Raw genomic sequence first — 72,089 nt, 5'->3', positions numbered from 1 at the left:
GTTATCAAAATGACAGCAGTTATGAAAGCCTTGAAGAGTTTAACAGCTTGCTATTTTCTCTTTTATTCTTACATACTTCTTGCTAACTTTTATCTTGCCTCAATTTGTCTGCCTTTTATAAGCATTTAATGGAGAGAGAATTATCATAATCTGACACCTCCTCATTTTTACAGGCAAAGGAGACTTGCAGGGAAATATCAGTGTTCTCTGTCAACTCACACATTTATGGCCTGAGCGGGTTTGGCATTGAGGTTTTAAGGAGACAAGTCAGTGGCACTTGCTGTATTTATATAAAGCCAAAGCTTTGTGGAAGATGGAGAATCTGTGAGAAATGCTGGAGAGCCCAGTGGGACCTGCAGCACATCATTAGGCAAGTCATGAGAGATTTGATATAAACCTGTTTCTTGTGCCTCTAGATGTCACATGCCATCACACTGAGGCAAAAAAGTAAAAGGAATGGCTTCAGGAAATATGCTGATTTGAAATCAGGAAAATAATTTATAGTGCTAGTGTGCGTGTGCTGAGTGTGGAGATTACATGTGAAAATCTCAACGAGGGTAAAAAAAGTATGGAATTCATGGATTATAAATGCTTATTTAATGTGATATAAACTAAAGGCAATTTTTATAATCATTTTGGAAATATTAATATTTTTTCCAGTAGCCTTCCAGGATGGCAGATAATATTTCATATTTCGAGGTATACAATCTCATAGGAATCCTCTAGTTTTTCTTAATATTTTGATTTAGGGTTACGTCTACTTGATTTCTCTATTTCTGACTCTGAGTTGCGATTTTTTTTTTTCATTCATTCAATATTTACTGAGAACTAATGTGTTTCAGACTCTATGGCAGGCCCTGGGGACACAATCCCCATCCTTGCGTCTCTCGATCTAAAGAGAGATGCCCGCAATTAGAGAGAGAGTTAGGACATACTGTGTTAAGGGCCGTGAGAAGGAGGTAGATAGAGCACACGGGACAGGGTGAGTCCTTCAGACTTGGGAGGTCAGGGGAAGCTTTCTGACAGACATGGTCTCTAAGATGAGGTTCCAAGAATGATTAGGCTTAGGAGAGTTACGGGGGAAGAGAATGGAGTAAAGAAGAATATTCCGGGAAGAGGATCCAGCACAGGCAAAAGCACAGATGTAGGAGAGGGCATGGCAAACTTAGTAAACCCAAATCACTCAGTCTACCTGAAATATGGAGTGAAATGGAGTGAGGAGGTTAATTAGTGAGAGAGAGAGAGAGGCTTGTGAAGAAAGTAGGTGCCAGATCATGGAAAATGGATAAGTGACCTTTAGGAATTTGTAGTTCATTCCAGAAGTAACTAGAGGTCACTACAGTGTTTTATAGGAGAGAATGGCACGGTCAGGTTTGTACTGTAGAAAGATTATTCTGGCTGCAGCGTAGAGAATGGGCTGGAACCCAAGTTTGGAAGGACTAGGGTCAGGAAGACCACTGTGGGTATTGCGAGGTAATCCATGTGAGGGGTAACAGTGACGTGAACTGGGGTGGGGACAATGGGATAAAGAGAAGAGTGCAGATTCCCAAAACACTTAAAATGGTAGAATTGCAGGACTTGGAAGATAAGAGAAGGGACATTGGGATCTAAACTAAATTATAAAGGATGTGAATATCAAAAGGAGTTCACAGAAGTGGTTTCAAGGGAACTGAGATCACTATGAAATAAAACAATGTTTAATGGAAGTAACAGAGCGAGAGGGCTGGGAGAGTAGGAGCTTTCCTACGCAGAGTGGGGCTTTCAAGCGAAGATTTCAGAGGTGGCGAAACGTCAGCTGATGGTAAAGCCCAGGCTGTGCTATTGGGAGTATGTGACTGAAGCTGAGGCGAGGTGAAGCTCACTGGAGACAGGAAGCCACCGAGGCAGTAGGCACCACACTGGATGAGATTTCTGCATTTTTTTGAATCTTAAGATGAAACTTGAGGCTGAGATGAAAACCGTGAGTCAGACACTAAGGTTTCAGAGAATGAGCAGGAGTTACGGGGAAGTCAGTCGAGGTTAGTGTAGACCAAATGACATTGTAGTAAATGAACCTGTCTGTATGACTCAGAAGAAACAGGCAGAGAAAAATTTCCTTCGGTGACAGTCTTCTCTAGCTTGCCAGGTGTCCCAGATGGAAGCTGATGAGCGCAGTAGCTGCTCTCACTTTAGTTAAATCTTTGACAGCTCTGCCTCAGTTAACCCCTGCTGAGTCACCATTTTAGGATCCCTTTGAATCCCAGTTCTCTTGCTATGCTGCTCCAGTGGTTTCCCCTAGTCTAACATTTACAGCAACTCGGAGCTGTGTGCAAACACGTGTGCCTCTGTGTGTGTGTGTATGTGTGTTGTGGGAGGTAATGGTCCTTCTGTAATTTTTGCTTCCCGTTCTTGGCTCACATAAATGATGATCCTTTGGGTCTAGAAGGAAAAACAAGTCACATGCTGAGAGGTCCCCTAAGTACACAAACGTAGTCAGGAGTACATGATGGACATAGACAAGCACTAAAGATCCAGACCCTGAGAAGTTCGAGAATTGCTAACAGCAGCAAGGAGGGAAGAGAACTTTGGTCTCTGCCATGTTACTTAGATGGCTGTGCTTGGGGTTCTGGATTCTCAGGACTTACGGGAACCAGAATGAAATAGGTCTGTAGGAGTTGATCTTTCTATTAATGGGGACACGGAAAAAATGAAAGTGGGATGGAGGAGCAAAATGGATCTATAGAAACCATTTTCATGAGGGCCTCTTGTTTGAAAGTAACTGCTGTAACATGGGGAAGGCAGGGCCCTTTACATGTCTCCAGACAGCGAGGTCACTGAGAGCAAACACTGTGGCTTATTCTCTCTCCTTTGCCTTTAGGGGTCGCTGCAATTATATTATAATGTTTTTAGGTGTGAATGTATTTATTGTTTCCCGCTTGGGATTCTTTGAGGTTCCTGAATCTAAATACTGACGTCCTTTAACAGTTCTAGAAAATCTTTAGCCATCATCTCTTCAAATACCTCTGGTATTTATTCTTCTGGAATCTGAATAGCTGCATATTCCTTTTACTCTGTCTTTCCCTCTTCTTACTCTTGCTTGCACTTTCTGGATAATTTCTTTTCCCTGCAAATTCAATCATTCTCTCTTCAGCTATGCAAGTCTGCTGTATAATCCTTTCATTGGGTTTCTTAACTTCAATGTTTGTCTTTTCAGTTTCTTAAAGTTCTATTTTTTAAAAAATTAATGCCAGGACTGCTTTAAATTAAAATTTCTACTTATACTTTCTTCAGACCACAAAAGTGGTGATAATTTGGACTAGAGACGTGATTGAAAGCTTGCTCGTGGTTATAACTCCTCAGAGGAGGCATCAAGCTCTAGATAGACAGTCCTGCCATGGGGGTGTCAGAAACCACTGCTATTAAAGCTAATTTTGTCACTTACCACCCCACGTTCTTGATTTCTCTTCAGATTAGGACTCTATTCCTCAGTTTTGTGCCAGATCAGCTACGCATCTTAAAAGATTTTTTTTTCGATTGTCCTTGAGCTAACATCTGTTGTCAATCTTCTTCTTTCTGCTTGAGGAAGAGTGGCCCTGAGCTAATACCTGTTGCCAATCATCCTCTATTTTATGTGGGATGCTGCCACAGCGTGGCTTGATGAGTGGTGCTAGGTCCGCACCTGAGATGTGAATCTGCAAATCCTGGGCTGCTGAAGCAGAGCACACAAACTTCACTATGCCAGCAGGCTGGCCCAAAGATTGTTTGATGTTATATCTAGACTGTTTGATGTTTCAGTAGATGGAGATTTCAGGATATCTAACTTGAAAGCTATTTAGTTTACCATGAAGCAGGAAAAAAGTCTAATTCTGAGAGAGAAAAGATACAAGGACTTCCTCAGAGTGGATGGTGAAAGTTACTGGGAGTAATGGAAACAGAGAATGTTACCTAGTCTACTAAAGTCACACAGGAGGAGGCGGAATCTAGTCTTTGATGAGCAGGAAGGTGTGATCAAGAACTAAGACAACAGTAGTTAGAGAACACTGGTTTGTGTGAGGAAGCATGAAATGTGCCTCACAGGAAGAGTGCATTTTATATTATAATGGAGAAAAAAATTGCCTCTCATTAGCAATTGATTGGGAGATCTACTCTAAACTTATAAATTGAATGCACTTTATATGGTTAAATAAAATATTCTTCTTTTATTAAAAATCAGAAAAATATGCCAAGCATTATTATTATGAAAGCAAATGATAAATTTGAATCTTGCCTATGAATTCAATGTTTATTCCTTTTTATTCCTTGGAAAGGACAAAAGAACTACAAAAGCAAAGATTGGAAATGAAACTTGGGAGGCAAAGTAAAATGACAGTACGACTTCATCTTTGTGGGAAAAGGAAAGGACTAAAGACAGTGGTTGAGGTTTTAAAGGAGAAAATGAGGAATATGGACAGTAAGGATGGAAGATAGAAATGGCAGGTAATATCATGAGGGAAAAAAAGCCAAAAGGATAAACATCAGATGATATAAACGGGAAGGAAGACTAGGAGAAAAACACACAATGAAAATGCTTGAAAAACCAAGACTATCTGAAGAAAAAAACTGAATACACTAAAGAAATATATAGAGATGAGTAGCAGAAAATAAAAATGGAACAGAGTTCAAAGAAGAGATGAGAGATGGAAATCCTGAGCAATGAAAGAGAGTGAATAAGTGAGTGTGTGTCCCTGTCTTTGGATTAGCTGTGAGAATGTCTATGGGCATCTCCAAAACCATGGTTTCCAGCCTTTGGGGGAACGTACTGTGGATTATGTTCATCCACAGGGAGCGTCAGTGTTTCTTTCTTAGTAGGATAAAACAAAAGGCTGGAAGAGGGATAGTACCCTTCCTGTGAGCAGTGACACCAACTTTCATAAATAACATTTGCTTAGAAGTTTTTAGTTTTTATAAGATTTGACTTCTTTCTTAAAACTCTTTAAATGATTTTTTAAAAGAATCATTTAAATAACATATAATTTGAGTAATTATCTAAAGGAAAAAAATTTTTCCTATTCTGTCATGACTCTGCAAGGAGATACTCAGGACCTACTCCGTTTAGATCCCTATATAGGGAGACTCCACAAGATTTTAGTCCAATTTGTGACGCATAATTACAAGCCAGACAAAAATACTGGATCCATTTATTTGAAGGCAAATAAAACATTTACAATCTGTTTCTTGCATTAGTACAAGGTACTTAAAAGTACCTTGAGATATTCTCTAGGTTTGCAAATATGCAAAAAAAAAATAATTTATTGGAGGATTCCCCGCATATATTGCTAGTTTTGAAATACTTAAAATTTCACTTCATTAAAATGTATGCAGATGGTCTCCTCATAAGAGACTTGGATTTAGGATGGTAACGTTACCACATGTCTAACTCCCTCTGTGCAGATTTCTGTTAAAATGACCAGTCGATTATTTAACAAAAAATAAAGAAGGAACAAAGATAAAGAAATCCTTCACCTGTGCAGTTAAATATGAAACAGTGATAACCACTCTCCAGAAACTGAGATATCTCTACTCCATGTAGAGCAAGCAGCAGAAGAATGAAGGGCAAACTTAAGCTGCCAGCTCACAGCAAAGCATACCTTTGAATAAGTGGAAATCTCAAAGAAATCCTTGATGCTCACTATCTGGGCGGCCTGGGACCTTATTTGGTCCTAAAGCCACAATGAGTAGGATGCATCCTCCAGATTTCACACGTCCTAATTTGTCACACACACAAAAATAGTGTCCTATCCTAGTTAATTTCCTGTTGTCAATCAAATCAAAGAAAATGATATCTTCAAAGAAAAAGTGTGCACCTCTTCGCCTCCCTAGTTGTTGGATCTCAGCCTGTCAAGTAAATGTACAGCCTAGATTATCCTTTTCTTCTAACTCTGAATCCAAAAGATTCAGACAGGGATCTATACCAACATCTGATAGACCCCATTTCAAGTATAGACCTTCTTTTAAAAGATGAAGTAAACAAAAACAAAAAGGATCATTATCAGACATAAAAATACATTCTAATTCACAACAAGAAAAGTACAAATATTTTCTGCTTAAAAAGAATGCAACAAACAGGAAATTTTATAAAATGTTTTTTCCTTTTCTTCAATAAATATGTACAACTGTTACAATTAGAAATATTATGCAGAATATTTCCAATTTAGGAACCAAATGATATGTATTCAAAGTCATCTAAAATATCTCTTTTTATTAACTCTCCTTGCTTGTGCTTGAACATATGTCAGCATTTGGAATCAAAAGATGTGGGTTCAAGTCTTGGCTCTTTAAATTGTGTCAGCTAAGTGTTCCCCCAAATATTGTTTAGTATCTTCATCTACAAAAAAGAGGAAAAAATATTCTAAGATATTTTGTCCTTGGAGCACTTAATATGAAAATTAAATGGAATGAAACATAAAAAATGCCTGTTCTGTGGGGGGATTCTAAATACATTTTAGTTTCTCTTCCTTCCTCTCACCGTCTTCTTCCTGTCTTCCTTCCTTCCATCAACTCTTTCCAATTACTGGCTCATTTTTCTCCTCCACTTCGTAACGACATTTCTTTAATATACATTTTACATTTGTCCTTCTACATTTTCTTACACCCATTCCACGCTTGACACTATATCTCGCTATCTCACTGAAGCCTTAGCATCTATGAAATTAATCTCTGCCCACATCCTGACCAAATCTACTTTTCCCCTTTCTGCTTGCCCTCAGACCAAAAGCTAGTATTTCTCCTTCTTGAACTCTTTCTTGGCATTGTAGCTGCCATCCTAGATTTTTTAACTCTAACTTCAGTTCCACACCAAACTCATTAGCCAATAGTGTACCCAGGAAATGCCAAAGAATTGTGGGCATTTGTTAGTTGTTAGTTAGTTATTAGGAAATTAGTTGTTAGTAATTTTTAGTTAGTTATACTAACTAAATGTAATATACTAACTATACTAAATAGTAATAGTTGTTAGTAAGTGATTGAGTCTGAAATGTACAATGTAGTGGTTAAGCACATGGAGTCTGGAACCAGACCTTGGTTGAAAACACAGCTCCACTACATCCTGGCAGTGTGAGCTTGTCAAGTTGTTTAATTCTCTTGGCCTCAGCTTGCTTAAATTTCCTTGAATTCTAAATGTTTAAAGGGGGTGGTGAATGTAAGGTGATTAGCACAATGCCTAGTACATAACAGTAGCTAACATTTATGGAATGCTCAGTTAAGTGTTAATTCATACTACTTTAAGGATCTTCCAAATGAGTGATGAAAATTAAATAAAGCACAAATGAGTGACATTACTGAAAATTAATTACTTTTTTTTTGAGGAAGCTTAGCCCTGAGCTAACTACTGCCAATCCTCCTCTTTTTGCTGAGAAAGACTGGCCCTGAGCTAACATCCGTGCCCATCTTCCCCTACTTTATACGTGGAACGCCTACCACAGCATGGCTTTTTGCCAAGCCATGCTACCTCGGCAGCCAGGATCCCAACCGGGGAACCCTGGGCCGCTGAGAAGCGGAACGTGGGAACTTAACCACTGCACCACCAGGCTGGCCCCTGAAAATTAATTACTTTTGTGTTTATCTTTTAATCTCATACTTTTTCATAGCAATTCCTTCCTTTTATTTAGAATCTTGTAAAGTTCCTAATAAAAGTTGAACTTTTGTGATTGAGATTCAGAAACTGTAGTACATTTTCAAATATTTATGAACAGAGGAGAATAATTCTATCTCAGAATGGTCACTTACATATATTATTTTAATTGCGAAGACATGTCTAAAAACTGTACTTACTGGAATGAATATTATACCAACGTGTTGTGACGGAGGTGATGGGTGAGGTTTTGAGTACGTACAAGAATGTTTCCTTACTGCCAGCATTTTGAGTATTTATATTTCATGTTTTACCTGCTGTCAACAAGTGGAAAAATTATCTAAGTATTAATTAAAACTCTCTTGCCCTTCAGTACTTCTACAGGTAAGGTAGCTCTGTCTGTGGTCTGTGTCATTTTCATTACAAGGCTAAAGCTTTAAATTTTAATATTTGGCATTCATACATCTGTCAAAATTCATTTTAACTCATTTATAAACATTTCATTTGCATGTTGATTAACTGCCACAATCTCAGATTGAAACTGCACATAAATAATGACTGAAGAGATTTCTATTAATTCCAAAACTTCATGTGAAATAATTGTTTTTCTGAGCAAAATCTGTAGCCAATGTGCACATTATACATTTTGTTTATACGTGCAAGCTCTAGTTGATGTTTTAATTATACATTTGTTTATACATAGAACTTTGATTTCCAAATTGATTATAAATATAGAAAAGATCTAGCCAAACGAAAACGCAAACTCCACGTGATCAGATTAGACATTTTGCCTGTGGGAGGCGGTCAATGAACACCCCCTGGCAATCGCACGCAGTGGTATTATCTTCTGCAAGCCAGGCGAGGGAGCTCTTCCCCGCAGTGTTCCGGACTAATCCTCCAGGAGAAAAGCAGGTGTCAGAAGGCAGCCCAGTCAGAGGAAACACCACACAAGTTCAAGGAGCATCAAGGCTGTGTTTGGATACCTTGAGAATCATAATTAGACCTATCGCAGCTGGAGGCAGGAGGACCTTTCTCAATTCTGTCGAGGTTCTTAGAGATTCCAAATGTTTTGGAGGAATACTGAAGTTACAGCGTCCACTCAGAACTGAAAATGCAAGGACTTTCAACCCAGCAAGCTCACCCAAGTGCACTCCCAGCCTACAGTCTTGTTGGATATGCTGGAGTCAAAATATGCCAAATGGGCGAGTACCTTCTGACCAGATTTCTCTGGGTAGTTAAGGCTGCTGGGTTAGGGCAGGCTTTACTCCTGGGTGAGGTTCTAGAAGGTGGAGGATGCCACAACTCTGGATATGCAGTGGACTTTGACTTTGGCTTCTGGATCCCTTCTTTCACATATCATTTTAAGAGTCTGAAATACAACATAGAAGTTCATCATCTTTGGAGGGTTGCAGCTTTGAACTGCCTCTGCCACCTTTAAAGAATGGTTTCGACTATGTACTTGGGAACTCAACAATTAAAATCCTCCGGCATTCTTTTTATTCTGCTTTATATTGTGCTCTGATTGTTATGAGCCTCACTTCTTTACTTGAAGCATTATTGCTAGCCTGGAAACATTTATTTGTTTTAATTAACAATGAGAAGGAGCACTGCATACTCAAGACTGAGTATCTACAGAGTGACTATATTGATAATATCCAAGCCTATTCTTAGTAGAACTATTCTCTTTAATCCTGTCCTTCTGAGTTAGTTTTATGTGTTACACATTATAGAGGCTTTGAGGTGCTCATCTTATTATCCCAGTCACTGTCATTAATACCCAAAGTAGAAGCATTATGCTCTTGATTTTAGCAAATCAATGAGCATTACTTTTTTTTAAGACTTTTATTTTTCCTTTTTCTCCCCAAAGCCCCCCAGTACATAGTTATGTATTTTTAGTTGTGGGTCCTTCTAGTTGTGGCATGTGGGATGCTGCCTCAGCGTGGCGTGGTGAGCAGTGCCATGTCTGCGACCAGGATCCGAACCAGCAAAACCCAGGGCCACCGAAGCAGAGCACGCAAACTTAACCACTCGGCCACAGGGCTGGCCCCCAATGAGCATTTCTTAATTTCAGCAATAGGCTGAAAATAAAAACAGCCAATTCAGTTGATACTGAATTGTGATAGGATTAGTTAAATCATTTGCATTAAATTTGTTTTCAGAAATAAATAAAAAACTTCATCCGTAAACATAGGTTACCATGTTGAAATGATGACATATTTCAATAGATTTCTAACACGCAGAAAATAATTGAGGGGGGTATGTATGTTTTCAAGGAAAAGTAGGAAAAATGGAACCCAAAAGGCATTTTATTGGCAAATTGACATCTAGCTATTCTTCAACTATTGTCTTCAGCTAGGGAGGCAATTTGAGGCCTAGAGGAAAAAAGCAAAGGAGTGAGGACACCTTGGTCCTGGGTCTACCATTGATTAGATGGATCACTGCAGTGTTTACTTCCTACCCAGAGTCTCCAGCTACAGAGGTGTCAAATGTGCAGGGTGGGGAAAGCAGATGGAAAAGCCATTTGAGGAGTTAAAATTATTCACACTTATATAGTATTTATTAGAAAAAAAAGAAAGCATGTATGTATATATGTATCTATATCTATACATATAGCTATAAAGAAATGAATACCTATATGATGGGGATAGATAAAGATAGATATAAATACACCCCCACACGGCTGATAAGGCACTGTGGTGAAATAGGAAGTGAAAGGTAAGAAAGGAAGGAGAAACACAGTTTGTGGGTGATGGCCAGTAAGAATTCTTTTCTATTTTTCTTATGGCAAAGTTGCTTCCAGGTTTCTTGAGTTAAAAAGAAAAAAAAAATATGTAAGTAACATCTCTGTCCCGTGGAAATAAATTTTATTTCTTTTCCAAATTGAATGAATTACTTTCACTGAATTACTTAAGCCAAAATGTCAAGGATGACTGTTTTGTTTTTTTTGTTTCCAGAAACTAATATATAAATTTGACTAAGCATTTTTTCCCAACATCTTTTAAAGTCTTACACGCTGCAGCTTTGCCTGCAGTCCAGCTTTGCACAGCTCCTAACAACTAGCCCGTTTATTTCCCAAGTCCAAGGATGTGCTATGCCTCTTCCTCCCTCCTCCTCCTCTCCCCTCTTCCTCCCCTCTCTCTCCCCACCCCCTCCCTTTCCCTCCCTCATTCCCTGGCATCGCTCCCTAGGCCCACATTGTTCTTTCCTGCCTGAAAGTCCCTTGATTTGTTAATCTCCTCTATCATCTTTCTTTAGCTGCCTCCTGGTTTGTCTCTCTTCCTTTGATAGCCCATTGTTTTTCCTCTCACTTTCCCTTTCTCTATCTCCTTTCTTCCTTCTTCATTGAGGGCAATATAAAATGGACCTATAGTTTTAAAAAAATTGGCACATAAATTAATAAAATTTTGTTTCCTGTTCTCATTCCAAAATAGAGTAATTTAAATTGCTTCTATGTTTCTTTTAAAACAACAAACCACAGTAATTAAAGTAAGGAGATGTGTGAAGTGTGGATGTGCAGGCACATGTGAGTGTGTGCGTGTACACAGCATACGTGTGTTATTAATCAGGAGGTCAGCTAAGACAATGCCAGCTGGCTGCTTGCCCTTCCAGATCCACTCTCCATCCTTCTCTCCACTGGTCACTACCCGTTGAAGCCAATCTGTGTGAACTCCATCAACAGACATCCTGTGCCCTCAAGTCAGCGATTACCAAAAGGGAGCGTTGGGAGGATGTCAGAGGAGGACCACTGCTTTAGGCAGGTTGGCCCACTCTTTCGTTCTGAGTTCCTGTAATCTCTACTCTCCAATATCCCTTTAGCATGGGTCCCTGAACTGTTGCTTTCACTTCCCCAACATCCTACTTATATCTTCTAATTAGATTTTTGATAAATAAACTCTCCTAAAATTATCCTAGTTCAGGTATGTCAAATGCAGTAACCTGGCAGAGACAGCAACATTCATTCATTTATCCGTTCATTTAATAAATATTTCTTCAGTGTCCACTAAGAGCTGGGTATGGAACAAGGCTTCAGGGATATGCATAGTTGTCAAAAAACCATCACAGCCTCTGACCTCATGGAGATTAAAATTTAGTGTTGAAAAGCTTCTCCATCTCTGTGCATGGCCAAGATTGATTGAATTTACCATTTTTTAATTTGATATTTGCTATAATCTAGTTCAAACTCAGTGCAAATGTAACACTCCCAGCGTTGTAAGCAGTTGCTTTTTCTCCTTAGCGTCCTTCCCGGTAAATATTCTGCTGGAGAACATGTGGGAGGAGCAGGTGCAGGTGTTTCCAGACAGAACTTACTAATTAGCTGCCAGTATGTTCTGCCTGGCTAGACACACCAACATGGCAGCACATGTCCCTTCCTCTAACAGCCTTTCCTGGACAGGCAAGTCCAAGTATAAGCAAACATCATATTGTGGGCCTCAGAGAGCCCTTTTTCTTGGTGGAGGTATTTTGTTTGACTTGGTCACTTTACTCCATAGAGGGTAATCTAAAATGGTTATAATTTATTTGCAGGAGGTTCATGTCATTTCAATGTGTGGACACCTAATGAAATGCCATCATCAGAGAATAAAATCCATGTGAGTTTTTTTTAACTTAGAGAACTTTATGTTATTTGTTTATTTGGGGCTTTAAAATCATCCTGCCCACAGCCTTCATGATGGCTCTGTCAAGATTGCTTTGCTAGGTTTCTTTTTATTGTTGTTTTGTATAGCAAATACCTTTCTATAGTGAAAACATAAAAATTCTTCCTTCAAATGTAATGTTTACCTTGCACCATTAGGGTTGGCTACTATCAAAAAATGATAATCATAACAAGCGTTAGTGAGGATGCAGAGAAATTGGAAGCCTTATGCGCTATTGGTGAAATGGTAATCATTTTATAATATACATGTGTATCAAACCATCGTACTGTATACTTCAAACTTACACAATATGTCAATTATATCTCAAAAAAGCTGGAAAAACCCCCAAATTTCCCTGTAAGTCATTTCTTTATGCTCTCCTACTTCTAGTTTAAATTATATATATTTAGATTTATTGATAAATTGGTTCACACAATTATAAAGGCTGGCAAGTTCAAAATTTGCAGGGTGTGCTGACAGGCTGAGACCCAGAAAAGAGCTGATATTACAGTTGAAGTCTGCAGGCAGTCTGCTAGTAAAATTCCCTCTTCTCAGGGGAGGTCAGTCTTTTGTTCTATTTGGGCCTTCAACTGATTGAATGAGACCCACCCACATTATGGAAGGTAATCTGCTTTACTCAAAGTCTACCAATTTAAATGTAAATCTCATCCGGAAACACTCTCACAGAAACATCACTTATAATATATCCCTATAAAAGCCAAACTACATCTTTTCACTTTAATTAAATAATAAAATAATTCAGATCAAAGGCATTTTGAATATTTAAAAATTTAAATATTTATTAAGAGGCTATTCTACACATGGCTCTTTGCTTGATGCTGGCCTTACAGACATGAGTGAAATAGACAGACTTGCCATATTCATAGAACTTACAGTTTGGTGGTAAAATAAACATATTCGTAATATCATATTATGATTTTCATGTGCAACATGAAAACAAACAACCTGAATTTTCTCCACTCAGTGTCACAGTTACACATTTATGGAACTGACTTCTTTTTCTCTTCACAAGGCTTACCCTGTAACTGTTCCATCAGCCTCTCTGAACTTTTCTAACAGCTACATCCACAAAGGCCACCGCTGTGATCAGGACCTCAACATTATTGCTTCTTAATTTGTCTGAGTTACTATAAAGCTCAGAGCCTCAGTGTCTTCATTTCTAAAGTGAGCATAATAATTTCCACGTTGTCACAATGGGATGGTAACACGATTGACAGAAAGATATAGGGTTTTAGTGGCAAATGATTAGGAAATTTACAGAGACAAGAAAAACAGAATAGTTGCAGAAAGCTGAGGTTGCTGCAGTGAGGTTTCAGAGACTGGTATGGCTTCTCATATTCCCCCAGCATCCCACTGGAATTATGCAGCTTCGGATGATCCTGCCTAGTGGAGTGAGGATCCGGTGTGGTGGGAGAAGCTTCCTTTGCCATTTTCAAGCAATTTTTTAATACCCTACTACTGGCATCAGCCAGGATGTTCTGGAGACTCTGGCTACATGCCTGCCTCCTCACTAGGTGCAAATAACTATCACAAAACAAAATTAGCACCTTCGGGAGTGTTTACATGGAGGTGGGACGAAGCAAGGTTCCATTACCCACCATCAGGCTTCAGCAGGCCTGGGCTTTTAGCTCTATGAAGGTCCATCCTCAAACAACTAGCTCACAAAGATTCAACACGGAAACGTTTAAAACACCTAGCCCCTAACGGGCACTCAGTCAAAAACGAGAATTCCGTGATATGTATAATATCATCCATAATTCTATAGGTACATTGCTATATTACTAAATTGACTAGAAAAGATAATATTTGATGAGCTGAGTTCTCTTTATTGCTAAATTCACTCATAACAGCAAGTTACTGTTATTATTATTATTCTGTATATTATCATTCTGTATACTATACTTAGAGCGCACTCAGATTTTTCATATTCCCAACCTCTTTCGCCTTTACTATATCCTAAGTTTCCCAAAAAAGGGGAACACTATTCACCTTTGAATGTAACCAGTACTGGTGATTATATAATGTTTTATTCATTATTTTGCTCAGAAACAACAGTATATATACTTAAAGGTGATTATTCAAATATTTAATTGTTTTAGTCAGAATGAGCTTTCTCTTGATTCTCTTCATGTGAAGAATAGCAAATTATACTATTTTTGAATACAAATCATACATTTAAAAAAGCCATTCAGTTGCGTGATGTTACAAATGAGAACATGCAGACTCGTGGCTGTGTTTCTATGTGTACTGCTCTACTATTTTCTTTATATATGATGCCATGTTTGTGCTTTCCACAGTCGAGGTATAAAACCACTTTATATATTCAACTCCAATTACTCCTACCACAGGAAGAAACACGCACACTCATACACCCTGAAATACTCCATTGACTTTATCTGTCTCTAAGGACAGGGGCAAACTCTTCATTAGGCCTCTGAGGTCCTTGGCGATCTGGCTCTCTCATCTCTCTTTAGCCCCGTGGCATGCCACAGGAGCCTCCGCACTCTCTGCTTTAGCCACAATGCCCTCCTTTCAGTCTTTCAACTGATCACACCCTCTGCTGCTGCCATGGATGTTTCCTCTGCCTGGAGCATCCTTCTGTCCCTTGTCCAGTAGTCACCTTCTAAGAATCCTTCAGAACTTCTTTATAGAAGTCATCTTTGACCTGAATTAGATAAAATATTCCAATCATAGATTCTAGATATCACATAGCTCTCTGTCAAATTTGCCCCACTGCAATTTCACATTAGTGTGTGAACACTTCCTTGCTATGCCCGCCTCCCCAGCCCCACTGAACTGTGGGCTTGTTGAGGGGGAGTACTTGTTAGTTTCTGCTCCCCATTACAATCCCACTGCCCAGCACTGTGCCTTGGAGAAGTAGAAGCCTGATAAATATTTGTAGAAAGCATGAAAAATGAATATGGGCAGTATGTGAAAGCATGTAATGTTGGCCAAGATTGAAGCTCATATATTTGTGCAATTGAATATCAGAAGACACAATAGATGGCCTAATTTATCTCTCTGGAATACTGAAATCAAAAGATATCAACGCATGAAGTGCTATTTGTTTCTGCCCTTGCTTTTGATCCCTTAGGGCACCCACTAACTTGTCAAACGCCTTTGATGAAATGTTTGCATTTTGTTTAATTTTTACTTATTTTCTTGTCATCCTCAGGGAGCAGAATGCCTGTCTGACTCACCCTGACACATCAGATCAGCTAGGGCAGGTCTGCTGCTGTGGAAAATTCTCCACCCCAAAGGCTGCAGCTCTCCTGCAGGGAAGGCTCAGGAGCAAATGCTGTCATTAGCAGCCGTGCATTGCTGAGGACACTCAGGGAGAAAATATGTCAGGCATTGTTTCAGTGGGCAGGTTTTAGTAGACAGCTATGGAGAATTTTCAGGACACTGAATACAGACTAAAACAACAGTAACCTTTAACCTAAATCCTGAGAATTTCCCTGGTCGTTTTAATTTTCTTGTTTTTCTTGCCCGTCTTTCTAAAATTAATGCATTTGCTCTCATATTTTTCAGAGAAAGAGGCTTTCATCAGAGAATCTTTTAGCCATATTGTTGGATTTCACTTCACTTTTTACATAGTCTATTTCATACTTGGTTTGAAATCATCAAAAGAAATCTTCCCTAAAGCTAGTACAATAGGCATATTGTACTAGCCCTATAAAAGATCGCTTTTTCCTTTTTTATGTACATACAAGCACACTGCACTGTTTCATGAATAACAGATAGTCAGTGAATATTTGTTGAATTAATAAGCACTTAAAATAGTTATGTATCTGTATATTTCTCCCTTCACACATCATTATGGGAAATAGTAACACTTCATTTAATTTGATCAAGACGAACATTCAAAACTACAAACTAGTGTAATAATCCTTTGCTCTGCAGGGGACAACAAAGTTGGGTGAATGGACTGATTTGACCAAAAAATGAATTTCCTTAGAAAGAGTAGTGATTAGAATGATAGTCAGGATTGAAAGCAGATTGTTAATGGGTACTTGTGTTCAGGCTGTTTTCTTTCAGGTTGTTATAGACCAGAGTGTATCTATGCTTTGTTGGTAATTAAAAGATTTGAAAAGAAAGGAAGAGTTTGACGTTCAAGTGTAAGACCTGGTAGGAAAAGAGCCACAAGATGGCTATTTAGCATATTGGATGTAAATAAATAGTTATAACAGGAATTCTCTTATCTTATTCTCTTATCTTATTCTCTTATCTCATATCTAATTCAAGTAGAACCTGTAGTTGGTTATACCATTGAAAAGCAGTGAATGTGAGGAATCATAAAAAAGTGATTAACACCCATCTTAAATATTTCCTTTTATTCTGAAACATATAACTTTATTATTTACCAATCTTTCTAGATGAGACCAAGAACTTGAGTGGTGTCTCTGATGCAAGGTCCTCTTCTTCTTGCTTACATAAACCACACCCATTATGCATCATTTACATTTCCAGCGTGAGATTTATTAAAGTAGAAAAAGAATTTAACACTTGTAAAGCAATATAGAAGTATAAGCATTTCAAGTTTTTGTCATAATATTTTATGGTTGTCTTACTTGCACCTAGTTTAACAGCATTTTTATCAATTCTTTATAAGATATTCAAAGAAACTTCTTATTTTCATAATAACCTCATCGGTTTTTATATGTTAATTAATTTACATAATTACAGTGACAAGTACAACTGACTTTCACAAGTAATGAAACAAAGATAACTGCTTTTGACTTTGGTAAGCAACATAGTTCAAGGACAGGGAGGGAGCAGGAGTGCCTGGGTCTGCTAGAGAATAGTGTGTCACTGATCAGACAGGCCATTGGCAGTCCACGTTTTACAGGTGGAATGAAGAGCATTAGTGAACCCAACAATTTGGTTAATTCTAGCTGAACATTTTACTTTTTCCTTATTTTAAGGATAACATGTTTATTATAGAAATCTGAAAAAGTGTATACGTGAAAATAAAAACCATACACATACAAAGCACCACCTGGAAAATCACTATAAATATTTTCAATCATTTCTCTAATCATCCTAAATCCATAAAGGTCTTTTATGCATGAACCACATACAATGCAATAATTTAGACACAGTCCATGTTTTTCACTAATAGTGCATATACCTTTAAGAATATTTCCCATTAATAATTTAAAATTGTAGTAATTTTAATAAGCAATTACAGAACAGCAACAAAATACCTTCAAAAAACAAAACTCTGAATTGCTCTTTCAAAATGGCACCTGAAGTTAAAATAATTTCAGAACTTGTTGGAAATAAAAATGTTGTGTTATTGCCTCCCAAGGCCTGTATGTATATACTTCTTAAGCCCAGTTTCAGATTGTAAACAACTGAAAACTAAGAACTTCCTTGGCTCACTTCACTTCGTCAGGCACCTAGCACAGGGCCACATAAAGGTGGTGCATAATGGATGCTTGTTGGTTGGCTGATGGCCTCTGGTCGTTTTTCTTTCTTTACTATGATCTCCACATCTTTTTTTTTTCTTCCCCCACATCTTTCATGAATATTGTACTTGTTTCTTTTCTCTTCTTATTAATCCTGGAGAAGAGAAAAATGCTTTCTGCACCTACCTCTCACATTCTGTGCTACAGTCAGGAGAAACGGTTGTCCTGAGCTAAAGACCTGGGTTACACCCTCCCCTCATTTGGTGTGTTTGCCCTCAAGGGCACCCAGGGAAGAAAAGGTGCAAATATGAGTCAGCCTTTCCTAACAGCTTCACAGCAGGGCTGTATTCAAGCTGTCCTCTGATAATTAATGGGTAGAGGTGTGAAAGGGGTAGGACTTTCTTTCCCTTCTTTATTCCCCTCTTTTATAGGCCAACAGAGCAAATCTTTCTGTGTAGAAAACCCTCCATGCCTTGTGGACACAATATGTTCTTGTTTATTGCCTAAAAGTAACAAAAAGGCTTTATGCAGATTAAAAAGTCCAAGATCTAGAAAAACTAACAATTTCGCACCAAATTCTGCTATTGTTCAAGGTTCTAGCTATAGTTATTCTACTAGGTTTAAAATGTGCATTGTAAGTCTTTGCTGTGATGATACTTGGGAGTTTTTTCTTAAAGGTTGAGCAATTTGAGTAGATAAAAGTGTATCAAGGTGTTTGGGGACAGAGAATGAATATTAGCAATGACAAATTTGATTGCAAGAAATTGAACCACGATTCAACCTAACTTAGTGAAAAACCACTGGAGTATCTCCTGGACTCCGAGGACAGAGAGGCAGCTGGATTTCCAGAACAGAACTACGCTCTGCAGTTCTGGTGAGTTTCTCTTTCGGAGTCTCCTGCATTTGTCTTCCTAACTACAGATTGCTTTTCTATGTGCCTTTATCCTCATCGGAAACATGGCTACCAACAGCTCTCCTGTTCTATCTAAAGCAGAGCTATTCCCCACACCCTCTTCTGTTTCTTTCCCAGTTGGAAAAGTTCCAGGCAAGGGACCAAGTGGCCAAGCTTGATGATCAATTCCACAGAGCCAGCACTAGGACAATAAACCACGTGAGTGTACTTCCTAGAAAAGTGTGTGTAGCTGGTAGGACAAAACAAGGGATCCTTGTTAAAACTTCAATCTCTTCATTGATAGCCAAGCAACTAAGACAAATCAGTTAAATATCAGTTACTTATGGCCTGCATGTCAAGGTGTGCTTTGAATTTACATATATTACCTTTCCAAGCCTTACAATAATTTGTGAGCCGATGAAGTGAACATCTAAGACATTTCCTGTTCAGAATCCCCCCTCCTACTGGGAAAAGCCCCCACAATTCTTCTGAGGACTCACTTCTTTGCATAACATAATTTCGAGGTGTCTCTGGAAGCTTTCTGCTATTTCAATCTACACATGTCCTCTGGCTACCTTTGAGAGATCCAAGTATGGTCATCTGAACATGTTGGGTCATTCCCTGGGATATTGGAACAAAAAAAGAGAAATCAGTATCTTTCCCTCTCAAATGACTGAATGTTTAATGCATAAAGAAAGGAGTTGGCAGGTGTATTTTCTCATACATTTGAGGTGCAAAAGAAGCTGGGATGCAGAAAGAAAGAAAAAAGCCAACTGGCCAAAAAAGCAGAGACAAAGGGTAGATCATGGTTCAAATTAGTTTCCTGTACTTCCATTCACTTCCATCACTCCCTCAGGCCTCTCTGTAAGGCCTACACGGAGGGGGATGCTCTCTGAAAATCACTGGCTCTTAAGTCCATTCATAATGTGTCCCTGTCTTGCCTCTCTCTCCCCACTCCTACTTTCAACGACTATTCTCAGCCACACTGTACTACTGCCACTATTGTGAGTCTGTCATGTTGAATTTCAGCTCTGTCCTAGTTTCTTGTGGATGTTCGACTCTCCCCTCCTCCCCATCCCTCCTCTGATCTCTCACATTCGCTTGTGGGTCCGGTTTAAAACTTTCCTCTTCAAGGACATCTGCTTTGACCCCTCCCCGAGTCTGTGTAAGATACCTCTTTGCATTTTCATAAGCAACTCCTACTTTCCTTATTCTACAGCCAACTTTGTTATAGTATATTCTAATTAAATGCCCACTTACTTCATGGTCTATTACAGAGTAAGCTCCTTGAGGATGGGCCGTAACTGTTGTGTTCAGCAGTGAACATCTAGCACACACAGAAGAGTACCTGGCACAGCGGAGGCAGGCAAGAAGTTTTGTTGAATAAAGAAAAGATTAGTATAAATATTTTAGACTCAGAATAAGTAGATCTCTAAGTCAAATAACACCTAAGTATTACTCTAATTAAGCACTTTTCAAAAAATAAAATTGACAAGTAAGCTTTTTTCTTTTAAGAACAAAACTTCTCATACATTATTCTTAGCAACCCTAAACTGCTTGTAATTCCATACACTTCATCCTTTTTCTCTTCTCCCAGGCTTTGCTGGAGTTGATCCCCCTGCTTGCAATATGGATTCTTCTCCCACTTGAAGAACTCACTCCTCCTGTCTGCCCTTTTACCATCCTCTCCATACAGGAAGCCTTTCTAAACCAACGCCTGGCTGATCCTTCTCTTCCCTCTCAAAGAACCTGGTTTTTAGTCCAAGATCTATTTCTATTGCACTGCATGATGCAGGGCAAATAACCTCACTCACTTTGGTCTCAGTTTCCTTATTTCTAAAATGAAGGGGTTATAGCATTTTATTGATCTTTAATTTGTTTTTAGCAGCCAAATTCTCTTATTTTATAAATAAAGTTATTTTATAAAGTCTAATATATACATTAATGGAAGTCTTGTCATAGAACAAATGCATCTTCTTTTCTCCAGTGAGCTAAAAAGCATCTTGGAATCATAGAAGCTTGATTTTGTTTACCTACCCTCCACTGCCTAAAAGGTGCCACCTTTGTGGACAACTTGCCGTCACCAGGGAGCGCCACTTGTAGATGGTAGACCACTGTAAGGGTCACATTATCATATATGTGTCCTCTCTCGGATACAAGAGGAGCCGGTCAGCTTCTTTGTTATCTGAGAGTCGAAATGAAGGCTTTCCCCACTCCTAAAGGTGGATGCTCAGGGAAAGATATTGAGTTCCTGAAGGGGTGAACATGAAGCTAGTCCTGAAGCAGCACTCCATGGGCCGGCTGGGGCCTTGAAAGTCGCTCCATATGTGAACCTGAAAGTGCAAACACTAAAGAACTAGTAATCTCAAGTATTCAAATTTAGTTGCCTTGGGCCAAATCTCAACACTTTATGAACTAAGCATTCAAAATTTCTGTTATCAGATCAATTTGTTATACTGTTAATAACCCAATCACAACCTCTCCACATACTAAATTAAAAATACATAGAAGGCAGATCTTATTCCTAACACAAGCAACAATTTTTTTTTCTTTCTGGACCTCAATCCCAACTGAGGAAATATTTTCTGTAGGAGATTCTGAAAAGCGAACACAAACAAATCAGAAAGATTATACTAGAAAAATTTATTGTTTTTGTTGACCAATCTTTAGGGTATAGTTTTACGACTCTCACAGAGGAAACCTTGTTTTGGTACCACTTGTATTTCACCTACTAATCAAGAAAATAATTGCTAACAAATGCTAAGACTTAAGACTTAGATGTGTCCATTGAATTGATTTCTTTGCTGGAGCTAAAATTTAATAGGTTGCCCAGAGAGCCATATCAGTGATGTATTCTCTTAAAATCCTTCTATCTCAACTTTTTACTTTTCATATAGAAATCCATGATCTTCCTTACTGGCTCTGTACAGAAAAATCATATTCTAGTCGGTTTGCTAAAAATTCAAATTTACTGGCATTTAGCAATTTTAAACAAAGACTCATGCTTCTGTAGTTTGGCTTGACTTGCTTTTATATTTGAGTCCTATTCAGTATCAATGTTACACAGAAAACTGATTCAAAGCAATAATCTTGGTCAGAGATGGAGCAACAGCAGAATAGCATGCTTTGTTTCAGAGTCTTTGAGGAAATCTTATGGATACAACATACAGCTTGGATCCAAATAATAGAAGAAGGAGGCAGACCATGTGTCTTTATAACATCACATTTTCTCTGGATAACTGTTAAAAGTTCTGCTTACTATGATTATTTGCAGGATTTAAAACTAAATATAACTCCCAGGGAAAGTACATTATTTGAGAGTTAGGGGGGACTAAAGCTTCAGGTGCTCTTATCTCCTGGCATATTATTCGCTCTGTGTCAACTAAGTATCTTTTTTTCTTCCACTTTTACCTAGAAATAATTGACATACATCACTGTATCAGTCTAAGGTGTACAGGATGATGGTTTTATTTACGTATATTGTGAAATAATTACCACAATAGGTTCAGCTAACATTCATCTTCTCATATAGACACAATAAAAAGAAAAGAAACAAGAAAAGAAAAAAGGAAAAAAAATTTCTCCTTGTGATGAGAACTCAGGATTTCCTCTCTTAATAACTTTCCTAGATGCCATGTGCACCTAGAATATTGTGTGAGCCAGAGTCATCACGTTGTACATTACATCCGTAATACTTACTTATCTTAGAACTGGAAGTTTGTACCTTTTGACCATCTTTCTCTAATTCTCTCTCCTCTCATCCTCTGTCTCTGGTAACCACATGTCTGATCTCTTTTTCTATGAGTTTGGATTTTTTTGGTCTTTTGTTAGATAAGTGAGATTATACAGTATTTGTCTTTCTCTGTCTGACTTGTTTCACTTAATATAATGCCTAGAAGTTCCATCCATGTTGTTGCAAATGGTAAGATTTCCTCATTTTTTATGGTGGAATAATATTCAATTGTATATATATATTTATATATATATATATATATATCTCACAACTTCTTTATCCATTCATCCATTGATGGATGCTTAGGTTGTTTTCATGTTTTGGCTATTGTAAATAATCCTGCTATGAACATGAGAGTGTAGATATCTTTTTGAGTTAGTGTTTTTATTTCCTTTGGATATATTTCCAGAAGTGGAATTGCTGGATCATATGGTAGTTCTATTTTTAATTTTTTGAGGATCCTCCATCCTGTTTTCCATAGTGGCTCTACCAATTTACAATCCCACCAAGAGTGCACAAGAGTTCTCTTTTCTCCACACTGGCATTTGTTATCTCTTATCTTTTTGGTGATAGCTATTCTAACAGACATGAGATGATATCTCATTATGGTTTGAATTTGCATTTCCCAAATGACCAGGGATGTTGAACATCTTTTCTTGTACCTGTTGGCCTTTCATATATCTTCTTTGGAGAAATGTCTATTCGATCCTTTGCCCATTTTTTGACTGGGTTATTTGGTTTTCTTGCTATTGAGTTCTGAGTTCTTTATATATGTTTTCCCATTCCATAGGTTGGGTTGTCTTTTCACTTTGTTGATGGTTTCTTTTGCTTTGCAGAAACTTTTTACGTTGATGTAGTCCCACTTATTTATTTTTTCATTTTATTTTATTTTAATTTTTTTGAGGAAGATTAGCTTTGAGCTAACACTGCCACCAATCCTCCTTTTGCTGAGGAAGACTGGCCCTGAGCTGACATCTGTGCCCATCTTCCTCTACTTTATATGCGGGACGCCTGCCACCGCATGGCTTGACAAGCAGTGCATAGGTCCACAGCCTGGATCCAAACCGGTGAACCCTAGGCCACCGAAGCAGAACGTGTGAATTTAACTGCTGCGCCATGGGGTTGGTGCCCCTACTTGTTTATTTTTTACTTTTTTGCTTGTACTTTAGGTGTCATATCCAGAAAATCATTTCCAAGACCCATGTCAGGGAACTTTATTCCTGTGTTTGCTTCTAGGATTTCAATGGTTTCGGGTCTTATATTTAAGTCTTTAATCCATTTTGAGTTAATTTTTGTGAGTGGTGTAAGATATGGATTCAGTTTCATTTTTTTACAGTGAATATCCGATTGTCCCAGCACCATTTATTGAAGAGACTGGTTTTTTTTTCCACTGAGTATTCTTAGCTCCTTTGTCAAATACTAATTGACTGCATATGCCTGGGTTTATTTCTGGGCTCTCAGTTCTGTTCCATTGGTCTGTTTGTCTGTTTTTATGCGAGTACCATACTGTTTTGATGAGTGTAGCTTTATAGCATGGCTTGAAATCAGGAACAAAACTGCTTTGTTCTTCTTTCTCAGAATTTCTTTGGCTAATTGAGATGTTTTGTGGTTCTAAAAGATTTAGGAGTGTTTTTTCTATTTCTATAAAAAATGCCATTGGAAACTTGATAGGGAATGCATTGAATCTAGAGGTGGCTTTTGGTAGTATGGACATTTAAACAATATTAATTCTCCCAATCCATGAACACAAAATACCTTTCCATTTATTAATGTCTTCTTTGATTTCTTTCATCAGTATCTTGTAGTTTTCAGAGTAGAGATCTTCCACTTCCTACTTAAATTTATTCCTAAGTATTTTATTATTTTTGATGCTAATGTAAATGGGATAGATTTCTTTATTTCTTTTTCAAAAAATTCGTTGTTAGTGTATATAAACACTGCTGATTTTTGTATGTTAATTTTATATACTGCAACTTCACTGAGTTCATTGATTAGATCTAATAGCAACCAAGCATCTTTGCTTCTCAATAGATTTTCAGCAAAAGTGGGGCTGCGTTTCACAAAGTGTTTTCCTCCATAAAGAGCTGTGGCATGTTAGAATGTTTGGTTATATAGGTGGTAATTCATCTTTAATTTTACCCTTTTTTACATTCAAGTTTCTTTCCAATTAAAAAAAAAAGACTTAGCTACAGTATAGTGTAGTGATCCAAACATATTTTATGTAGCCCAATAGCCACCTTTTTTCTGTCATAAATAAGAACTATTTTAATTATTGCTGTTTCGTTTTAAATACTTCAATATTGATATTTGATAGATAGAATCATATTGATGTTTTACCCCAAACAGTACTCTTTTTTACCATTAATTTTAATTAGGCTGTCACATGTGGCAAAGGGAGGGGATGGAACAGGTCGTCAATAAAAGTTTCCAAACTAACAATTAGTAATTGAGGGACAAAGAGAGTTTGCAACCACAAACTGTTTTTAAAAGAAAAACACATTTTGAATCTCAGAAAATAATAATCTGTTGGTTGCACATTACAATTTCTTTTAAAGAAACAATCCTTTTGAATTTCCTGAAGCTGAAAGGAAAAAATTATTTGAGAAGTGAATTGGGTGCTGTGTAAACCTTCTGTTCAATAATGTATCTTAAAACTTGAAATGATTGCTTCTCTTATTTTGCAATGTGTCGTATTTCAGCACACAAAACACTAAATGAAGAGTGTATAGAAACGTAATGGAATGTATAGAAATGCCAAGACAGGTAATAATTTACATGTCCTCTTTTGCATTTTAAAAAATCAATATTTTACATTATAAACTCTGTGGAATGCTGACACATAAAAATACATGTTCAAACAGTTCTTGTTCAGATAAATGATCTTTGATGTAAACCAGACAATGATTAGCTAACATCTTTTCTGATCTATATTTATAAAGTAGAAACTACAGAAGTAGATGAGTTGTGACTATTCCCATTTAAAAAAATTATAGTTACAGATGAGATAAGCTTTGGGAAAAGATTTGAAAGACATTTGTTTTTCTTTTTACAGTGAATGCTTTCTAAATTTTCTCGTACAATAAACGTATTACTTTAGACTTTTACCTATCAAGCACAATTTCCTTCAAGCCTTACATGTTCTTCATAGCAATAGCAACAGATAGTTGAAATACTAAAAGCAGCAACAACAAATATTGTACAATTTATGAAGTCCTTTCATATCTGCCTAATCATCATATCAACTTGATGGGCAGAACTGAGAGCAAGTATGAGTATCCTTGTTTCACAGGTAAGAAAATTGTGTTTCCAAAAGGATAAATGATTGACATTATCCCAGGCTCCAACATGGTGGCTGGAGCCCTCTGTGGTTTTATTCATGGGCACAATAAGTCTTAACTTACCAAGCCAGAGCATGGTAGCCATCCAAGTAGGAAGGCATCATTGTTCAGGTTAAGGAGGAGGCTACTTATGAATAAAGAGATATAATCTCAGGCAAGCAAAGGCAGCCAGGATTTTCCTAAGCCACTCTCCAACATAGATACCTCAGTTCTGCAGCTTACCACTCTGAGAATGATGCCCAGCTCAGAGTAAGCATATGTCAATTATAATGGAGTTTCTGGGAAGGGCGCATTTTTCCCTGTTGTGCTTGGATTCCTTTCTAGGTAAAGGTGGAAATTACTGACACATTAATGTGACCTAGAGTAAAAAAGATATAAACATGGCTTACATGTATAACCCAAACTTCAAACTAATGAGGTGAGAGGGGAGGCAAATTCCCTGGTTTTATTTTGGCCACTTTTTTTCTTGTTCCACAAGTAACCCAGATTACCTCTTCCTAAAATTTTTTTTAAAAAATAAAATAGTACAGTTAAAATAGAAGCTCTCTCTCATCCCATTGCCCTCCCTCTGTCCCTGGAGGTGACAGATATCTGAAGCTGATGCGTATTTTTTCCATCTATATATTTTATACTTTTATGATATATCATATATGATTTATCATACTGTTTTGTGTGCTTTTTAAGAGTTACACAAATGGTAGCATAGAACAGTTAAGACATTGAATCTTGCTTTTCTCCCCTTATTTTTATATTTTTGAGATTCAGCCTTGTTGATACATATAAGTCTGGTTTGTTCTTTTTATGAATATATTATAATGATTTTTTCCATTTCTATATTGATGGACATTTGCATTGTCTCCATTCTTTTTATTCCTAAGAACGAGTGTAGAGGTTTCCTCGTGCCCACAGACAAGAGCTCCTCTAGGGTTGATACTTAGGTACAGTGTTTCAGGTTCACAGGAGATAAATACCAACTTTTTAAGGGATTAACAATTACTCTCTCCTCTAAGACCCAGATATGAGAGCTCTCATTTCTTCCTATCTTCTCAAACAGTTGGCTATTGTCATTCTCTTGAATTTATACCAGTCTAGTGGGGGTGGAATGGCATTTCATTATTCTTATAATTTGTAGTTCTTTAATTATTAGTGAGGTTGGCCATCTTTCCAAGGTTTTACTGGTCATTTGGGCTTCCTCTTTTGTGAATTTTTTTCAATTAGCCTTTTTTCCTTTTTAATTTGTAGGTATTTTTGTACACATTGAGTATCAGCCCTTTTGTCTGAGTTGTAGGACAAAAAGAAAATTCCAAAGATCTCTGTGAAGTGTGGTTTATTTGAGAGAAAATGATAAAATGGTAGTAAAGAACCTCAAGAGTACAGCACGCTTAAGTGTTCTTATGATACCTGCTCCTCTCAGTCCAGTGAAAACGTTCAATAAGTGTGTCCCCAAACAGGGATACTGCCAGAGTGACCATCTTGAAAGGTCCCTCAAAAGTTTGTCATTGTGCATGCAAATTAGTAGAAATTATATCATTTTGTAATGGTCACTTATATAACAATAATTCAGCTCTGAGCAAATGCTCTGGTTGCCTATTTTCTAAGATATTTCTAGTGGGCAGGTGTAAACCTGCACTATAATATTGTTTTGTGTCTTTCAAAGACCAACCGGAGTCCACGCTTTTCTCTCACTTACTAGTGACACTAGATCTCATCACTCCTTGTCTATTATAGTCTACTTCTAACTTGTGGCTTGATTATAAGTTTGCTGTTGGTCTCCTTATTGGTTCAGAAATGTAAAACTTTAAGATAGGTATATTAATCATCATGTTATACTTTGGCTTCTTGAATCTTACTCATGAAATCTTTCCTACTCTGATGTCATAATCACATTTTCCTAAATTTTCTTCTCAAAGTTTTAAATACTTAGTTTCCTATTAAGGTCTTTAATCTGAAACATGTTTTATATATAGTATGAAGAAGGAAATATAATTTTATTTTTCCCCATATGGGTTGTCAATTTTTTTTGGTACTATTTATTGACTAGCCCAACCATTCCTACCATTTGTAATGGCAGAACTCTTATTATATCAAATTCCCACATAAGTTCATGCACGCTTCCCTATTTACTGTTCTATTTCATTGGTCTATTTGGCTATCCCTACACTAACATCAGGCTATTTTTATTACTGTAGTTATATAAGTGTTAATATCAGGTAAGGTACATCTGGCAGCTATCAAAGTTTGTTAATCCCTTTAAATTCTCTACGCAGACTTATCTAATCAACAAATAGCAACAATTTTATTTCTTTACAACCACCATTTGTTTTTCTTGTCTTATTTCATTGGTAAGTACTTCCACTACAGTGCTGATTATAAGAGGTGATCCATGTTTTGTTTTGATTTTAAAGGGAATATTTTTGATATTTTGACATTAATGTTTGCTGTATTTTATTAGTTAAGACTTATTATATTAAGGAAGCTTCTTCTCTATTTCTATTTTGCAGACAGATTTAATAACAAATGATGATTGCATTTAACCAAATGTTTCTCCTGCATCTGTTGAGATAAATATACCTTTGTCCTTAAATATCTCAATTTCGTAAACTATTTTAAAAATGTTCCAACTGCTAAGCTATCCTAGCATTCCTAGGATTAGTCCTATTATATGTTATATTTTTAAAAAACAGGTGATGTTGAATTCAATTTGTCAGGACTTTCTTTGGGATTATTGGACATATGTTTGTAAGTATTCAAAACTCACCTCATTAGAAAGGCTCCCAGTGACCATCCTTCTGAAAGGACAGCTTCTCCACTCATTACTCTATTCCTTTACTCTCCAGTCTTACCTCCAGAGCACTCCTCATCATCTGACATATTGTATATTTATTTGTTTAATTGTTTATTGCCTATCTCCTCCAAGAGAATATAAATTCAGTGAGAGCAGACCCTTATTTTGTTCTTTGTTCTATCCTAAATCACTGGAGCAGAATGTTTGTTTAATGAATTAATGCATTTGATAGAATTAGTGTATATAAATGATTAAAGTATAAATGAATACATGCTGTTAGCCTATAATTTTTTTCTTTTTCTGTCATTGTCTGATTTTGATATTAAAGTTATTCTGTCTTCATAAAATGAGTGGGCATCTATCAAACACTTTGTACAAGTCTATGTTAATTCCGTAGGATTTGTTAAGGTCTAGGGCTTTCTTAGGGGTGGATCATGAAGAATGATTTGATTTCTTTAATGTTATAGTTCTACTTAGGTTTATAAAAAAATTCTTCTTGAGCTATTTTTGGTAGTTTATATTTTTCTATAAAATTATTCCTGTTGTTTGCCTTTTCAGATTAATTCATATACTGGTTTGCTACTGCTGCTGCAACAATGACCACAAACTTAGTGGCTTAAAAGAACACATATTCATTATCTTATAGTTCTAGAGGTCAGAAGTCTAAAATGAGCAGGCAGGGGCTCTTCTTTACCTTTTCCAACTTCCAGAAATTGCCAGCATTACTCGGCTCATGGCCCCACTTTACTCTGACTTTCCTACCTCCCTCTTGTAAGGACCCTTGTGATTTCAATGGACCCACCTGGATAATCCATGATACTCTCCCCATCTCGAGATTTTTAACTAAATCACATCTGCAAAGTCCCCTTTGCCAGTTTCACTGGTATTAGGAATTAGGATGTGGACATCTTTTGGAGGGTCATTATTCTATCTAACACAATTGGCATCATATTTTTCACTGTATTTTCTCCTGTCTCTCTGGATGTTGCCTTTTTACATTTCAAAACGTGTTTATTTCTTCCTCTACCATTTTCTCTCTTAATCAGTTTGCCTGATATTTGTTTATTTTATTAGCTATACCCTGACAGCTGTGGCAGGAGTGTGGGGTTTAGTATGAAGGCTGGAAAGGCATGGTCAGCCATGCTGGGAATTCTGTCCAAGTTCATTTTCCTCTACCTGTCATTTCCCACCACTTCATCAAACAAAACCACTTCCATCATGCTCTGGGAATTGTAAGTAACCCCTGGTAGGGTGCATTCTAACTCAGTATTAAAGGTAATGGTGCATCCAGAGCATTCTCACTCTGCCTCCCACTCCCGGAACTGCTCATTCTCTATGATTGAAATCTTTGAGCTTCCCTTCTCTCCTATTTGAGCTCTCGGGAATACCTAAGGAGGTGAGCGCCTCGCCTAACTGCTCCCTGGGGGCCGCAGCGGATTTAAGCGATCACACCGGTCTCTCCTTCTTTCCCTCCCCGCTCCCGGACCGGTCAGGCTGGTTCCGACATCTGGGGAATTAACGTGTCCCGCCCATCCCTAGCCTCGAGCCGCGCAGGCTCCGCGCCTCCGCCCTTGTTCCCTCGTCGCTTCCAGCTCCTACGAGTGAAAGCCGCTACAAAGGGCTTGAATGAAACGCGTGTGGGTTTAGTGAGTCGTAAACCACCAGAGGATCCCGTCTCTCCATAAGCCAGCATCTCTCGGAGGAGGCAGAGGAGGGGGAGGAGGCAAGGAGTTGAGTGCTCGGTGTCGCCGGCGCGCGCAGCGGCTGGAGCGGCAGGGAGAGGCCGGGCCACCTCCCCCTTCCCGGCCATGCACCGCCTCGCCCGCGGCGGTTCCAGGCACCACACTCTCCGCCCGGGCTGCGCCCGCTGTGGCAGCAACAAGCTCCTGCGGCCGCCGGCACCGTCCACGGAGGAGCAGCGCCCGCCCTCCCCACCCCCACCACCGATTCCCGTCTCCACCGGGACACGCCGCCCAGCAGTCCGCGCCGCCCCCTGGTCAACTTTGAGCAGGAGGAGAAGCAACTTTGACAGTGGCCGCGGATTTCGAATCCCGCTTCTCCTCGGCGGCAGCAGCCTCGCGGGTCGCTGGGGTTAGGCGGCACAAGAGTTTCCCGGGCGCCTCTGTGCTGCGTCTGGCGGTTTGCAACCTGTTTCCAGAGAGCAGGGAGCGGGATTGTGGCTACTAGTCATCTGAAGAAGGGGAACTTGTTTTTCTTTCCCTTTCACGACCTCGTCTTCTACTGGATAAAGCAGTATCGAAAGGATGTAAATAGGCAGAGCAACTGTTACCAAGAAGGCAACCAACCAAAGGCAGGGAGGAGCGTGGGGCTTCGTTGGGCTTCTCCCAGTCGCAACATTAATCAATAGTCAGGTGTTGGTTGCAACTTTTCAAGGTCAGCCACCGGGAGCAGCGATTCCCTCTCTGAACCTTGGGGATACGCGGCACTTGGGTTGGATTTGGCTGAGAAATGCACAGGACGCCAAACGAGGAAGGATTGTAGAGGGGGAGGGTTGTGACCCCAAGACCCATCCCCCAACCTCCCCGTAATCTCCCGTCCCCCGCAGCCGGGGCGGGGGTGAGTATGTGACATGTGTCTAACTCTCAGCAGCAACTTAGGCAGCAGGTGTCGGTCCTAAACGGGAGCCGCGGCTGCCGGGCGCGTCCTCACGGAGCCATGCGGGCCCCGGGGGCGCCTCTCGCCCGCACATCGCGGCTGCTGCTTCTGCTACTGCTCAAGCTTTCTGCATCTCCTGCCCTCGGGTCCGCCCCTGCGCCCAGGAACGAAACTTGTCTGGGGGAAAGCTGTGCACCTATACTGATCCAGCGTCGCAGCAGGGACGCTTGGGGACCACGAAATTCTGCAGGAGACCTTCTGCTCACCCGTGCGCCCAGAGAGGAGGAGCAGGAGGCAGCGGCGCGCCCGGCGCCCTCGTGGGACCTACTGGTGGCCCGGGGCGGTGACCCAGGTGCAGGCAGAGGGGTGGAGGCGTCGGCAGATGAGCCCTGGGGACCTCCAGCCAGACCGCCTGGCGCCTGGAGGTGGAAAGGTGCCCGGGGTCAGGAGCTCCCTGGAACTTTGGGGAGAGGGAACCCCACGGCTCTCCAACTCTTCCTTCAAACCTCAGAGGAGAAGGAGAAGGGTCCCAGAGGCGCTGGCATTTCCGGGAACAGCCAGGATCCTAGTGTGAGGGCAGAACCCGGAGCCAGCGACCTTTATTACTGGCCAAGGAGAGCCGGGAAACTCCAGGGTTCCCGCCACGACCTCCCACCCAAGACGGTCAGTGGACCGTCCGGTTACGAAGGGCGGACGATTGCACCCCCAGGCAGGGCGCTGGCCCAGAATGGGTCCTCGGGTGAAGGGATCCACGAACGCGGGGGTCCCCGCCGGGGCAACAGCACGAACCGACGCTTGCGACTGAAGAACCCATTCTACCCCTTGACCCAGGAGTCATACGGAGCCTATGCGGTCATGTGTTTGTCGGTGGTGATCTTCGGGACCGGCATCATTGGCAACCTGGCGGTGATGTGTATCGTGTGTCATAACTATTACATGCGGAGCATTTCCAACTCTCTGTTGGCCAACCTGGCCTTCTGGGACTTTCTCATCATCTTCTTCTGCCTTCCGCTTGTCATCTTTCACGAGCTAACAAAGAAGTGGCTGCTGGAGGACTTCTCCTGCAAGATTGTGCCCTATATCGAGGTAATGCCTTCCAGGGGGTCTCAAGCTTTACCCATTTCCGGGATTTATAGCATCAGAACTGCTGCTCCAAGCACCTACCTGGCTGCTGAATCCTTTCTCTTTTTTTCTGGGTCCCTCCTCCATTTCTCTTGTCAATCATTTATGCATCTATATATATATGTATATATATATACACTTACATAGAGAGAGAGGCAGCTTTATTCGCTCACCTTCAAACTCATCTGTTCCCTAGGTTGTGAAAGGATTATGATCTCATAATGTATAGAACTGTTTAGAATTTAAATTTATCTCTCTGAATATGGTGTTATATGTATTTCTGATTTGGCACCCATCAGAGATTCTAGGGTTAATAAATGGCCAATCCATGGTTGTCATTATTAGAACTCAGCAAGAAAAAAACCTTGTATTTTTTGTCTACTAGATTTCTAGTGCTCCAATCTGATTTTTTCCTCCAAGATTACTGCATTTTTTCCTAAATATCAAAATTGGAGTAGTATTTTATTTATTTAACAAAGGAAATCTGCCTTTCTTTGTTTGTCAGTTGGCCTCATGATATATTAATAACCTCCCAAATTAGTTTGTGTCTTTGGCTGTCTGCCATGTTATCCCATCTAAATTCCTATGACATTTCTTGATTCTTTTTTCTTCTTAATTTCTTAACAATTTTATTTATTTTGTATGAATGAGTTTAAGCACAAATAACACTGGCCATCATGGCACAGAATTTATTTGACATTCTGAAAGTATATAATACGTATCTTTGTTATTTGTTAGGGTATAAGGGATTGGCTATTTTAAGGGATTGACTCTAAGACTAAAAAATTTCTTAAGAAGGAGGCATATAATAGGTTGCAAACTTTGGAAACGAAAATCTTCCTGAGTCAGATTTTAGTGTTTCATCCACAGCTAGTGTCCTGAACCGTTATTATGGTAGTTGGAATTTGCTCTTTAAATGGCCTCTCTCTAAACACCAGCTCTTGGAAGGAGCCCAAGTGCTTTGTTGCCAGTTGTGTTTTTAGCCAGCTGGCCCTTGATTTCCTCCATTCAGACTGCCCATTTCATTTATGGAAGAAGAAGAAGGGAAACTGTAAATATTCCAGAGCCCCTGATCCTGTCTGGCACCACGGCCAGTGACACTGTGTTCAACATTGTTCCAGGGCCTAAAGCTAGGGGATAAGTAAACAGAAAACAGTACCTACTTGGAAGGACCAAGGCGAGAGACAGTAAATAAGACCCTCTGTTATCCTGGCAGGGATCGGCTACAGAATCATTCCATGCTTACTAAATCAGCTGTTGCTGCTTTACCAAGATCTAGGATTTCTCTTGTTGCCAAGCTCCAAGGAGCTCTGAAACATCTAATTTATTTGGTAGACAGATCATTTTTGAATTACAGAGGAGGTAGATGAATTTATGTGAGAGAATGTGTCTACCAGTTACCTTTTCAAGGTCAACTTCAATTTCAGATTTCTCTGATTGTTTGTTTGAATAACGCAGAAGAAACTGACACATGCAACAAAGAGACAAAAGTAAACTTTAAAGTGAACAGGAGAGTTACTCCCAATAAGAGAGAAGTGTATTGGCTTGTCTGCAATGTACTGGGCATGATAACACCTTTATAAATCAGAGGGAAAAATAATAAGGAGGACAGAAAAAAGAAACTGGGGAAAAGAAAAAAAATTACCAAAGTTCTTGAAGAAAACTTTAAAAGAAAAGAATCCTATCCAAATTCAGAAAAGAATATAAAAACTTTGGTTAGTTTAATGAGACCTATGAGTCTTAAGTGATGGTATTTATTACGTATGTGTTTTAATTTTCTTTCTCTCTCATTCTGAGGATTTTAAAAAATGTGTATTTTGTTTGTATTTCACTTTTCAATTTAAGTCCTTTAATTAAGAATATTTTGTTTTTACCTCTTCTCTCATTATTATTGAAACAATTATTGTTATTTTTGCTCCCTGTATTTTTTTTCCCTTCTTCATAACCCTCTCTGTTTTTTAGTTATTGGTACTAGGCTTTATTTTCCCTAGAGAAGCAAAGGCTTGGAAAAAAAGATTTACTCATTTTTTTCCTTGAAAAATTAGACTATAATATACATTTTTACTGAATGAAAATCTTGAGATTAATAATCTTTCTAAATTCCTACCTAATCCTGTTCTTCTGAAATAATTTTCTGTTTCAGCATGCCTTGTGAAAATAATTATTGGACAGTAGTATCAGCTCCATAATTCCTGATTATGAGAGCAAGAAATATAGTCCAAATCTCACAATAAAGCATTTCTGCCTCCAGGAGGCACTGCTATTTTCACGAAAGTAAGAGGGATTCAGCGCCTGTTCCAAGTCAGGTTCCACACAAAACAGACCTTAACGTGGAGATTTGCTTGCGGGAAGTTTCCTGGGGCACACACTCAGATTCAACACCTAGTAGGGAATGAAGGCAGCAGGATTGGGCAGACAAGAGAAGTTGAAGTGATGCAGATGGCACAAAGACCTCAGCTGACAGGATACGGAACTCTAAGGCTGGGGAGGTCCTGCAGGGGTGTCCTGATTGGAGGCAAGAGGGCCCATTCTTTATATTCTCTAACAGACCAGTCATTGGATGCAATTTGCTCCCAGGAAGGGGGCATAACTGTGAGCTGGGTGGATCTTTTTCATCAGGGGCAATTCCTAGAGAGGGATGCAGCTAAGAGCCATCAATCACCAATAGCCCCAGCAGTCGGGGGATCAGCACTTCATTCCTGAAGAACTTTGGGGGTAGGCAATCTGGGTAGGAGAACATAACATCCACTACAATGGCTTTTGAATTATCATGTTAAGTTAGAACCAGAAGACAGCCTAATCCCACTCCATCAATTTAACGGTGAAACATGAGGCTCAGAGAAGAAGAATGACCATCCTGAGCATATATACTAGTCAGTGGCAATCAGACACTAGTCTCACCACTGGATGTTGACTTTTGCTTATTAGGCAAACATCTGGGAGGCAAATGGTGTCCAGTGAGTGTTTTCTTTTTCTTTCTGCTCCTTGGTGTCTTTTAAAAAAGATTTCTGTATCAACTACATAGGAAAAAATAATAACATAATTTGTTGTATGATGAAATTTATAGCTTCTTCTATTCTTAAGTTTCATTTTGTTTCTCATAAATTGATAGTAAGTCCCAGAGTTGGTAGGTCATTACATTTTTAAAAATTCTAATAATCTGAAATAACTGCACTTTTTAGTGTACCAAACATGATTATTTTAATGATTAAATAAAGTTATATAGGTTACATTTTATGTTCTTAAAAATCACAAAACTTTTAGATTGGTAAAGGACATTACAAATATATTACATTTGTTTAAACTTTCTCCGAAATCTGTCCCCCCCCATTTTTTTCCTCTTGACCGCAAGACTTCTAAAAATTATTTGATATTTGATTTCCTTTTATTATGTAGGTTTTGCTTTTTTTCACTTTTTACTTTCTTACATTTATTTTATTTGTTGGCTATTCTGCCTTTTTGTTTCATCACACACACTCTTATTGATTTATAATGCATGAGTTACCATTTTTCTGGGAATCTATTTTGCCTTCTCCAATGTTTTTATTTTTCTTAGTTATTTAAAAATTTTATCCACAATTGATTTTTATTGATCTTTACAAATTTTCTCTCCCATCTCTCTTTTGCCTTCTTCTTCTTTTCTACCACAGTTCTTTTTATCTACCACTTGACAATTAGCATATTCTTAGGGAGGTAGTGAAATTTGGGGGAAGAGTTGGGTTTGTGTAGAAAAATAGGAGATGTTTCTTCAGGAGAAATTACAGATCTTTGCAATTTGCATTCAACTCTTCTTTTTATTTCAGTTGTTGACTTGTGTCTTGAGAGCATCCAGCTTCCAGAGTCTATGTCTAGAAGGGGAGCTGTATCATATTTAATGTTGCTGTGGGTGGGAACATACTGGGAACTGTTGTAGTTGATGTCTTCTCTCCTTCTATTCCAGGATTATGATGTCTTCTCTGTGGCCTAGTGATAAGTCCTATAAGGACCAAGAGCAGATGGAATAGGAGGAAAGGGGGTTGGAGGGAAGGGAATCTGGGTAGATAGTGGCCATCCTAACAGACACATCATTTTAAACTAGTTAATCACATAGTTACCAGAAAAAACTATACTCAAACCAACAGTTGAATGTAGAGAGAGAGAATGTGTGTGTGTGTTGGATATGGAGGTCTGGGTGTGGATTGCGATAGGAGAATGGTGGAGGAGTTCCTACCACACCATTTTCTTAAGGATCTAACAAATGGTTAAAGCCAAATAGTTCAGGCGTTGAATGTGGCAGCTGGAACAACTCTTTGCTCATTACTTGACGGAAGCCAACCAGAATCACTATATCAGCTGATTCAGATCCATTGCTAAATATTTATTTCTGTTTGGATGTTAATTGGAGGTTTTGAATAATATAGGCTCCTCCTTAGTTTAAAGAACTCAGGCCTGTTAGGGAAGAAGGCTTCAAATAGTTCTAAGAGAATCCCAGATGTAACTGTATTATTTATTTTTACTGTGATACAAGATTCTTGCGTGAAGGTGGAGGGTGGATAAAGGGAACACATCTCACCAGGGCCTCTGGACCAGGGATGATTTGTAAAAGGTCTAGCATCTTTTGTGATGAAAAGAGTCAGCTTTTCCAATGTCTTTAAAAATGAGCTATGAGCGGGGTGGCCTGGTGGTGCAGCGGTTAAGTGCTCATGTTCCGCTTCGGCGGCCCGGAGTTCGCTGGTTCGAATCCTGGATGCAGACATGGCACCACTTGGCAAGCCATGCTGTGGCAGGCGTCCCACATATAAAGTAGAGGAAGATAGGCACGGATGTTAGCTCAGGGCCAGTTTTCCTCAGCTAAAAGAGGAGGATTGGCAGATGTTAGCTCAGGGCTAGTCTTCCTCAAAAAAAAAAAAAAAAAAAAAGAAAAGAAAAGACCCATGAGCAAAGCAAATGGCTCTTTCATTGCCTTAGATTGTACTTAGCACTCACGGGAAGAAAGGAAGGGTACTGGAAGGTGAAGATGATATAACCATACAGGTGTGAGGTTCTACACAGATTTCCCTAGAACCCCTCCATTCAAGAAATAGCACATTTATCACAGCAGGTGGGAAATTTGATTGAGCAGTGGGTTAGCTGTTAGATATTCTGATTGACTTTTAAGTGGAAACATACAATTTTATGGGCAATTTGAAAGCCACTTATAATATTTTCAGGAAAAATAGACTCACTGTATCAGAATGTTACTTAAGAAATATTTTATGCCTCCCATTAATCCCTTTATAATCATTTTATACATTCCAAGTGAAAATATTTAGCTGATAACTCCAGCAGAAAAGAAAAAAAAGTTGTAGAGGGTGCTTTTATTTATAACTCCACTCATGAAGAGTGTAGGGTGAAGTTTACTGACTTTGAGTTCCACAAAAAATAAAAGCTTTATCATATTTCAATGTGAAATTCAAATAATTTCAACTCTTGATTGTAATAAGAATGTCATCCTCTTCTAAAGCTTGCCAATGAGGGATAAGTAGGAATGTGGATTTTTCTTTACTTCTCTTCTACAGATATTAGTTGGCATTCAGCTTTTAAGGATTATATATAAAGCAGCAGCACCCAATAACTGATTAAAGAACAATTTGATTAATTCATTGTTTTCTACAATCTTTTCCCATCTATGTCATCATTCATTTATTTACTCACTATCCATTCATTCATCAAATGTTTGTTGGGCTTTTCTTCTATGCTAGACCGTATGTTAAAAAGGGGATCGGATGGGGGCGGGGGAAGAGGGAGCAAAAATTTCCAGAGATGAATAACATAGATGGGTTACTGCTATTAAAGTCAGAGAAAAATAAAATAATGTTCTACAGTGTGACGAATACTATACTAAAGGTTTCAACAAAGTATTAACGTTCAGGAATGGCCCTGGAATGAGTCAGCTCACAACTGTACTCAGTTATGACCAAAGATGGAGAAATTCAAGTGAAAACTATGCTCCCTCTAATTTTTTTAAATCATATTCTTACTATTAGTCTTTATAAATGCTGGGCAGCCTTTCCATCGTGAAAAGTTACAACTATGAAAATCTTTTTTAATTCTTGCTTTCTTGTTTTCTCAATTATTCCCAGGATAAGAGGCCCATAAGAATAATTGGCAAGATAATTGGGCAGACAGGACAGTCCTAGAAGTTTCACTTAGAATACAGAATTATTCTAAATGTTATTAAATATTAAATTGTAATTTAGAATACAACGCCTGAGATAACCATCTCTACTTTGGAATTGTTAATCCTTATTAGACATAAGGATATTAAATAAATACAATTTTAAAATTTTACCTAAATGAATGGTTTATTTATCAATGTAATAACAGTACATTAAATTGAGTCCTTTTCTCCTGAAAATCTCAACGACATATGTATTTTTAATTTAACCTTAGAGAACTTGGGAAGAACGGCTGACGAGGGCGATACTTTAGACCATAGTACAGAGTAGGGGAAAGGGAAGCATAAAGAATGGATTCTCCCAAGAATGGGATTAAGCTCGAAAGCACACAATCAGAGTGAGGACTTATCCTGAGTTTCTAGGAGCTGCCAAGATATCTGGTTATGTCCACAAAGCATCTGTCAACAGAGAAAAGGAAGCAAACATGTCTGCAAAAGCAAAATAGATCTGAGCTTATGAGTATATCCAAGGCTGAGTAGGTGAGGGGCTGCCTTGCCCTTCGCTGTTACACTACATGGACCTTGATAGAATTTTTGTGCCTTTAATAGCTCTTCGTATGTGCTGCGACTAGATTTAACGGTGCAACGTTGGAAGCACATGGATCTGTATCTGAGATGTGGACCATGGGTGGAGAGGGATGGACAGGCTTCTATGCCGTGAGGTTTGTCTCTGGCACTATATTTCTGCTCCTGTCCTCCAGGGAGCCTCCTGTGGTCTTACTTCCCAAGAATTGACCTGCTAAGGTGCCATAATTAACTCACCCTTGTTGCCAAGACTAACTCTTAAGTATCCTTATGAGAAAGGGATTCTTTGTGCCAGAAGAGATGATCTCATCTAAAATTTCAAGGTGGAGTGGAGAATGGGATCGCTGCAACCTCAAATATGGGGTCTTTCAATTTGCAAAGTAGGTATAGATACTTTCCATAAAACCCAGGAGATAATCACAATGCCAGACTTATTCTTTGTGAATTTATGATAGTTTTAAAAGATATCTGTCAGCACACTTGAATGGTTCATAGCATTAATGAGGCCAAGGTCACTGACTTGATCCAGCCTGGAATGAGTCATTTTCATTAGGTCTATGACTGTACTCGGGCTGCCATTTGTTTACTTCCTCCTCATCACTCCCTACTTTCAAGGCCTTTCCTCCTACCTTTACTATCTTCTCCTTGGTTCAAATCTTTCCTGTGTAGGAAAAGCATCCCATTAACTAATTCACAGCAAGATGTGGAATTTAGAGATATTTGTCTTTTATAAGAGAATTGAATGAGAAAGAGTACTTCCTTAACAGACTACCAAAGGTGGAATTTTGGCTAAAGGCAGAGAAATTTTGTCTTAAAATGTGGTTTCTCAATGTCATTCAGATCATAATTACCCAACCACGTGTGGATAAGGCTAACTCTAATTTTGTTTTTAAGTTAGGTTCACCATCATGTAAATCGATGTCATTACTCACAGGGGAAAATAGGTGAAAATTTGTTATAATTCTTTGGAAACTTATCAGAACCTCTAGGTGAAGAACAGAAATTCGAAAGATTAAAAGCTGGACTGTAAACTTGGGGTAAATATTATATTTTGAAATGAATTTCTAATTATTAAGAATAAATATGGAGCATATAAATTCCTTTAAGACCTGTCGATTCCAATCGATGGCTTCCATCTTGGGACAAGTGATATTAATCTTGCTTCATTTGCAGTTTTTATACTAATCAGCATTGGCACATTTATAATTAAATTATAACATTTTAGACAAGTTGCAGTCAGATGACTTTTTTTTTTACTGCAAGAGGAATGTTCTGTGCTGCAGAAGTCAGAAGTTGCAATTGGTAGGGAACCTTATGTCAAGGTTACCTTTACTATAAAGGTAAAGAAAGATTTGTAGGATCAAGACCAGTTTGGGGATTAATGTTGTCTTTTAAATAGTCTTAATTGTTTTTAAAATAAGTAATGACGTTACTAAGCTTAAGCAAGAGGGAGGAAGGTGGAGAATGAGGTCATAGTGACAGTTGATGCCTTGAAATATGTTTTTTTTTCCGTGACATTGGGAATCACATATAGATGAACTAGACTAGGTATAATTGAAATAAATGGCTGCTTATGATTTGTGGGTAGATCAGATTAAATCTCAGTGATAATGATAAATGTAAGAAGACTTGACTGTGCAAAATGGCTGTGAAGAGCTCTATTTCATCTCAGAGATCCGTGCATGTTGTAAGGGGTGAGGAAAATCTCTCCTCCACATTCTGTTTTGGTTTGGAAACCCCAGTGGAAGTGTGTGACTGCCATAGTTTCATGATTTGCACGCATTCTGAAATGAAGCCCTTTTGATAAAGGCCATCTCATTCACAGCAGTGTGATAAACAGTGGCTCTGATAAACATGCTGTCCCCACACTGGAGCTCAAACACTTGTCTCTTCCATGGGGAAGTTGCCCTGAAGTGCTGCAAGAATAAGGATTCTGGAAAATGCAAGAGGAAGCCAAAGGCATACAAGCTTAAGCCATTTAGAGTTTCAAAGGAAACTCTACTCTGTGCTCCTCCTGCTTTTTTCCTGACCGATTGTTAGGCCTGTAACCACGGACCTATAATAGATAATCATTCATGGCCCAAATGAATGGGTTTTCCTAACAATAATGCCCTTGTTTTGAGAGTTACTTGTATACAAAGGCCAGCACATAAATAGATGTACTCAGATATCTTTTTGAGGTAAAATATAAGTTAGGCTAGAGTGCAGTTGTCATGACTTTTGGTGGAAATTTCCCTATTTATAAAAATCAGTATATTCCGGTCACTTCACTGTACTTAAACACGTAGATTCAATTTCTATGGAAGGAATTTTGCTTGGAAGTACACTGGTCTTTCCCCCCCCCCCCCATCAGGGGAAAAAGTATCACTGATTTATATCAGAAGGTCGAGCAAAACTTACTTGTTGGTATGAGTTGCACGTTCATAGCTTACTCTTATTCATAATGGTTCCTTATTTGTCTGTTTGCAATAAGCTTCTGAGAAATGGAGCAATAGCTAAGACAGGATTTCCACAGATGCAGTTTTTCATAAAGTAGCCATTGCTCTTTCTTCAGATCGTTTTGAATGAACAGGGATTTCACATGGTACAAAGTGAAGATGGAGGCGCAGGTTTCCTTAGGGCTTGCTGTTTGTATTGAATTGGAAACTTGAACAGCGGGGGAACATTTCGGCACTGGAGCTGTCTCTTCGCACAAGAGTGCTTAGGTCTTCACTTTCCCTGTGCCTGTCTGGTGCCTTGAAGCTTCGCTGCAGGTGGCTGCAGCCCAGGAAGGCTCGCTGCTCAGGATGTTGCCCGCGCGGGGCTGATGGAGCGTTGCTGTTGTTAGTCTGGGATACAAAGAAGAACAGAACATTACTAGAAATTTGAAGGAAAGACTTTAGAGTTGTTTATTTGATTCTCTTCCTTCTGTATTTTGATGCCAACCCCCTCGAAATACTCAATATCTTATTTTCCCAAGTAGTTAAAAATTGTTGCTTCCAGCTTTCCTTTGCTCTTGATTCTCAAAAGTCTTGTCTATTAAAAGTGTTTACAGTTCTGCTTTTGTTGATGTTAATGATTCCTCTCATTGCAGTTTAATTAATAAGAGATTGCATCTTGCTCACTCCATCTCTCAGGATGTTGCTTCAAAGAACTACCCATCTAAGCTAATGCTTAACAGCTTAACTCCCAAGAGCATATTTCATTGTGATATTGAATTTTAGCAATCAGATATGGTCATTAAATACAGAAGATCCAGCATTTGTGATACAGTTTTATAATTGCATATAATTGCACCATTCATCTCGGTAGAATTTCTAATGAGCTGTATGTAAACAAGTATATTTAAAAACCGTGATAGAAATCTTTTCATGTTACCCCAACATCTAGCAATTTTAATTACATGGGTAGATTCCATATCTGAGTAAGCAGAAATTAGCCCACGACCCATTATTCAGATGATTTTTATCAATTCATTTCTGAGGTAGGCAGTTAATTCTTTACAAATGTTTAAAAACTTCTATAAGTAATGTGGCAAAGTACAGAGCAGGCAGGGACTTTGAATCTTTTTTACTCTTTCGCATCATAAAGGCGAGTGCATTAGTGAATTTACAGGAAAATATCTGAAGTAGTAACACTGTAGGCAGTGGCAGCAGGAGGGAGCCAGTATGTGGGCCTGGCATTTGGGCTGCGGTTGCTGTTGGCAACGGCGTTGTAAGCGCTATCTGCATTTGGGGCAGCGTTCCCCTCAGAGGCGCCTTTAACAACTCTCTCTGTAGCTCTTGTGACCTTCCCGGACAGTTCACCCTGTTTCAGTTGGATCCGAATTGCAGAGAATACTATCAGAGAGAAGTACAATTTGAAAACTAGAAGCTGGATGCGAGAGCTTCGTGAAATTTGTGTATGAAACCTGGGAGGCTTCCCTCAACCCAAGGTTCATCAAGAGGACTACAGATCAAATATTTTGGAGGTTCTGACTCACTACTAAAGCTTTTGAGAATACGGCTGAAGAACTGAGCATCTTCAAATAAAATACAGTGGAGAAGAATTCCTGAGCGAAAAGTTGGAGCACGTGGAAATCTTGCTTAAAATTTGTCCTCACTTTTGTTATCCTGTGAGGTGAAATATACAGAACCTAGAAAACATTTCTTTGCTTTTTGAAGCAGCGAACATCTTCTAACTAAGAGTGGATGTGCGGCACAATTTATGCTATCTCAGGAGTGGCAATCTAGCGCACCCAGCCCAGCACATGTCCACCCACATTCATTTGTTATTACGGCTCATGAGATGCTTTGTAACACGCTTGTAGTTAGGTACACAAATGCTAGCTCTTGTGATAATTGGTCCAGACTTTAAGTCTTTAGATTTAAAATAGTGGAGAAGATACTATCTGTTGTGTGTTGTGTGTTATTTGTAAGTAATGATAGAAAACTACCAAGCAAATAGATGTTCCCAGCCTCTAAGAGATTGCCTCTCCTCAGAGTCTCTAGTACCAAGCTATTCTTTTAATAGAAATATTATTCATAGTTTAAAAAGAATGCACAGCGTAAACCTTTGTAGTTTTGTATTTGTGGACTGACTCAGGATACATGGTGACAGAATAGCATACACAAAGATTTGCCTTAGTGAAGACTGCACAGAATGTCTTGCTGAGAATTTGTGTATGTTTGATAGTTTGAGAATTTTTTTGTATGTTTTACATTCTTATAGAGAAATGAATCAAAACATTTGAAAAACTAATATATAGATGTAAAGTTTCAAAAATCTATAAAATAAAATCCTGCGATTTCCACATACTGCTGTTTGATGTAGACCATTAGAAAGTGGCACGTCCTCTCAGATTTCCAGTCACAGGGTGGCCATTACTGACATGAAAAAAAATAAACTGATCTTAAGACAGTTGTACAGTGTGGACCTCAATTTTAGAATTATTTTGAATCACTAGCATAGATGCAAAATAAATTGCCATCAAGGTAAACAATTCATTAATTTGAAAGTCAATTTTAAAAAGGTAACTGTAAGGATGGCTCTTTTCGTATGGCGCTCATATTAGATTGATATTTCTTATGCTGGTGTTTATGGGAAACTTTCTGAAGATTTTGTAGAACAAGAATTATGGTTATAAGCTCAGCCATGACCTTTTGATCTGCACTGATCTAGACCTTTGGGAGTTGTATTTTTTTGGTTATTTTTGCTTTTCCTATCTTGTTTTCAGACTGTCTCCATTAGCAGTTTTGAGCAAAGTCAAGGCATGAATGCAATGTCTTTATCTTCCATATTAGAACTAGTAGATGCTGACTAATGGGTAGGGTGTAAGAAAAGGAGAAAATATTTGATGTTGGAACTCTCATAGAATCCACCAGGCAAGTTGCCATCGTTCTAGGAAGAGTGACAGCTTGAACGTAATAGATAAACAACTTGTGTGTTGAGAACTAAAATTGTTATGACAAATGGTTTTCCTTTTGTCAACATGATCCCTTTGAGTTCTACAAAGCTAGACATTGACATTATATCTATATCTATATCTATCTATCTATCTATATATTTTTTTCCCTTGCCCCTTTGCCAAGGCATAACCTGTAGCTGTGTTTCTTGAACATCCCCTCTAGCAGGCAGTGGGGAGTGAATGTACATATCCGGCTGTTGGGATGCAGCCCAAAGCATCCCGCCCACCTAGGGAGTTTTCTTTTAGTCTCCTTTTTTATCTTAAACCTCATGAACATTTGACTTTCTATTCATCATCCTTGTTTAAATATATAAATGATGACTACATTTATTAAACATTAAATTGCTTCAATTTTCTCCCAAATAGTTGAGTAAATCTGATGCTTCCACATGATGACTGTGTTTATCTTGTGACTTTGAGAAGCACCTGCCCCCTCTTGGTTGACTCGGACCTCCCTGAGGGAAAGAACTGCTTCTTGTTCCTCTCTCTGTCCCCGATATGTAGCAGAGTGTTGGCATGGGGTCGAGAACAATAAATCTGTACCTGTGTTGAATATGTCTGTGTACCCCATTAGAGTGTATATCATGCTCAATAAATATTTTATAGACGATTGAATGATAGAATATTTATATTAGGATCATGCATTTATTTTCCTGGAAAAGCCTCTGTGTAAAAAAAACATGTCCATATTTCTGGTTCTTCACCTCTAATTGTCGATTTATTTAGATGTCCGGATCATGTGCATATAAGAGCAGTTGCTCTTAGGATACAGTACTCTATGTGGTCAGCATCAGAGGGTTTTCTAATCCGAAATTTTTCTATGCTTGGAATATCCAGACATTCTATTTTGGCTCCTTTTTGCATATTTTTATGGTGTTTTTTATATCTTCTATTTTCTTTGACTTTCTCATTATCTCACATTTCTTTACATTTGGTGAACATCCTTATTTCTTGATAAATGTACTTACTTTGTGTCTGATTCTGAACCTCGTTGCCCTGGGCACATGAGCTCATAGTGGCGGACCATCTCTTGCAGGTTGTGATTTTTAATTGTGAATCCGTGTTCCCTTGAATTTTATCTGTGGGCTTTCTCTGATGCCAAGATTTAAAGTGCATTCTTCCAGGGGGGTTTTGTGTTTGCTCCTGTTAGGTGCCTGGGAAGATTTTAAACTGCATTTTGGGTTTTTCTGAGCTGCATAGATGGTATGAATTCTGGCCCTAGTCCAGTGTAAATTTGGGCTTCTGGCTAGAATTTGATCTCTTTTTTTTTTCCCCCTTTTACCCCCAAATCACCCAAATCCAAATCCTATAATAGTTTCTTTACTCTCTCTCTCTAGTTTTTTCTTTATACCCATGAAGATGTTGCTATTTGGGGAGTTCCAAAGTCCTAAGGGGATCTTTGACGTAATGCCCACTCACATTGGCCCCAGCTGTGTTTCCTACCTCGGTGTGCCTGGGCACCTGGCCCCATCCTTCTAGCTAAAACCATTTTGAACTCTCATCAGGACTGGCAGATGCCCCAGGGCCAACATGCAGCACGGAGGGGGAGGGGTCGCTGACCTGTTTGGAATTTGTTTCTCATCGATTTTGATCTCTGGGGACTTTCCCTTTCTTGTTTTCCATAACTGTATGCATTTGAAAATAATATTAAAATGTTTTATTTTGCCTTGAGGGGAAATTGGAGATCACTACTCATCTAGTTTCTTGGAAGCAATAAGCTCTTGAATGTTTGCTGTGTGTGAGGCATGCTACTGGACCCCCACACTGGGAAACAGGACCATCCTTTTCACTAATGAAAATGGGACGTACTCAACTATCCTTACTCCTTATGTAGATGGCCTGGTGGCAGGCATTTTCATGGTGACTGAAATTCTTGGGGTCTCTCTGTTCTTACCTAAAATAAAATAGTATTGGCCTAGCTGATCTTTATGGGTCCTTCCAGCTCTAAAACCTTTGACTCCATGACCCTGAACCACTACATTTTTTTTTCTCCCTATTTTTATCCTTACAATAATTCAGCTGAAGTCAGCAACCCAGTTACCAAAGCCTCATTCCAGGAAACTGTTTTCTCTCTCTCTTTTTTTCACTCATTGCCAATCTGTATTCATTGCCTAGTGTTCTCATCTTTCAGTGATCACCCGGAATGAATGTTGTCTGTGTTCCTCCCACAGGTTGCTTCTCTTGGAGTCACTACCTTCACCTTATGTGCTCTCTGTATAGACCGCTTCCGGGCCGCCACCAACGTACAGATGTATTATGAAATGATCGAAAACTGTTCTTCAACAACTGCTAAACTTGCTGTTATATGGGTGGGCGCTCTACTGTTAGCTCTTCCAGAAGTTGTTCTCCGCCAGCTGAGCAAGGAGGATTTGGGGTTGAGTGGCCGAGCTCCTGCGGAGCGCTGCGTTATCAAGATCTCTCCTGATTTACCGGACACCATCTATGTTCTAGCCCTTACCTACGACAGTGCGAGGCTCTGGTGGTATTTTGGCTGTTACTTCTGTTTGCCCACGCTTTTCACCATCACCTGCTCTTTAGTGACTGCGAGGAAAATCCGCAAAGCAGAGAAAGCCTGTACCCGAGGGAATAAGCGGCAGATTCAGCTAGAAAGCCAGATGAACTGTACAGTGGTGGCTTTGACCATTTTGTATGGATTTTGCATTATTCCTGAAAATATCTGCAATATTGTTACTGCCTACATGGCCACAGGGGTTTCCCAGCAGACAATGGATCTTCTTAATATCATCAGCCAGTTCCTTTTGTTCTTTAAGTCCTGTGTCACCCCGGTCCTCCTCTTCTGTCTGTGCAAACCCTTCAGTCGGGCGTTTATGGAGTGCTGCTGCTGTTGCTGCGATGAGTGCATTCAGAAGTCTTCAACAGTGACCAGCGATGACAATGACAACGAGTACACCACAGAACTGGAACTCTCACCTTTTAGTACCATCCGCCGTGAAATGTCTACTTTTGCTTCCGTTGGAACTCATTGCTGAAGGGCAGCCTTTGGTTTGGTTAGGTTGGTTTATTTGCTTGATTTTCATATCCTGTGCAGGTTTTTACTTTGTATTTTTCCTGACTGGGAAAAAATGCAAAAAGAGAGAAATATTAACTACTGTAGAACTGATTTTGCAAATTAATATTTGTGCTTTGAAAAAAAAGTTTATATTTAGTTATTTAAGAAGTATGAGAAGGCCAATAGTTTTAGATCATTTTGTCTGGTATGGTGCTAATATTTTATTTGAAAATGTTACTGCACCTAAACTTAATTAATTGCTAATTTTCTTTTAAAATATAATCGCTGTATGTTGATTATAGCCATGTGATTTTTGTAGGTTATTTCATGTTTGAGTTGTGATTGAAAGTATATTGTATATTGAATCGTGAGATGATTTGTGGTTAAGAAGCATTCACAAAGTAGCACCAAATAAATTCCACTTTATTCTTTAATGTCATTGTCAATCTGCTTTTAACCCAGATTCAATAAATCTTTAAATTGCCTTAAATGCACAATTTCTGGCTCTATGCACAATTTAAAATTGGCCTTATTGTTTTATAATTCTATTTTCCTTTAAGGCAGCTGATCACTATGTTATAAAGAAGTTTTCCTAAGAGTGCTATTTTATATGCAAAATTCATAAAACTATATTGTATGTTAAACAAAATTGTATTTTAAATATTCAGATATAGATGTAAAATTATTTCCAAATATTTATGAAATATGAATAAATAGACAGCAGAGTAGGAAGAAACTATCTTTTTTTTTTTAATTCACCTTTGAACTAGCATGTAGAGCTACAGGTTTCCCATGAGGAATTATGAGCAGAATCAAGGACTAGAAAACAACACACTTGCCATCTGATTTCCTCTGAATCCTGACCTTTGAAGCACTGTGAATCCTACGTGAAGCACTCTGAATTCTAATTTTCCTCCTTTTAAAAAATGAACTTGATTTAATCTGTATGATGTAATTTTTTAAAGTAGAATGAAAATACAGTCACAGAATAATAAAATATTTATATGTCTTGTTTAGAACACTTGAATATTCAAATACTACTTTTAAACAGATAGTCCATAAACTCCCAACAAAATGCTAACTCTCTGCCTTTGAAATATTTTGAATCCCTTAAGGAGTTCAAGTGGCAGCGGTTTGGTAGAATGCCTGCCATGTGGGACGCACGTCTAAATCAGATGGCAGAGGGAGCGACCTCGTGACACAGTGTGTTTGTAACATCTCTGTCTTCAGAAAAAGCATTTAGAGGAGCCCAGTTTTCTGACTAGAAACCTCCCTATGTATTTTCTGTGCTATTTAGCATAACTGAGTAGTATCTTCTTTCTTCCAGATTATAACATGATGTTATTTAAATTATTAAACATTAGTGCTAGACCATTCATCTTCCACATGAAACCTAGATAACTAAATGACGGTACCCAGAATATCTCCTTTTTCCTAGTCCAGTACTCTTCAAAAAGCTTTTCTCCCCTACTGTCTGTATTCTAAGTGATTTGAGAGAGAATACAAACAAGGCACCGTTGTCTTCTTACAGATCCCTGTAACTGGTCTTTGGAAAACTTCTCGAGGATGCCTGAACTAGGTTGGCTGCAGAGCAGATCAACACCTGTGATTCCACAGTGATTCTCAGATATTTAGTCAACTTTATAAATCAAGAAACATTGATTGAGCATATGGTGTAGGAAAGGTTCTATGCTATTACCTGCAGTAAATAAAAGTAAATAGAGCTTAGAGTCAGACTTTATAAAACCAGGCAGGAGTGGGATGAGAAGGAAGGAGTAAGACGAATATGTAAACAACTGTGATATAAGCTGGGACTAGTTAGGAAGGTGTGAAGTTCTATGATTGTTGAGAAAGAGGGCACATCAGGTTGGATGAAATCATGGAAGGCTTTGAGATAACTGGCTGGAGAGGTCTTCAGAGGGAGCTGATGAAAGGTAGTGTGAGAAGGGGACACTTCAGGAGGAAAGAGCTAATGAACCCAAGGAATAGAGGAAGGAATCATGGGGTGTGATTGAAGAATAAAGGAATATTCCAGTTTGGTTTCTATGCTATGTGCGCATAGAAGCCTCATGGAAAATACCTATGAAAATATGCATTGAGACCATATTATAAAAGGGGATACCTTATGTCTTTGGCATTCTAAATGTTCTGTGTTCATGTGAGAGGCCCTGCCCTCTCTCTACCCCATACTCTCATACTATGTGTTCATTAGAAGCAAGTATAGGATCTTCTTCCTTGCATTCACCCCTGGTCCTGAACTGAACAAAGTTTGGTAGGGAGCTTGAGTCCTCTGAGAAATATTTAAGATACTTCTATTAAAAAACTTTTCTTCTCCAACCCTTCCCCCTCATTTTAAAAATAGATGGACTTTTTCTAGTTGTCAAGGATTCTCCAAGATAACAGATTAAAGTTTCTTCCTGATAATTTGAACTCATCTTGCGTTTTAAAGTACTCTTCAATTACATTCTGTTGGTTTGCCTTTCTATGTTCTCTTTCTAGGCAGTATATTCCCAGTATATCCGATTGTGGCTAACCTTTCTCATAAAGAAAGAGGAAGCAAAAACATACATATTAAAAGCTTCCACAATTTCACCATCATGTCTTATGAGTGTTCTCTCCCTCTTTCCGAGGAGTAGAGAAATAAATGCCATATTTTCTTTGTCCTGGTCTTTTAGTGAATGCAACTGAAGAGTATTTACTGAACCCCAGTCTCGTTTTGCTACTTATATTGCCAGTTTTTGACTTTGAAATCATTGCACATAAAGCCTGTATAATAGACTGGAGTTACATTGCTTTCGAACGCAAGGTGATCTCAAAGTCTTCCAGCATTACCCAGCTCTTTCTTTATAGCTACATGACTGATTTTTGGAGAAGTTAACTGATTTACACAAAGTCACATAATTTGACCCAGGTTGAATATGGATTTAGCATAAGAATTCTAAAAATAGAAGATCTCCTTCCGAGGATTATAAATAAGAATTCTTTTCTACTTAACCAGTACACTCACAGCAATCTATGAAATACTATCTTGATTTGGGTAACACACAGTAGGTGTTCAATAAATATTTGCTCAATGAGAGAATAAACAAGTCTTTAAACTGAAAGGAAGTGCAGAAAACATAGTTTAGCAAGATACAGGTGGAAAATCAGGACATGAGTTAAGAAGCAGTGACATAAGAAAAAGTAGGAAAGTATAGTCTTCTTGTAACAGTGTCCAAACCATAAAATTAGCAGTCTAGCATTAACCAAATGATGTACATATCTATGGCCGTATACATGATATATGTTCTAGACAAATTGTAACATCTGGGCACCACCATTGAATCTTCAAACTTCTCTATCCCAAAGTTATTAAGACCAGGTATCCTAAAAGCCACTTTAGTATTTGCCCATTTTCTTCCTTCCTTCATTCACTCCATTCATTCAGTTAAACATCCATATGGCAGACACTGTGCTAAATCCTAGGGTACAATGGTGTGTGAATTGGATACAATTCAGTCTCTTTGGAGTTTACGTTATGGCAGCGCCTACAGATATTAAACATTATTTCCTCAAACATTTAATGAGAATGTGAGTAATGCTGAGAAAGAAGTTTCAGAAGAAAAGTGCTCTGAGACTATGTAATAGGGACTGTCACCTAGTGGTAGTGTCAGAGAAAGTTCCCTTGAGGAAGTGCTAGGAAAGGATTGGAGGTGGCGAGGGGTATGATCCTAGGTAGATAGAGGTACTGTCTTAAGACTGTGTAGAGACAGAACAGAGCAAGTTCAGAAACCAAGAAAGGCCAAGGAAGGCTGGCTCGCAGAAAGCCAAGGCAAGCGTAGAGTAGCATGAAACCGAGTTTGTATTAAACAAATTGCTTCTCATCCACAATGGGTTTCTGTTACATGTAGGTAGGATAACTTCACTGTATCAATGTTAGATTGCCTTTCTATGGTTCATGGGAGACCTCTCATCATTGTCATTTAGAAAACTGACTTCCCATATGTTTGAGTGCAACAGCCTCACAATTCTCAGTCTTGATTTTCATTATATTTCACTGATTTGTGTTTTCACACTTGCACCCCAAATATAGCAATCTGAAATAGGATAATAATTCATTGATTGCAGAGATTGTGTTGGTATAAGTAGAAGATAATTATCGTTTACTCTCATAGTTATGAGATCTCTGATTCCTAGCACTCTGGTGTTAAATCACTTTTCCATTGCATTCCATAAATTTGTAGTGGATTAGAAGTCTTTTGGCTCAAGTGCTCAGAATTTAAAGATTGATTTTTTTTAAAAAAGTAGAGTAGCTTAATCAATCTCCAAGTCATCATTCTCTTGAACTAGTAATACTTTCATCAATCATATGGCTGTTAAATGACATTTCCATTTCCTGTTAGTCCAATTGTCAATTTTACAAACTGAATTCAATATTTTTATTCCATTTTTAAGAGATATGAATAATTTATATGCAATACATTCTATGAAACCTATAGAAACCTTCTGAGTTGAATGCGTTGCTATGTAGACAGGCATGTGATTGATTCGTTTTACTCTTTTTATGTACACCAAGTCTACGTATAATCATAGACATTTAAAAATTTCCTATCTAATCACAATTTATTTTCCTGTTTTAAGAGAAAAAGTCTCTGCAATTTTGTTCCTCATATTTGTATTTGTATTTATAATTCACTGAGAAATTTATGTCTACCAGAATTTCTTTTGCCCTAATTGAGGCTTTTTGAACCTGATAAAATTGAGAGTTTTCCTCAGACAGATTTGCAAGTTTAAGGGTCTCTGAGGAGAAAGAGAAAAAGAGAGGAGAGAGAGAGGGAGCATTTGTGGTGTCTAGAAGAGATTGTGATGGTTGTGAGGGAAGCTTTTAAAGGAGTTCATAAAAATGACATTATCATATTTTTCTTATTACCTCTTCTTCCACTAATGACCTTTATTCATGAATATCTTATTGCTTCTCATTCTGTTTACTAAGACAGTGGGCTCTGATCACCAGTGCTTTTAAGTCAGTGGGACAGTTGCCTAAATCATGATGCATTTTGGTAGTGGGGAAGTGATGCTAGGCTGTCCAATTATGTGCTTTAGTCATTCTAAAAAGACATGCATGTTTTTGTTTAAAAACACATTTTAAGCACGTAGACATATTTTAAAACTCTCTATAGCTTGTTTCTATAACATTGACATTCCAAGTTTAAAGATTTTAAGGACAGTTTGTAAAGATTAATGCGTTCTTTTGTGAAATAGCCTGTGGACAGCAGGAACACCATGAAACACATTGAAGTCCCTGAAAGTCATGTGGGTCATGTTTTCCTTCATTTTGAAAATATGCTCTTGTACTGTGTAGTTAGGCCAGTGTGGGCAGAGTTTAGTCCTATTAAGTTTTAATCTTGTCACTACTCCTAGAAAGAGGAATTTTTTGTTTTTCTACATTTGATTAGCCTTAGTGACTCTGTGTTAGGGCAGCATTCTATCCTGATTTACTCTGATTTGAATTCCAAATTGATTGAACAAACCCCTCAGGAACAGGTTGGCATTATTCTATGGGCACAATACCATGATTGTTGGGGAAGCGTGGCTTCAAAGTCCACCCAGGGTGTCACATAGTAAATGGGCCTTTTGTTGGCTTTGGGGGTTGGATTATTTTTCTTTGTCTTGCTGATTTTGAGATTGTTGGACAGAAATTTAACTTTTTCTTTTTTTCATTTTGGAAAGAGATTAAAAAATCTCAATAATGTTTCCTTAAAGGCCTCATTGACTTCCTTAGAACTTTGTTTCTGAATTAACTTTTATCTCCTGAAAACCTTTGCGCAGGACAAGCCAGGCATTTACATGGCACTTGCAACAATTAGAAAGTTCACTGGTTGGGACTGATCTTTGGTCACCGAGTTTAAAAAGATTGAATGCTGTAATGCCAACTGATGTGTGATTGTTTAAACCTCTCTCATAAAGGATTTTAGCTGAAGAGTCTTTGTCTAGGGCAGGCCTGTGAGACCCAGCTGCATGGGTCTGGGGAATGAATGCTTTTGTGTGAATGGGCAGCCCCACTCTGATATCTGATCAGCCCGTATTTGTATCTCAACCTATTTCTACATCAGCAGAGTGTGCATATAATGCTGGGCTTTGTAATCCAGTTGAGAAAATGCGTGGGTGTTCAGAGGTCCCCCCATACTGTCACCTTTGAGGGATTAAGTCTAGTGGAAAGAAGCGTTATGTGAATAATTAAAAACACAGAATGACTGATCTGTACCAAGCTGAGTGAGGACCATGACTTTGTTTCCATGGCTGCAATTCCCTGTCACCAAGGTGAGCTTTCTGACTCGGCTGCTTTGATTGATCAAATTAACTAGAAAGTTTACAAGATCTTTATTTCATTTCCTACAGTCCCAAGAACTATGTCATCAGGCTCCAACCACTGAAAAGGGGAGACTATATCTTTTATTGTTAGAGCCTTTTGAAGAATAAAGAAATTCATACAAAGCCAGCCCAACACACACATACAGACACGTGTGTGCATGTGTACACACAGCTCTCTTCTGTGATATGGAAATGGAAAATTCAACTGGTAATGCTATTTCTTGACTTAACAGCAGAAAATGTGCTTAGACTTCCAGTGTCTTTCTGTTTTACATCATAATCTCAGAAAGTCACAATCAATCTTACACCGAAGAAACTAGGAGCAATGTTTCTCAACAGAACTATAATTGGCATTTGGGACAAGAAAGTTCTTTGTTGTATGTGATTTTCTCTATGTTGTAGCATGTTTACTAAACCTGAACCCCCAGGACCTACATAGCAGCAGCATCTCCTAGTAGTTGTGACAAGAGAAAGCCCCTTCCTTTTGACCCCCACCTCCCATATTTCCAAATGTCTCTGGGCAACGGTGGAGTGATGCCAGACCAAGCAGAATGAGAAGCATGGTAAGGTAATGGTTAGTGAGATATTTGGAAAAATACAGAGGCATAGCCATTATTCCTACTTTACCATGTTTTATAAAAATTAGAATATGAAAAGAAACAGTCAGCCCTAAAATTACAGAATATAAGCAGGTAAGTCATGCTTTTTAAAATATTATTCCACGGGGGTTTTAATTTTTAAAAATTAGTTATTTGTAATTTTTAATTTTTTTTGAGGAAGATTAGCCCTGAACTAACATCAGCCGCCAATCCTCCTCTTTTTGCTGAGGAAGATTGGCCCTGAACAATCCTCCTCTTTTTGCTGAGGAACAAGGCCCTGAAGAAGAAGATAGGCTCTAATATCCATGCCCATCTTCTTCTACTTTATATGTGGGATGCCTGCCACAGCATGGCTTGAAAATCAGTGCATAGGTCTGCACCCAAGGTCCGAACTGGCGAATCCCAGGGCAGCCAAAATGGAATGTGCAAACTCAACTGTTGCACCACAGGGCTGGCCCCAGTTATTTGTAATTTTATACACACTTTTCCATAGAAACTGTTAGGCTATATCTCCAAGATTTATTTAACACGTTGTAGACTTTTTTGAAATGAAAGGCCAAAGCCTTGGTGAGGTGTAGGGGTGACTTCAGACAAGAGATCCTACAGAGTTGAGTTTGTCAAAGTTCCAAATCTCTTTCTTGGCCTTGAACTCTTTGAGTGTAACCCAGGGACAATGTAACTGGGTTGACAAACTCACTGACTCAGTTGTGATAAGAATATCAGTTAATTGCATATTTTGGGACATATAAGCATATCAAAGAGCCTGATGATTTGCATCAGTAACCACATGGTTGCTTGGTGGGTGAAGGGAGATGACAGGTCTAGAGGGCTAGTTCATTTAGGCCATGGAGATGCCTGGGCCAACGTTCTTTCACAACTGGATTGCCCATGCCCCTCAGCTTCTGAGTCTCTCTCCTTTGGACAGTGGTAGATAAGCTGCAAGAATTTGCTTCTGTATACTTCTGTGTTATTTCCCTGAGTAAAATGAATGCTGTTTCTAGCCAAGTTTACTGTCCCCATATATCTACGAAATGATCTGTTGCTTCCTATTTGGGGTTGACATTAATTTTACCTTCAGAGGGAAGTAGTTTTCCTCAGATCTCAGGGTTACTCTGGAAGAAACTCTGAGTCATCTCATGCACTGCAGATGCTCATTATACAAATAAAATAGCATTAAAGACAGCAAATATTTATACAGCATTTCCTGTATGCCAAAAATGGAAATAAGTATAAAAAGTTAGAAAACAGGCCTTCATTGATACACAAACATTTAAAGAATTATTGAAAGACCTCAGTAAACTAAGGTTATGTAATATACTTAAAACAGGGTGCTGCAATATCTTTTCATGAGTTTATAATCCTATATTGTTCTCTCTAGGTAATAAAAACATTGTACACCCATAAACAGTTGGTCATACTTGCGTCTTAGTCTCATTTTTTCCCCAGTGAATCATTCTTTCCTCCATTACACATTGAGCAAGCAGTCTCCAAGCATTAAACATCATTCACCTCACTTCAGACAGGAACAGTGACAAATTATAGCCTCCTCAGATGTTAAAAATACATCGATCAAGGGAAGTTGTAGGACATGGAAGAAAAATTAATCCATACCCCTTTTAGAAAGAAAAGAAGAAACCACTTTTCTGTGTATACTTTGAGCTGAACAAACCATGGAGTCTTAAAAGTATCTGCCAGTTTCAAGTCCCTTCTGAGACAAGCGTACCATGGTACATATTATAGACTGCCCACCCACATTCTGTTTTCCACTGTGGAGCAGACATGGATCATGTGGACTGCTTCCCCCAGCTCCAAAGGTAGGCTTATGGATTCTTATCCTATCTTTCTCTCCAGAATTATTTGTTTGGTTACTTAACTCATGCCTCAGCCAATCAGCTCATGACATTTCTCTTGCCACTGTGATGTGTTCAGTATGGGTGTAAATTTGTCTAATCTATGTGAAACTCAGCGTATTAGTATTCTATGGCTATCTTACAAATACCACAAATCTAGTGGCTTAAACAATATGCATTTATTCTCTCACAGTTCTGTAGGCCAGAACTCTGACACCTGTCTCTTTGAACTAAGATCAAGGTGTTGGCAAGGCTGAATTCCTTTCTGGAGGTTCTGGGGGAAAATCCTTGTCTTTTCCACTTTCTACAGGCTGACCACATTCCTTGACTCATGACCCCTTCCTCAGTCTTCAAAGCAGGGAACCTGTATCTCTCTGACCATTCTTCTCTGGTCACGTCTTCCTCCGATAACAGCCATGAAAGGGTCTCTGCCTTTAAGGAGTCATGTGACTAGATTGGGCCCATTTGAATGATCCACGATAATTTTCCCATTTCAACATCCTTAACCTTAATCACATCTGCAAAGTTCCTTTGCCATGTAAAGTAACATATTCACAGCTTCTAAATTCAGAGCACGGACATGCTTTGGAGTGGTGGTGGTGGGGCGGGTTCATTATTTTACCTATCACACTCCAGAGTTTTGTTCAGTTGTGGGGAAATTGACTTTATTCTGAACAGTTTTGTTTTTGTGAATATGACCTGAGCCTGTTGCAATCATTTTGCTATCTTAAGGAAGGGCAACCTGAGTACAAAGCCCACAAAAGAAAGCAGCGAGTTGGGACAAAAGCAGAGAAATTATGTAAGACCCATTTAAGTACACACCTTATCTCCACACTTTTCCGTAATGTGAACCAAGATATTTCCTTTTGTGTTTAAGCTGGTTTTAGTTGAATTTTCTATTATTTTCACCTGAAAAATCTTAACATATATATACTTCAACTTGTTGATTTTAGGATAAATTATACCATGTAGGGAAATAAATTAGGGATTTATTTTTTGAAACATGTAGGGAATAAATTAGTTCAGCAATCTAGCAACAAACCAAGGAATGTCACAAAGGCAAACCTAAACAGTACAGTATTGATGCAACAGAAATACATTACCAAGTTGGGCTGGCATAAACTTCCCCAGGAAGGACACCCTAGGATCGAATAAGGCAACTTGGACTCATCATATCTTCCCTTTGGGCTATCTACTTGCCGGATAAACAAATGGAAGGCAGGTCACCTGCGCTCAGATCATTGCACAAGCTTGCTGTCCTTCCTAGTCTTAAAAGTTTTGTAAACATCAGGACCCAGAAAAATTCTAGGCCCATGAGGCTGTCCTATCTTACCAGAGAACAGGGCACGCAATCCACTTGCATCCTTGCAGGTGATCTAACTGCATTTTCTTACCTTCGAGTGTAAGGAATCTCACTACCACACTCAAGGCTTTGCATGTTGGTTGATAGTTTGTTGCTCTTGGACCACACTCAGTATTCACACTTCTGTATTTCAAAGGGATTTCATTGTCTCTTTCTTTTTTTTTTTATTAGAGTAGGGGCACTTAAGTTGATTCCTATAACATAACAAAGTTTGTTATATGATGTTAAATGTTAAATGTTAAATGATGTTGGCTACAGACTATGATTGCTATTTATAAAACCGGCTTTTAGGTTAGGTGGAGAAGTTCTGGTAAAAATATTTAACCATATCTACTATTCTGTCCAGCTGCTCCATTTTATGATCTGCAATTTTTAAATTTATAAAACTTTAAAATCTGTGTAAATCTTGAAATGCAGATACTTTCAGAAGAGGTTAAGATATAGGATTTAAGGTTATAGATCTTAGAAACAGATTTGAATAGGAGGAGAAATGAAAGAATAAAAAGATACTGAAAGACGTATGCACCCCTACATTCCAGCATTATTCACAATAGCCAAGACTTGGAAGCAACCCCAGTGCCCATCAATAGGTGAATGGATAAAGATGTGTTATATATATATAATGGAATGCTACTCAGCAATAAAAAAAAGACAAAATTATATCATTTGCAACAACATGGATGGACCTTGAGGGTGCTATGCTAAATCAGACATAGAAAGAAAAATACTGTATGATTTCATTCATATGGGGAAGAAAAACAAGCAAACACACACATAGATAAGGAGAACATATTGGTGGATACCAGAGGGGAAGGGTAGAGGGAGGGGTACAGCGGTAAGGGGCACAGATATATGGTGATGGATAAAAACTAGACTATTGGTGGTGAAGACGATGCAGCCTATACACAAGCTGAAATCTAATAATGTACACCTGAAATTTACACAGTATTATAAGCCAATATGACCTCAATAAAATAATAATAATAAAATTTTTTTTAAAAAGGTACTGAATCTCCAGATTTAGATATTAGGAGAAGTTTATTTCCAAAAGTAAAGAAATGGCACAAAAGGCAAGATTAGCCTTGTTTAAATCAAAATCCATCCAGGACCAACTCAGGAGAATGAGAGAGTTATTAAATAGCACCAGTGGTGTTGGTGATATTATACAACCTCAGAGGCAGAAGGAGATTCTTTTCACTCCTAGCATGAGAAAATCAGAAAAGCCCCAGAGAGAACACATTGCTAAATCCAAAGGAGAAAAAACAGACACCAGGTAAAAAATATTGGCATAGATCTTTTCTAAGAATGGCGATTGTTTCTTCTCGTACAGCCATTTTTAATAAATTCTATTTAATTAAGGTGATAAATAGAGTGTATAGATATAGCACATGAAGAATATATGGTGCCATAGACTGAGCGGTATCAGTACACTTCCTCCTGCTGTTTCAGGTGACTGAGGAATTAGGTTTTGTTATAATTTGCAAAGTGGGTATCATAAAATTGGGTCAACATTGTTTGAAAAAAGAAAAATAAAGAACTATATTTTCAAGCTAAATTCTTCCTCCTCTTTGTTTTATTTTCCTTAGGGAAAAAACCTTTAAACCATGAAAAGCTGATAATCATCAAGGCCATGAAAGGAAATAATGAGAGGAAAACATTACTTAGGAGCAAAAGGGATTATTATTGACATCAGAGATCACTGGTTTTCAACTGTTTTTAATCAAACTAGAGAACAGAACTGTAATCATATATTTAAAAGAGTAGAAGTGCAACTTCTTTTAAAATCTTCAGTAATAAAAGTCTATCATCAACGTGTTTCAGAAAATACGCTAGTAAAATATTGCAAAAGAAATACTCACTAGTTTCTATAGTTTTTGTTTCCTCATGCAAATTGTTTCTTCATCTAAGATCTCCCAATGATTTTCTGTTGACCGTGATTTTAAGCTTAATTTTAAACTATTTTTACTACTTATAATATTTTTTTTTCTGAGCTAGCTGAGGAGGATTTAAAAAAATATCGAAAGTTCTGCTGGCAGGAGTCTTACCATATGATTCAAACAAAATCCTCAAAAGCTTTAAGTCATATAATACTCATAGTTAAACTGGTGTTAACACAATATTTTAAAATTCATGCTTTTTCCCCTCTTAAAAATAAGTTAAAGATATGGTGGATAAAAAATGAATATTATGAAAATAATGATTGCAAAGGCAGGCATTTAAGCCTTGAATTTGTAGTCTAGGAAGATATAATTTTTATATTCTCTGAGAAGCATATATCTGCTTTTAATTAAATGTCTGAGAAAAATTGTATATTGTTTTGATTTATTAACAAGAAATTAAACCTTGCCACTATAGTCAATATCAGTTATGTAGAAAAAAATAGCAAGCCACCTAAATTGAATAAAATTTGTTCTTTTTCCATGGGAATTCAACACGTTGCTTTACAAAAAAATAAAGTAGGGCTGGCCCTCTGGTGTAGTTGTTGGGTTCATGCAGTCTGCTTCAGCGGCCAGGGTTTTGCTAGTTCAGATCCCGGGCAGGGACCTGCATGCCTCTTGTCAGGCCATGTTGTGGCAACATCCCACATGCAACGTGGAGGAGGATTGGCACAGATGTTAGTTCAGGGAAAATCTTCCTCAAGCGAAAAGGGAAGGATTGGCAGTGGATGTTAGCTCAGGGCCAATCTTCTTCACCAAAAAAATAAAAAATAAAGGTGCAGCAGGGCACCCTCCCTATTAGAATTTTTATTCAGTTTAAGTCTAAAAGTCTAGGCTCAAATCAAAGTTGTACAAAAGAGTTCCGTTTCATCCTAATTCTCTGGAGATACTCTCGTCAGGCACCAAATGGTGGGTTCTCTTATTGCAAACCCTAAAATTTTTCCTGGCTTCTTTGTGTAGCAGCTACCAGAAAAACTCCTGTCCTGAAGGAAGCCCATGCGGAGCTCGTAGACACAAGGAGCTTCAATGGGCAATTTCCAATTCTTCCTTCACTTTCTAACATTCTGATTATTTCTGTTGACAGCTGTAATGGAGTGAGTCAGCATACGTTTTTGTTTGAAACGGGTATCAGAAGAGCCAGGAAAAGAGTTGCAAATCCGAGCCACATGATGCTTCTGAAGGCTCAGTATCAGGGCTCACCTCAATGTTGAAATTCGTTTCTCTATATTCTTTTTGACATGGCTTGCCTTTGCTCCAGGGTGTCTGGACTTACATTGTAAGACTCAAAGGGTGGGGCCTGAAGTCATCTGAAGGATCACACATGTCTGGTGGTTGATGCTGGCTGTTGGCTAAAACATTAGCGAGGGCTGTGGACTGGAACACCTACTGGTGACCTCTTCATGTGACCAGCTTCCTCACAACATGGAGGCTGGATTCTGAGGGCCAGTGTCTTGAGTGAGAGCCAGACAGAAGCTATGTCTTTTTTACAACTCATCCTCAGAAATCATATAAAGTAACTTTCACTCTACTCTATTGGTTAGAGCACTCACAAGACTGCCTGAGTCCAGGGATCAGGGAAATAGACTCCACTTCCTGACGGGGATTGGCAAGGTTTTAGACTATATGAGGCCAGAAGTATTACTACGGTCAGTTTGGAAAATATAATCTTCCAATCTTGTAGGAAGACAGCTCTAGTCACTAAATCGCTTTGTCATAGAAAGGCTAAATCTGCTTTATAGATATTCTTTCTAACCCTACTCTTTGAGACTACATATGAATAACGTCAACAGTGTATTGCATGACAGTTCTTTAAATACTCAAGTGCTGTTGCTTTAAAGCCTACTTTTCCATATTTAAATATCTCCATTTCCTTTTAAAATCCCTATGGATACACTCTGACATATCAGTGTCCTGGAAATGTGATATCCCAAAATTTCAGGTGAGGTTTTAGTGAGGAACGAAATAAATTGTGGGCCTCCTTGTTCAGGTATTATACCTTAGACGATGTAATCTAAAGTAACTTTAGCCTTTTTAGTAACATAGCACTATTATCATAAATTGGATGCGTTATTAACTAAAACTAGTATTTTCTCCTGTTGTGAAAGATCCAGCTTCAGTTTTTCTTTTTAATTCTTCTCTTCTTCCTTCCTCCCTCTCTTCCCCTCCTCCCCTCTTTCCCTTCCTCACTCCCTCTCTCCCTTCCTTCCTTCCTTGTCTTCCCTCTTTGTTTTTCTTTCCATGAGTTTAGCATGTGAACAATAATTATTTTCCCCTCTAAATGTTTTTTATATTAAATTTAGAACGAAATTTATGCTAATTAAGCCTATCTATTTCTTTACAAAGTTATCACACTTACCTCTCTACTTTCAATAAACCAGTCTCTCAGATCACATTCTTCCTGGTCAGTTCTATATCTATGGCAAATACAAAACTCTCTTTTCCCATGGCCATGAAAATTAGAAATGAGAAAAGAAAACAAAGACCTTTTCTGTCACTCAAGGCAGAAAAGACAATATAAAATACGACTAGTAAGGACTAACTTTTAATAGACGTTAGGCACCATGAGGCAAAATAAGCAAACATATTTTTGTGATGCCTTTTCTAAAATAACATTTGGGCTGTAGAAATCTCTTTGAAAAGCTTGCAGACTTGGCCTATTTGAATGAATCTTTGAATAATAACAGTAATGATAACAAAAATAAAAACAAGTGATACTGCAGTCATTTTAAAATACTTATGCGTGTAGATAAGCGTTACAGTATTATTATTCCCATTTACAACTAACAAGACTGAGCTTTAGAGAAATAAAATAACTTGTTCAGAATCAAAACAGTAAGTGGCTGAACTTGGAACTCAACAGTTGACAGGTCTAATTCCATGTTGTATGCTTTTTCCACTACGTCATGGATTTGCCCTTCTGAAGAACACAGTTGATTTTTTTAAAGTTGGTTATCTCATAATAGCACAATGAGTTATAACAATGGGAGCTTTCTCCAGCTAAAGTGACAAAATAAATTTATTGAAAGGATAGGGGAAAATATAAGAACCATGGTAGCTCTGGGATCCAGACTAGGAACTAACGTAAGGTCTTTTCCGGGCAGCGCCATGGAGATGAATCTGATGAAACCCTATTCTGTGCTAGCGCCACTCTGCTCAATTTCCAAATCTTCAGTAGAGTTTGATTGGCCTTGGTTGGGTTATATGCCCACTCTGTGGCTTATGAGACACTACTGGGACTGAAAGCCTACAAAGATTGCCATAATGGCATTCGGAAGGTAGTGAGTAATTCTCTTAAGGAAAGTAGGGATACTATTACCAAGAGAAGGGGGAAAGGACCCTGGGCAGCTAAAAACAATGGTTGTTGACCAGGCTACTTTCCAGGGTTGTGGGGCAAATGAAATGAGATAAGAAGTATAAAACGGCTGGGATAGAGTGCTCAAAAAATAGTAATTGTTATTATTATAATCTTCACTCAAGTGAAACACAAGAGTCAGTGCCTGTCACATCAAACACGGAATTTGAGAAAAATCAATAACATTAATCAGGTTTTCTATCTGGGAGAAAGATTTACCCCCAGGGAGGGTGATGCACACACTCCTGAACATTCAGTGTGATCAGACAGGAAGCCAACCAGCTAAGCACTCGAAGTGCAGAAACACCAATGATTGTCTCTCTTATTTCTTCCCAAACCTGTGCCTAGACTAGGATAAGCTCCACCGCTGGGGAAGCTGGTCCAGGGAGGCAGCATCTATAGATTTAGAGCCAGCGTCACTTTGGAGACACCGCACGATGCTCAAAGGCACATCAATATGGTCTAATTGAGGGGCTTAATCTCAAACACCTACAGGGGCTAGAAAAGGATGCATGGCCATGGAGCTGACAAAAGGGATGAACCGGCAGCAATTTGGAGAGAACGTACTTGATCTAAGAGGGCACCTGCTCCTCTGTTCCAGTCAATGTCGTGTGGTGGGGAACCCCAGGCCCTGGCTTGGCAGATCACTTAATTTTCAAAAGAACTAGAAATCCTGATTTTTCAGGTAAAGTTAGTTGGGAGTGAATTCAAAAGGTATTAAAAATACTTTGTAACCTAACACGATACAGGCCAAATAAAACCCACTTGTCAGTTAAATTTGTCCCATGGGTTGTCTGTTTGCCATCCCTGTTCCACAAAAGGCCATCAGCCCATAACCTCATTGCCAGCAAAGAAGTTCACTTTATTCACAGCTGTGCACTCTAAGGATTGCTGCATTTTCTACATTATTTTCCCACTCGTTGCTGTATTTTTTAGCATGAATTTAGCTGGAGATGGGAGGTGTCAGGGAGAAGGTGAGAGAAGCACTGGCGAGGCCGGGGTGGGGGTCGGGGGGCGGCGGGGTGGGTGGTCTTTCTCAGGCGAGGATTCCCATGGCTGTACTTATTCCTTAGACCCTACACTATCGAGCTAAACTGCCTCCAGTGTTGCAGGTGAACGGGTGGCTGCACCTGGTTCTTGGAAAAAGGAGGAAAACAGAATTCTCTCCCCATCCTTCAAATCTCTTCAGGTGCTTACTCTGCAAAATATCTGTAGAGTTGGGATTTGGGGTAAAAACACCTTATTATATCCAGGTTTTTCTTTTGTGACGTTTTCTTCTTTCCTTTCTTTTCTTCTATGCAAAGCTATTCTGGGGGAACTTCTGCTTTCTGAATAGGATCTCTGCTGGATTTTTATACAGTGCTTAACACCAAAGGCTCCCATTGTACTCTGGTTAGATTTTTGCAAGCTGTGAGTTTTGGCCTCCAGGCAATTGTCTTCCAGCAGCTGGGCATTCCCAAAAGACACTGTGATGTCTAAAGAGCTCCAATGAAATCAGATATCTTTCAAAAAAGCTTCATCTTATCATGTAATGCTCTATAACACCTAGCTTAGTACTGGGCAAAGAATAAATGCTTATTGATTGATTTAAAATAGGTGTGACCTTACATAAGGCAGAAATATAGGACCATGTCAATAAGGTGCTTTGGAAATTTCTCAAAATATCTACCCAGTAAATATCTTCTCCTCTTAGCTGTTTAAGGTAATTAAAATTTATATCACTTCTCACTCATCTGGAGAAATCTTGGTGATAAAATGTAATTATTATGTAGAAAAGTGTGCATTATTCTATTAGCTACCATTATTGTTAGCTACAAAATAATTTGTAAAATCAAAACTGGGTTCTAAAGTAACCCATTTTGGACAATGGCTGCTTACAGCATGAGAAGGACCCTGGGACTCTAGGAAGTAAGCAGAGCTCACTATGGGACAAGAAAAGGCCATCTGAAGAGAATTATGTCAATGAATGTTTGTCTTCTCTTAAATTTGGTCAAGATTTTTGGTCTCAGGTAGTTTCGAATGGATCTTGAAGCTTCAGAAAATATACCAGGTTACATCTCCAGTTATTTCCAGGAGAACAGTCTGAAACCTACGGAACAGGTGAAAATGAAGGAGTAATAAAATATTTAACATCCTCTAGTCTGCAATCAGTCTACGACTGAAAATGTTTATAGCCTTTCTCACTGACGTCACCTTCAGTAAACCCCACATAGAAAGGAGAAGGGTGAAGTGTACTTCTGACTTTAAGTGGTTTTCTTGAGAGTTCTTAATTTAACAGAGTGTCTAAAAAACACTTTGAGAACTCTGAGTAGGAGGTGCATTGCAACCACAGACCACTTGCCGTATTCCAATGGGAGCTAACTGTCTTAAGTGATTTAATAGTAATTATAAACATTATCAGCAAATCTGTCACATCTCATTATTAATGATGGATTGTGCTTTGTTTTTTCAGTTCTAAAACAACCCCAGAGGTTCCTTAACAACCCTAGAGGCTTAGTGAACATTTTCTGTTGTCATGCTTCTAGCCTCTCTTGTATGAACACTCAACTCTTACCTTGGGTTTACCCAATCTTAAGACATATCAAATGGACAATTGACCAAAATCCTCAGATTTTATAATACTATAGAAATACCCACTCAGCTCAAGAGTTAAGTAACTTTAGAAATGTGTATTTTTTTTTAAAGCTAACATCATCTGTGTATTTCAGAGCTGCACTACTGGGCCTTATTGGAACTGAATGTGTGTATAAGACACAGATCCCATTTCAATTAGTAATGAAGACTGCTTTACACCTGGAGGCTCGCTGATGGAGATGGAGGCCACAAATCAGGTCACTGTTGCAACATCTTAACAGTAGCATTAAATTCACTTTACAAATGCAAGTTAACCTGGCATAAGACAGGTATCAAATTTACATATTAAGACTGTATCAGGGGAGCATGTTGTTGGACAAAACATGTCTAAGCTCACTATTGCAAATGCTCTACCAGTGATAAAGTGAACTTTAGGATCTCAGGACCACAGAGTATACACATGACTGAATAAATTATCCTATAATGCAATTTATGTTTTTTAATGACTAATGTTAAATTATCAATTATTAATTTGTCTATATAAATCAATTAACTAAAATTGTGAATTGCAACTCTTATTAAATAATACCTTCTAATCAAGAATTCTTCCTAGAGCAAGTAAAAAAAATCGTAATGCACTTATACGGTACCTATCAGTTTATAGAAACTTTTCATTTAATCGCAACCACAGAAGAATGTAGTCACAGAAGATGAATCATGAAATTCTCAGTTTTGTAGATTAAAAACAGTCAAATATTGGCAGTTTCATATAGCTCAACCTATCAGTTGAGAAAGCTGGAACTTTGAACGATTAAATAATTTGCACAAGCTCGTATACTTTGCAGTGGCAGAGCCAGCTTTGACCCAAAGTCTGTCTATATACATGCCTCTTGGCCACTCTGCTTTCAGTGTTCAGTCCTGCTTAGTCTCAGTGGCATCTCCAGCTATGTGGCAGTTATACTGCTGTCAAAGCAGCTTGAACATAGAAGCACTTCCACATTTTCCTGGGACACAGGGACACATTACCATCTATTTCTTGCCTGAACCATTCGAGTCGGCATCCGTCTATCTTCCTTTCAAGAAGGTCTGGTCCTTGGTTCTATCCTGAGTGAGCAATGAGGAAGTCAAGAGGAGAACTTATCCCAGTTTTTTTAGAAATCAAGTGACCAGTATATTCAGAAGAATATATAGGAATAAACTAACCAAGTGCATTAAAAGACAACGTTCATACATATATCTTTTATAAGCCAATAAAATTGACTTTAATTAGCGTTCTGGATGTGCTCACAGAGACGCTGAACTACTGTATGATACATACATCTTCCCCCCCACACACGTGCTATTTGAAACAGGAAGCAAAAATAGCCCTGGATCTTATTGTAATTGATTTTTTACATAATTACGTCCTTGAATTCATTTGCCACAGCTGCCTTCCTTGTTTGCTTCTTTGCCTTATTAATTCCAAATATATTGCATTAAAAGAAATTAATTTGAAGTTGAAATTAAAAAGAGTAAAAGAGTTTTGTTTTCCTTCTAGGAGACTCAGGTATATATGCATATATATTTTTTCTTTCTCCTCCTTTCCTCTTCTTTCCAGCAGTCTCAAGTGTATGTGGCTATTTCAGAGATATTTTATTTTGAACTACTAAACACAGACCTAATTTGGCATGGGCTAGTGTTTTCCTGATGGAGAGATGTTAGATCATGTCAGTCATGATTTCATTTTCTGAAAACAATTTTATAGATCCATTTCTGTTCTGCAGTGGCTACTATCATCTCTTTCTTTCCTTTATCTCACTGAGATTTTTATCTCTTGGTATTTGTATGGAACAAAAAAATAGATGTTTCCATTTTAAAAATCCCGTTTAAAATATAATATCAGGGAAAGAATGGGCTTTTGAATGTCCTACAAAGATATAACATTTATTTTAGTTTCTTCTTTTTTCCCATCTAGTCCTACAGAAGTAATATTATGAGAAATTATTCTTTAAAAAAGGATTTCAAGCCCAAAGCATAAATAAGGCATGCATTTTATTTCATGATTGAAGAAAGTATCAGATATGTTGCCAGATGAAATGGTGTTTTAATTAATATAGTCCTAAAACACGCTATAATGCTAGCTGAAGAAAGTATCAGATATGTTGCCAGATGAAATGGTGTTTTAATTAATATAGTCCTAAAACACGCTATAATGCTAGCTGATAACATGGAATTAAATGGATGTGACTTATACTGGAAATAATAACTAAAGTAAGATTTGACAAACTATGGCCCATGGACTAAAACCAGCCTGCTGCTTACACACTCTTTTGTTTATGGATTGTCTCTGGATGCTTTCCTGCTAAAACGACAGAATTGAGAAGTTGCAACAGAGATCACATGACCCGCAAAGCTGAAATACACACTATTTTGACCATTTATCTTCTTGACCCCGGATCTATGAAACAAATACAAGGTAGAAGATGAAGATACAGTCTTATTTTAAATCTCAATTAAAGGGTGGGGAAGAAAGCTTCTTAGAGCCTTAGACCAAATTGACATTCCTTTAAAAGATTTGCAGTTCAATCTGGCAAACGGAAGTGATTACCTATATGAAATGATGGAGTCATTAGGGTACTTTTTTTGTATTTTGTATGAATTTTAGGTGTACAGCTTTATCATTCCACATCTGTCTGGTAGGGTAATTTTTTTGTAACTAACTTTATTGGACACACAACTTTCAGTCAGTAGCAGCTGCACTGAGAGCTACGCTTTAATAAAAATATTCAAAGGTGGTCTTATAAACTTCAGTGATAAAGTTGCAAACGAGCCTTCAAACATAAAGCTCCTTGCCAACAGTTTTGCCACCAAAGAATTCAGGTATTTGTTTATTCTGAGTCCTTGGGGAAGTTGGGGCTTGTATTAGTCACTATAGTCTGGGTTATGGTGCAGTAATAAACACCCCCAAATGTCAGTCGCCCAGAAATAAAAGTTGAAATCTCATTCCAACAGCACACTGTATGTCTAGTGACCCTTCAGGTACCTGTCCTCCATGTTAATGGCTTAGCTTTGCATCTCCTTATCAACACGTTTCCGTGATTACAGCAGCCAAGGGAGAGAGTTCTGGAAAGTCTCCAATGGCAATTAAATGCTTCTGTCCTGAGGTGACACACATCACCTCCACTCACATGCTCTTTTCCAAGAAAAGTCATATGGCCATTCCTAACCTCAAGGAGATAAGGAAGTATAATTACCCCACGTATCTAGAATGAAGATAGTAAGAATTTTTGAGGGGCAGCACAGGGCAATTGGACAATAGGCCGGCTCAGTAGTAGTTTCCATATTCTCCCTCAACCTCCTCTTACTGGCTCCCAAGGAGCCTTTACAAGATACATACATTTAGCCTTTCATGAGTCGGAGACAATCAGTGGAAAAATTACAATTAGTATTCAAAGTATATACATGTCGGCAAGAGTATATGTTGTTAGTTTTGTTGCAAAGATCAGCTAGATTTCTAATTCTCGGTTATTGAATATTTCATCCTCTGTCTGACTAGCCTGCTTTCCTTAGCTACTAGTGTTTGGTAGAAAACAAAGGCCCTTTTCTGACTGAGTTCCTGGCGTAACCACTAATTTAAAACAGCACTATTATCTCTGCACCTACAAGCTCAGCTTCAATGAAAAGCAAAACAAAGTAAAATTGAACTAGTCGCCCCTCATCCTGGATTCTAAGTGAAGAGCTTTCTGAATCAGTTCTTGCCTTATCCTTCAGCCCACAGTGAAACTCCAAGAACCATTCCCCTAACAGTTCCTTCTTGGATGACTCACTTCCTCCTCATCCTCCATCTGTAAGCATAAACAACATTCTTGCTCCAGTGGCTTTGTTCTAATTCACATTTTTCCCTCTGACTTTCTCTTTGGTTCAAATACATCTTTTTCCTTCTTTCTCTCCTGAGTCAATAGCTGTGTTGTGGAATGTGTCCATATGTTGAAATCTCATCCTCCAAATTCATAGGTTGAAATCTAATCCCCAATGTGATGGTGTTTGAAGGTGGGGCCTTTGAGAGATGATGAGGCCATGAGGGTGGAGTCCTCATGAATGGAATCACTGCCCCTGGAAGAAGAGACCAGAGAGCTAGCTTACTTCCTCCATGTGAGGATACAACAAGATATTAGCCTTCTGCAACCCGGGTGAGAGAGCCTGACCGTGCTGACAGCATGACCTCAGCCCCACAGCATCCAGAACTGTGAGAAAGAAATGTTTGTTGTTCAAACCACCTAGTCTATGGTAGTTTGTCACAGCAGTCTGAACTAAGACAGGCTGCCTCACCGCAAATGCATAACATCACACACTTCACTTAGTCTCCTCACACAGTTGGGGAGAACGGTTATTCATGAGGTCGGTACTGCATCAATTTTACTAAGATTTTGTTAGAACAACAGGTGTTTTCTCTTTGGAGTTCTATTCTATAGTGCAGATGAAAATGATGGGTCGTGGAATGCGTTCCAAACTTTGTAAACCACTCTATTCCTGTCCTCATCCACTCACACATATTTACTGTGCTCGTCAAACTGCCTTTTCCCCGAATCTCTTATGCTTTTCTTTAACTTGAATCTTTATTTGGTTCTCTTAGTGTGTATACATTTTAACGTGGTTCTCATATTCCTTCACGTTAAATATCTTTTCTGAAAATAGCAAATGAAAACACTTTAAACAAAATTAGAATCATTGCTATGTACCAACTAAAGATTCATTCTGGAAATTTCACAGTGTGTGCAATTCCCCATGATTTAAGTTGAGATCACTCACAAAGAATGTATTTGAATTCTGTTGGTCACCGGGGTTCTCAAATGTTGATAAATGCTACTGTATTTTGTCTGTGTTTCTCACTTTAGGGATTTGACTTACAACTTGAGATATAGCCCAAACTAAATGGATCTCTTTCCCACTGTTTAGTTTTCAGCACTTCAATATCAACTTATATCCTTCATTAATCTTATATATCCCTTCATAGCATCCAATTTGGAAAGGACTGACCATCTGACACTAAAAGTAGCTAGAGTTTGATAAATATCTTGCAGGTACCTGAAGGGGCAGCATGTAGAGAACTACTTCAAAATGGTGCGCAGAATTCATAAGTCTTTGTCTTGCCATAAGAGTAGATCAATGACCATCAGCAGTGGCCAATTGAGCATGGGCTTGACGGTTTTCTATTAACACCAGGTATTATAGATGATGCCCTCTCACATCCAAATATTCACGTGACTCCAGTTGGTATCTTGCTGAAGATTAATGGCCCATTGTGAAATGATGAGTTTGTGATAGATTTCACTTATGATTGTTTTTTGACTATTTGACTTAACCTTCTTCTCTGGCTAGACATTTGCCAACTAGAGTTATTGAACTCAATCAATGCAGCATTTTAAGTTTTTACACATTGGCCAGCCATATCTTTTTAAAACACTCTTTTCTCTAAAGCTGTGAATCAAAGAAATAAAATTGGTGTTTTTTTCTCTTCTACTCAACAGAAATTGTTCTTTTCTGGGTGTAAATCACTGAGTGACTATTTCAAGTTTGGATTCACTATAGTGTGTGCTTTATAATTTAAAAAAATTCATACAAACATACTAGTCACAGGCTAGTCATGAATTCCCATTCTTAACTGTTTAAAGAAAGATCAAAGAAAGCAAATCAATAAATGGAAAAAGATAAACATTTCAAAATTGTGATTGAGCATTCAGTAAAAATGAAAACAAGCTTAAAATCAAACCAAATAGGTTAGTGAAACTTGAAGACTTTGGGTCTGGCTCACTGTCTTTTGCGATATTCTTCCTATTGACTGATTTCAATATATCCATACATGATATTCTGGCCTCTTGTTTCCTTGACTTCCTGTCTGTTGTCCATCAATAATGTCCTTCACACAATAATGAGAGTCAGGTACTCTCATACTTACACTGGATATTGAGTTTGCTTTCTTTCTCTCTCTCTCCCCTAGATGACTACTTCTTACTCTCACCTCTTTCCTCACATGGCTGACTGTGCTTCTGCCACCTTCACTCTCCACTGAAAACCTTGCTTCCTATTTCACGAGTTAACAAGAACGAAAAGAAGACAACTTTTCAAGACTACATGGCTCCTTCCGCGCATCTACATCATCACGGCCTACACCCTCTGTCTTCCCTCAATTGCTTTGGATTCATCGTCCTTAATCCTAATTGAACACCATTTCTGTTGTGGACTGGTTCCCATCCGCTCTCATCTACTCAGTTGCTTTGGCTGTTATACCCTCTCTCCTATCAATTTTCCCTCTCTGCTATATCTTTCCCATTAATATATATATAAAAAAATGCTGTTATTTCTGTTTGTTAAAACAAACAAACAGCCTTCTCTTGACTCCCGCCTCCACTCCATCTACTGTCCTTTAAAGCTAAATTTTACAGAAGTGTTGATTATAATCTATGTCCAATTTCTTTCCTCCCTGTCTCTCTTAAACCCACAGTAAATGGCATTTGCCCCTTCCATGCCACTAAAATTCCTCTTGTTAAGGTTATCAATAACCTCTCCATCCACTCAGTCAGCAAATCCTGTTGGATCTAGCTTCACCTTACATTCCAAATCTCATCAGTTTCTATCACTTCTATTGCTATCACCCTGGTCAAAGTCACCTGGATCGTAACGCACCTGGATCACAGCAGTACTCTCCCAACATGTCTCCCTGCTTCAATCCTCATTACGCCCCTCCCCCACACACCTATTTTCAGCACAACCTGGTAATTTGTTAAAAA

At 38.4% G+C, this 72,089-nt stretch overlaps 1 protein-coding gene and 1 pseudogene across 1 annotated transcript; both read left to right on the top strand.

Annotated features, from left to right (window-relative positions):
- Window positions 1-29,696: 29,696 nt before the first annotated feature.
- GPR37 (G protein-coupled receptor 37) lies at window positions 29,697-47,793 on the top strand. The gene is made up of 2 exons (XM_008537581.2): window positions 29,697-32,104; window positions 46,458-47,793. The coding sequence occupies exons 1-2, from the start codon at window positions 31,079-31,081 to the stop codon at window positions 47,274-47,276; spliced, it is 1,845 nt and encodes a 614-aa protein (XP_008535803.2). The 5' UTR covers window positions 29,697-31,078; the 3' UTR covers window positions 47,277-47,793.
- On the top strand, window positions 40,504-43,093 carry LOC139083033 (selenoprotein F-like; annotated as a pseudogene).
- Window positions 47,794-72,089: the final 24,296 nt, after the last annotated feature.

The sequence above is a fragment of the Equus przewalskii genome, chromosome 4 (genome assembly GCF_037783145.1).
Source record: "Equus przewalskii isolate Varuska chromosome 4, EquPr2, whole genome shotgun sequence".
NCBI lineage: Eukaryota > Metazoa > Chordata > Mammalia > Perissodactyla > Equidae > Equus > Equus przewalskii.
This window is presented reverse-complemented; position numbering and strand designations above follow the sequence as displayed.

Bases quoted from the DNA above. Each gene is read 5' to 3' on its own strand.
- GPR37 (XM_008537581.2), top strand. From the start codon at position 31,079: ATGCGGGCCCCGGGGGCGCCTCTCGCCCGCACATCGCGGCTGCTGCTT. The intron at 32,105-46,457 runs GTAATGCCTTCC...TTCCTCCCACAG, and splicing joins AGATTGTGCCCTATATCGAG to GTTGCTTCTCTTGGAGTCAC.